The sequence below is a fragment of the Triticum urartu genome, chromosome 6A (assembly GCF_056163025.1).
Source record: "Triticum urartu cultivar PI428250 chromosome 6A, HENAU_Tu73, whole genome shotgun sequence".
Lineage (NCBI taxonomy): Eukaryota > Viridiplantae > Streptophyta > Magnoliopsida > Poales > Poaceae > Triticum > Triticum urartu.
In genome coordinates, this window is record NC_141878.1 from 266,000,523 (window position 1) to 266,072,611 (window position 72,089).

The window sequence follows — 72,089 nt, forward strand, 5'->3', positions numbered from 1 at the left end:
GTCACGGCTAGAGTGCACGTGACTAAGATAGCCAGATAGCACATCACTAATGCTCAAGTTAGCATAGTGAGAGATGTCAAAGCGAACTTTCTGCTTTTCCAAAGCCTCTTGCTTGGAGGAGTGTTTGGCTAGTACCGTTGGATTTCCCGGCTCAACAAACCTACTAGCAGTGATTAAAACGTCACTTTCGTAAGTCGCTAACGGGTTAGCTGAGCTTGAAGGTTCAACAGTAGATGGGTTGAGAACAGTTTCGTCAACAGATGGCTCAGGAGGATCTATTCGAACGTGAACATCAGGGTCTTCTAGTGCTTCAGGTTGTCCCGGGGCAGGAGTTGGCAGTGCCGGTTCAGCGGTTTCCAGGTTTTCAGTCGGCTTGATCACCTTGGATTTCTTGGGTTTTGCTTGACCACTAAGAGGAATTTGATGAGTCGGTATAATTATATGGACATACAGATGCAGAAGAAGGATAATTATCCTTACCCAGGGGCAGTCTTGAAAGCTGGAAATTGAGTTTGAGAGGAATCATCAGAAGATCGAGAGACCTCCTGCAAAAGTGAATTCATAGTTTAAAAGAGCAAGGAAGTAGATTCATTGACAAAAGCAAAAGTCAAAGGTGAAAGAAACCTCATTCTGGCGTTTCCGAGGAGTTTTTGGTAAGCCGGAAGGCAGTTCATTGTCGTCACTGGTCCGGGCCTGACGGCGGCTCTCATGTTGCTATTATTTCAAAACAATGAGGATCCAAATAAGCCAAAGGGTGTGAAAACCTTACTTTCCGGGTTACCACTCGAGGTTTCTGTCTTGGCAAAGGGGCTGAGTCGGAGGAAATAGTTACCTCTTCTTCTACTGCTTGGGTGGCCCCCGTGTCCTCCTGGCAATAGTCAGTGTCAATAAGGTTGTTAAAAAGCAGGCCAAGAGAGTGAAGGGCTACCTCCGACTCAGAAACATCATCCAACTTGAACATATCAGAAGCAGTTCTTTTCTTCATGGATTTTTGGGTTGTCTTCTTGGCGGCTATGGCGGCGGCTCTAGCCTTCTTGGCAGCTTCATGGTCATATTTGGCCTTCCAAAATTCAGATTTGGCCCGTAGGCAAATAACAGGTTAAAAGTCATGCAAGTACTTAACTACTGAAGGAAAAAGGAGGTCAAGGGGATTTACCTCTAGTGCTAGGTTAAGTTTGTAGAAAGGATTCAATCCAACTTTACTGCAGTCCTTGTATTTACTGTTTACGAGGGTGGTTGACATTTCAACAATGGCCTCCTCAGTCAGTTGTAGAGAACTATGACGCAGAGGGTCATCTGGTCCTCCGGCATAGTTATACATCAAGTCAGAGCGGCGGCTCAGAGGGATGACCCGCCATGCGATCCAACAACGGATCAAATCAACTCCAGTTAAGCCGTTTCCCAACAAGGCTTGAATCCTTTTGATGGTTGGGATGAGCTTCTTACGTTCAGCGGTAGTAAGCTTGTCAGGGAGTAAAAACTTAGCGTCAAGGCGCTCCGCGCGATAACTCGGCATTGGTGTTTCGTCCGCTGGCGATGTGTCTTTGCAATAAAACCAAGTTTGGTTCCAATCCTTGGGATGGCTTGGTAAGACTACTAAGGGAAAGACAGCACCTTGTCGGCGCTGAATCGAAATTCCACCAAGTTCGAAGTTGGGGCCATTGGTGTATTCATTCTGGCGGTTCAAAGAAAAATACTCTTTGAAGAGTTCAACAGTAGGTTCTTCTTGAAGGTAAACCTCGCAGAGAACCTGGAAATTGCAGATATTTGATATGGAATTGGGTCCGAGATCTTGTGGATGAAGCTTGAAAAAGTGCAGAACATCTCTGAAGAATTTTGAGCCGGGCGGTGAAAACCCCCGGTTCATATGATCAGTAAAAACGATGACTTTGCCGTCCTTGGGCTGAGGTTTTTCTTTGGCCGGGTCAGGAGCACGGTAAGAAATAATGTTCTTCTCCGGTAAATATCCAATGGTAACGAAATCCTTCAGAATGGCGTCAGTGACTGTGGAAGGGACCCAATTGCAAACTTTCATCGTCTTTGGCGGCATGGTGAGAAGACAAGATAAAAAGGAAGTAATTTTCCGGCTTAAATTAAATGGTGGAATCACAGGTTAATGTTTTCAATACAGATGCGTAATGGCGGCTTAAATAAGGGCTGATGATATATGAAGGAAAAATGAGCCGGCATGATAAGCCGCCATGACTAAAGATATTCAAAAGAGGCCAACGACAAAAAAATTGGCTAAGTACTGAGATAAACAAGTTTCACAGGCTACTGCTACTATTTTGGATCAAGATTGTTCAAAAAAGGAAAATAAATCTAGACCTAAAAAACTAGTGCAGATGAGTTCATCAGTTCTAAGGAGGCCTTTGCGCAAGAAATGGGGATCTACTAGCATCTAAAATGGATGTGAAACAGCTACCACGTGAGTTCTACACTTATTTTAGATCAAAAGAGGATGCGGTGGAGAAACTATGAAGAATCTGTGATGAACAGCGAAGAACACAGAGGAACTTGCAAACCCTAATGCGGATCAACGGTGCGAAAAGCAAAAGCTTACGGATGCAGCTCTGCAACGGAGGATCGCCGTCGTTCTTGGGACAAGCTTAGGTTGATGCAGCGACCAAGGTTGAGGACGACGGTGAGCGCTGCAGCTGCAGCGGCAGCGGAGCTCGAGCGATAGAGGGGTGGTGAGAGAAGGAAGAATAAGAAGAATGAGGAAGACCAGCCGTGCCTATTTATAAGGAGATAGGTGAACAAGTAGGCGCGAAAAACGAGGAAGGCAAATGAAAGTTATCCAGCTAGATGGACGCCTCGATTTTCGGAAAGACATTAAGATAAAGATCCGTTGAGATGATGTCGTGGCGGGATTCCAAAAATTCCGGAGGTGACGTCATGGCGGGTTACAAGGTTTTCACAGCAGTGGTAGATGGGTTTTTTCTAAGTGTTGAAGATTGACATGAACAAAGTTCAAATCAACCCGGGGCCTAATGATGGGGATGTGACTACCAGATATGACCCACCCAGGAGGGGTCGGGTCAACCACAATGGCGGGTTACTTAAGTGAAGCCTGAAGAGTATAAGGGTGACGGTTTACGATAAGGCTTATAATAGTCCCAAGCCCAAAGGTGGCTTAAGGACCGTAAGTATAAACTGCCATGTATGAATAAGACTTGTATAGTAAGGCATGTAAGAGTTGTCACCGAGCCGGACATGTTGTATGAGCCGGCCGGGACTCTGTAGGCTGCAGGACGTCAACCCATGTATATAAGGGGACGACCCGGCGGCGGCTTAGGGCAAGAAACAACAGATCGAGAGCCAAGCAAGCATATTCGCTCCTTGGTCATTGCACCCTAGCAATACCACATCAAATGGACTAGGCTTTACCTTCACCGCAAGGGCCCGAACCAGTATAAACCTCTCGTGTCCTTTGTCCCGATTAACCCCTTTAAGCTTCCTAGTTGCGATGGCTCCATGACTAAGTCCTTTCACTAGGACATCTGCCATGACAATTCCACGACAGTAGGCATAGTGGTGGAAGGAACAACCGTCACAACTCTTGGGATTTGCACCTTCCGCTTGTTTGTCTTGTGGGAAACACGTCTTGTTATCTCATGTTCAGCTTTGCAAGCAAGACAAAACAAACGGTCCATAGGATAACACTTTTCATGAATTAGTATCTCCTCAATGTCACGCTTTAATCCTCTCCAAAATCTATCCATAAAATCTTCTTCACTTTCTTCTAAAGGGGAATGCAACCAGGTAGTTTGTAAATCATCATAATATTTCGTTACGGTGACACTACCTTGTTTTAAATGTTGCAACTTTTTAATCATATCACGAGTATAATAAGCGGGGACGAATGTATGTCGCATGGCAAGTTTCAAATAATCCCAAGTAGTAGGTGTATAATCATGGTGTAACGGACAATATTAGCTCCACCAAACTGAAGCATATCCAGTGAATGAACCAACCATGACCTTAACTTTTTTACGTTCAACAAAATTATGGGAAGCAAATATATTATTTATGTCAAACTCCCATTCAATATATAAAGCAGGTCTAAAATGGCCATTAAATGGTGGTATAGAAACATTAACCTGATCATGTGCATTTGGATGTTTGTGCACCTCTTGTGATGGCTGTGGTATTTGCTCCGATGGTGGTACGTCTCCCACGATCGACAAAGCCCATGAATTGACTCTGGATCCTGTCATGATTAGTAGAAAAGAAGAAACAAAATCCAAAAATAATGTTCCTATGAATTACTGGGATGTGGTGGTAAACCACTCACAGTATTGCAAATATCAAAGTCTTACATGTTCTTACCATGCAGCAGGTGGTCACCAACAACCAGCGGGGTCAAAAAACTCTTAAAGTTGATAAAGAGATTACCAGGTGAACGTATGTATGCACGGTGTAGAAATATGTGAAGCTGGGTTGGCTTTATATATGTGAAAAAATGATACAACCACGTTAGTTAATGCAAGTTGAAAATCCGTTCAAAGTGATCGAGTGCTGGCCCTAGGCTAGACTATGCTAGAGACGCAAGCCTAAGACACCAGTGAAATCACGTGGCAACGCGAAGGAACAACTGCAAAACAAATCTTGCATATATTGTATAAAGTGAAGCGATGGAGCGAGAGAAGGCGTCAACAATATTGTGGTGGAGGACGAATAAGAGCAGACGCAAAGCGGTGCATGCAACAAAAAATAGGTAGATGCACAGAGCAAAGCAAATAAATCTTGAACTAGCTTCCCTGTAGTAGCCATGGAACCAAACTGCCCAAATCACCAAACAAAAGAGCGTACTTTCCGCATTGTTTTTTTATCCCAAACAACACACGTGAAAGCCTTCTTGGAACAGCCCAAATCCTTCCTTCTAATCTTTTTTTTAATTGCCAACCAAGCAACGTGGCAAACCGAGGTGGACTCTCTTTGTATTTTTCTTTTGCTGATCTGAAATTTGTAGGACTTGGTTCCACGTGACTAGCAACAAAAGCAACTTTGCGAACGAAATTTCTTTCCTTGTTCTTTTTTTCCAACTCTTTCTCTCTCTTGCCAAGTCAAACTCCTAAAATGTAGGGATCTCTTCCCAACAACCGAAATCTCTTTCCTTATTTCTTTTTCCTTACATTTTTTAGGAACTGGCAGAAGGACTGCCTTAATATATTAAGAAGGAGAAAATAAACACACAAATTTTGCAGTTATAGAACACAAATTGGGTTTATGAATACCCACAGCAAGGAGTACAAGAATCAATCAGTCTCAGGCTCAGGTTCAGGTTCGTTTTCTACGTCAGAGAGCCAGCTAGCCGAAACGGAAGGAAGTGAAAGGTCTTGCTTGATGAGATGGAGAATAGCGGCTTCTTGGAGCGTTTGATGCTCGAACACACGCCTATTCCATTCCTTCCAAACATTCCAAACTGTATAAATGGCCACTTTCTTGGCCCTTTGTCCCAGGCACGAGGTCATGTCATCCCACCAATGCTCGATGGAGATCGCAGTCTGAGCGTTCGTTGCAATAGTAGGCAGGCCCAGGTTGTTTCCTACCATGGTCTGGACGCTCCTAGCGAAAGGGCATGCTAGGATGAGGTGAGTGGGTGTCTCATCAGCTTGGCCATAGAGGCAACAGATATCATCATGAGGAATTCCCCGGATGGCAAGGTTGTTGGCCATAAGGATCCGACCTCGCGGCCAAAGCCACATGAAGAACTTGCACTTGTCTTCCACCTTCGCAGTCCACAGCTTATCAAACTGAGTTGGGCAGAAATATCCAAGGAATTGGCACTGATATGCTGACGATGCAGAATAAGACGTGGAGTTGTTCCATACCCAGGAGATGGAGTCAGGAGCAAGAGGGTCAAGGGTTACTTGCTGAAGTTGGTTCCATAGGAGAGAAAACTGGCGAAGCTGCCAGATGTCAGAGATCCGATGCAAGCCTAACATCCAGATGTTATTAGAGATGACATCATGGACAGAGATATTCTTGTGGGAGCATAGTCTGAAGATATTTGGAGCAAGGAGCCATGGCACATGTCCGTCAAGCCATCTGTCATTCCAAAAATTGGCAGTCAGTCCATTCCCAATGGCCACTGTGGTGGAGGCAGAGAATAAGGCAATGTCATCCTTGTCGCAAGGAATATCGGTGCCGGCCCAGGGGTGATCGTTGACAGTCCAGTCTAGCCATTTCCACCGGAGGCGAAGTGCTCTGTTGAAACGTTGGAGATCGAGCACCCCAAGGCCCCCTAGCCGCTTCAGGCATCAAACAATGCTCCAGTTGACGAGAGCCATGCCATTATCAGCATCAGGCTTGGAGTGCCACAAAAAGTTCCTTTGAAGCTTCTCCATCTGATTAAGAGCCCACCCGTGAATCTTGAACTCAGAAAGAAGATGAACCGGAATGGCAGAGAGCATAGAGTTAACAAGCTTAAGGCGTGCATCCCCGTAGAGCAGCTTGCCTCTCCAAATCTGCAATCTAGAAGCCATTTTGTCAATGGTCAGTTGAATGTCAGCTCTTGTTATCTTGTTGTGATGGAGAGGCAGTCCAAGGTATTTGCATGGGAACTGGCCAAGGGGCACCAGTAATTGCTGCAGCAAGGAGGCCAGATCGATATCCTCACAGGCAATGGGGAGGAATGCACTTTTTTGCATATTGGCCTTTAGCCCAAAAGCAAATCCAAATACCCTAAGAATCTCCTTGGTGGTGGCGATATCAAGAGGCGTAGGAGCAACGAAAAGAGCTGCATCATCGGCATAGAGGCTGACATGCAACCTGGAGGGAGGCGGTCGTAGCGCAGATAGTGCACCAACCGAACAAGCCTTCTCTAGCAGCCAATGAAGGAGGGCGATTGCGAGGGTAAACAACATTGGGGCGACGAGGTCGCCCTGCCGTAGCCGTTTTTGATGGAAGAAGGAAGAGCCAAGCTGCCCATTGACCATGATCTGAGAAGATGCAGAGGTCCACGTAATCGCCATGACGTCGCACCATCTTGGGCCAAAACCCATGGCACTCATGAGCTCAAACATATATCTCCGTGAAAACTAAGTCAAACGCACCGCTGATGTCAAGCTTCAACAGAAGTGCCGGATCTTTGGATCAGTGCAACAGTCTAACCGTGTTTTTGACATACATGAAATTGTCTTGGATGCTACGGTTTTTGATAAATGCACTTTGTGAGTGTGGCACAATCAGATGCAACAGAGGAGCCAACCGGTTTGCCAAAAGTTTGCATACGATCTTGCTGATAGAATGCATAAGGCTGATGAGCCTGAAGTCCTTAATCTTGCTTGCTTCAGGAGACTTTGGCAGAAGGGTAATGAAGGCTAAGTTGAGCAGGTTCCAACGATTGTCTCGGAGAGAGAAAAGCTGGTTGACAGCACTGATCAGATCGCCCTTGATAATACTCCAGCAAGACTTGTAGAAGTCAGCCGTAAATCCGTCTGATCCCGGAGCTTTCTCAAACGGCAAGTCAAAAACAACCACCTTGATTTCCTCCTCGGTGAAGTCCACCTCCAAAGCAGAGAGATCGTGTCTCGGCATATACAGGTATTCCCAATTGATCAAACACTCCCTGGGGGTTGGGGTGCCGATCGTGCTTCTGAAGTGGTCAAGCCTTTTGCTTGTCAGCCTGCAGGGTGAGCTGAGCCTCTCCGTTGTCCAGAACCAGGATGAAATTCTGTCTTCTTCGTCCATTTGCCTTGATGTGGAAGAGCTTGGAATCAACCTCATTGGCACACATGTAAAGGATGCGAGACCGTTGGCGGATACGCACCCGCTGGATGGCAGCCGGACCGAGGAGCTTGTGCATGAGGTGCAACCGGAGACCCATCTCCGCGATGGACAGATCACGGCTGTCCTGAGCAGAGTCGAGGCCCAGGATAACCAGATCAGCGATCGCGGACAACAGGTTAATGTTGCCCACGCGCCGGTGGCTCCAAAGTCGGAGGGATTTGGCAAGGCAGGATAGCTTGTTGTTCGATCTGCACATGGAGTCGTCGTGTGCGATAGGCGCTTGCCACGATTCAGTTACAACGGCTCCGAATCCTCGAATTTTAAGCCAGTAATTCTCAAAATGGAAACCGGAGAACTTCCGAGGATTAACTTGACCAGTGAGGAGCATAGCAAAGTGGTCTGATATGGAGGAAGAGGTGGCACGCAAGTGGCACTGGGGAAAGAGGAGGTTCCAATCAGTGGTGTGAATGCTCTTCTCAGCTCCGTTGAAGCTCGCCTAGCTTAGGCTGTTGTGGTGGATCCTACTCCCTCCTTCCCTAAATGATGCACTCCCTTTTTCCTTACTCGATGGCACACAACAAAAGGATAAGGCAGGCACGTGGCTTAATGAATGTGATTGCTACATCCCCTCACGTTTTTTTAATCAACAAAGTTTCCAACAAACATGGCTACCTGTGATTCTGTAGCAATTTTTTACTGCTCCTCTCCTTCTAATCCATACACAATTATGTCTCAATTTTTTTCGTTCTAAGCCAACAAGATGAATTTGACATGGGAGGAGTCCGTTAAGAGAGACCAGAAGGATTGGAGTATCACCAAAGAGCTAGCTATGGACATGGTTGCATGGAAGCTTGCTATCCATGTGCCAGAGCCATGAGTTGGTTGCGAGATCTTATGGGTTTCACCTCTAGCCTACCCCAACTTGTTTGGGACTAAAGGCTTTGTTGTTGTTGTCTAAGCCAACAAGATCAGATCAGTCCACAAAATTGCCAATATTCTCTTTCCTTTTTTTTACTTCCACATAAAAGGATCCCACCAATCGAGCCTTCCTTAGCCACGTACAGCTCTTACTTTCCTTCTTTTCTTTCTCGTTTCCCGTGCTCAAATTTGCGCACAAAACTTTCCTCGTAAAATGATATGTACCTTCCTTTTTTATAACTTCTTTTCGTGTAATACTTTTCAAAATATCAACGTTTTTTTTCACCCGAATAGACTTCCCTTTTTTTGTTCTCACCTTTTATTTCCTTCCAAACTCAAAACGTGGCCAATCTCAGAAAGTATACCAACGAATCTAGCTTTCCAAATAGGCACATCAATTAGAACTTTCCTTCCCACGTTTCTCTCTCACCTCTTCCAAACTCCAACGTGAGCAACTACTCCTTCCGTTCCAAATTACTCGTCGCAAAAGTGGATGTATATAGAACTAAAATACATCTAGATACATCTATTTCTATGACGAGTAATTCCGAATGGAGGGAGTAGTACTCTTTCCAAACAAACAACGTAGCAACAATCTCTCCATAAAATCTCTTTTTTGTGCTCACAACGTTTCAAGTAGTACTATATCTCTTCTTTGATCGAAGCAAAACTTCCCTGATGATTATTATTATTGTTGCAACGGATGGAAAGAACAATGACAGCGGCAGCACAATAACAGATAGAGACGACCACGGCAAAAAGTGTATATATGGTCGTGATGGCGACGAACAAAATAAGCAGCAGCGGAATATGGTCATGAAGTGGATGATGGTGTATTCAGATGCGGCATGAACAAAACATGACAAGAACTCGAAACTCTAAAAGACTAGATATCAAAAACCAGCAACTCGACACACGATGCAACCAAAAATTCAATAATGCAAAACCTAAGTGGCAATGGCGAAACGACTCAGACTGTCTGGGATATGATGAACTAATCTAACTTTTTTTGTTGCTTTTTACGGACTATGGGTATGAAGAACAGACTCGATCTAAACTACGAAAAACTGTAAATCTCACCGAGCAACCTGAAAACTGATACCACTTGATAGAGGCAAGGGTCCTCATCTTTCGATGAGATGATAACTATCGATTTGGTGGAGACGACTTTGACGATCCGACTACAAACATGCACGACGTTGCGCTTTAGCAATCACTAAACCAATTTCGAGAGGTTATTGACCACGCCGGAGCATGATCAACCTGACCACGAATGTCTATTTCTGCAAGCAATCGAAGAACAAGCAAGGATATGATAAACAATATGAATATTGTGAATATATATGAAGTGTTGATAAAAATGGGGTTCTAAAAGTGGTCTTGGTCTAGTCGTTGGACACAAACGAAGAACACGAAGTTGCAGTGATGGATAACTTTTAATTGAATAAAACCCCAGTCTAAACGATGCCTTAAGGGCTATGTTTATAGGGGAAAGAGGAGGGGATTTCGTCCACCCTTGGCAAGGTGGGACTAAAATACCTTCCGGTTCACTTCCCCTACAATATGGACTCTAAAGCAGCTTATGAAGTACTATTTTGATATTACATGGGCCTAGCTCAAACAATAAGGTGGCGAAGCACCAATAATAAGCTACGGACGAAATTTATAAAAGGCCATCTTGTATATTTCGTCCATCTTCTTATATGTCATCATGATGGCTTCAAAGTGCGGAAATCTCCACTACAAACTTCGTTCTTGTTCTCTTCGCAACAACTCTCAAGAACAATGACATCGTCAAAACCAAGCTACCTTTGCGCAATCACGAGAACGGCAACAACAACGCCAACACGAAGAGGAAGATCGAGTGCGTGTACACCAGGAAGCACAAGATGCTGAGGCACAACGTCAAGTGTAACAATTGCGAGAATCTCAAGCACTTGAGGCGCAACGTGCCCTCCAAGAATCAAGTCGAGCCATAGCCAACCGAGGCTGACAATCTCGTGAACATGAAGAAGCGCTTCGTGAAGAAGTTCACGAACGCATATATCAAGATCGCGTGCAACGTCAAGCTCGACAAGTTCCTCCACAAGATCGCCAAGAACATCAAGTTCAACAAGAGCAAGAAGACAATGGAAATCCTCCACGGCAAGAGGAAGTTGTGAGAGATGATCCTCCTCGTCAAGGACATCATCATCCCCGACTCGAACACAATGAAGAGCAACGCTACGGCAAGCTAAAGTTCACCATGCCCAAGTTCAATGGAAGCAATGATCCCGAAGAGTACCTTTCATGGGCATTGAAGGTCGACAAAATCTTCCGCTTGCACAACTATGACGAAGAGAAGAAGATCGTGATGGCATCCCTTGAGTTCCAAGACTATGTCCTCATTTGGTGGGACAAGTCATTGAGCGCTGAGAGGCAAAAGGTGAACCACCCATCACTACTTGGTCTCAAATGAAGGATGACATGAGAGCACGCTTCGTGCCTACCTACTACAACTGCGACCTCTTCAAGAAACTCCAACTACTCAAGGAAGGAACCAAGAGCGTTGAAGAGTACTACAAGGAAATGTATATTGTAATGATACGAGCCAATGTCACAGAAGATGATGAGCAAACTATGGCACGTTTCTTGAATGGACTCAATCACCCTATCAAGAAGATCGCCGACTTCCAACCATACTCGAACCTCATCGAGCTAGTGCATCAAGCTACCAAAGCGGAACGTCAAGTGCAAGATGACTCCAAGTATGCCAATTTCTCATCCAAGTCATATGGTTTATCCAACACCCAAGCTTCAACGACTCCAACACCTTCTACATCAACCAAGCCTTCTACAAGCAACGTCGACAAGTCGAGTTACAAGAAAGCTTCGACATCCTCAAGTCATCCTCCTACAACGAGCAACTTCAAGCCGAGAGCTTCATCATCATCTACCCCACCCTATGAGACCGTCAATACAAGTTCCTTCAAATGCTTCACATGCGGAGGCCGAGGCCACAAGTCCTTTGAGTATACCAACAAGCGGACCATGATCCTCAACGACGATGGTACATATGACTCCATGAGTGAAGGAGAAACGGAAGCACTTGAGAAAGTCGCCATGCACCGGCAAGTGAATGATGAAGAGGAACAAGTCTTTTGTGGTGAAGATTCAAGTCCCGCTCTTGTTGTCTCCAAGGTATTGAACCTTCAACATCACCAAGAAGAAGACCAAACATGCCACATCTTTCATACCAAGGCCGGCATCAATTGAAGGTTCGTCAAGGTCATCATCGATGGTGGGAGTTGTCATAACTTAGCAGGTGAAGAACTTTGCTCCAAGCTCCAATTGCCCAACACGAAGCACCCACATCCATACAAAGTTCAATGGCTAAGCGATTCCGGCACTATTCAAGTCGAGCATAGAGTGCAGGTCTCCTTCAAAATCGGAGCTTACGAAGACACTTTTGAGTGTGATGTCGTTCCAATGACCGTTTGCCACCTTGTTCTTGGTCGACCATGGCAATTTGATAGAGGTGTCATCCACAATGGCCGAATGAACCACTACATCTTCAAGATGAAAGGAAAGGAGTACGTACTTCGCCCTATGTCTCCAAGCCAAGTGATTGCCGAAAAGCAAACCACCCATCATCGAGAGAATAGTGAGAGAGTGAACCACCAAAAAGAGAGTGAGCGCCACAAGCCCAAATTGAGTGCCTCCATGATGAGCGAACAGAAGAACTTAGTTCTATTTGCCACCAAAAGTGAGATAAGAGAAGTGTGTGAGAACCCATCTAGTGTCATGCACTATGTCCTTTTGTGCAAGGACAACGCACCATAAGCTAACACCTCTCACACTCTACCTTTAGTGTTGTCTTCTCTTTTGCAGGAATTCCAAGATGTTTTCCCCAACGAGCTACCTCCGGGACTACCTCCACTACGAGGCATCGAGCCCCGCATCGACCTCATCCCCGGAGCACCACTTCCGAACAAAGGTCCCTACCGCGTCAACCCTGAAGAAAGCAAAGAAATACAAAGGCAAGTAAAACATCTCATAGAACATGGACATGTGCATGAAAGTTTGATTCCTTGTGCCGTTCCGGTCATTCTTGTGCGAAAAAGAGACGTTAGCTTTCACATGTGTTCCGATTGTAGACCTATCAATGCTATCACCGTTCGCTATAGGTATCCCATTCCATGCCTTGATGATATGCTTGATGAACTTAGTGGTGCCACTATCTTTTCCAAAATTGATCTTGAACGTGGTTACTATCAAATCCGCATATGAGAGGGTGATGAATGGAAAACCGCTTTCAAAACAAAGTTTGGCTTGTATGAGTGATTAGTCATGCCTATGGGTTTATCGGAAGCACCGGGTACTTTCATGCGTCTTATGAATTATGTGTTTCGCCCTTACATTGGTGAGTTTGTTGTGGTCTACTTCGATGATATCCTTGTTTATAGCAAATCTCTCAAATATCATGTCACCCATGTTCGAACCATTTTGCAAGCTCTTCGAAAAGAGCGTCCATATGCTACCATGGAAAAATGCCTTTTTGGCATTGATAAGCTCGTTTTCTTGTGTTTTGTTGCTTCCTCTAAGGGTGTTCATGTTGATGACTCTAAGATCAATGACTCTAGGACTTTAGCACCATTGCTTCACCTTTGCATGCTTTGAGCAAGAAAAATGCGCCTTTTGTTTGGGGATCATCCCAAGATATCGCTTTCAATGAGCTTAAGAATTTGCTTACTCATGCTCCCATGCTTGCTTTACCCAACTTTGACAAACCCATTGAGATTCATTGCGATGCTAGTGGTAATGGCATAGGAGGTGTGTTAACGCAAGAGAAGCGCCCCATAGCTTACTTTAGTTCGAAACTTTCCGGAGCGCAACTCAATTACCCCATCTATGAAAAAGAGTTATATGCTTTAGTGCGATTTTTGCATGAATGGGAACATTATCTTCGCCCTCATGAATTTATCATTCATACTGATCATGAAACGCTTAAATACCTTAAGGGTCAAACTAAGTTGAACAAGCGCCATGCTAAATGGAGTGAATTCATTGAGTCTTCTCCTTATATCATCAAGTACATCAAAGGTAAGGAAAATGTTGTGGTGGACGCTCTTTCCCGCATATGCATGCTTGTTACTCAACTTGAATTGGATGTCATTGGCTTTGAGCGCATAAAAGACTTGTATGCACATGATCCTAATTTTGTTGTTCCTTATGCCAAGTGTTTGATGCATACCTCTTGGGAATGCTATTACATTAAAGATAGATATCTTATGAGAGCAAACAAACTTTGAATCCCCGAGTCTTTTCTTCGTTTGTTGCTTTTGCAGGAATCTCATGGAGGAGGACTAATGGGACATTTTAGACACGACAAGACATTCGTTGTGCTCTCCAAGAACTACTATTGGCATAAGATGTTCCGTGACGCCATCCGCTTCACCAACCGATGCTCTACATGTCGCAAAGCTAAGTCTAAAGCTCGATCCCACGACCTTTATATGCCTCTCCCAATTCCATATCAGCCATGGGAAGATATTAGCATGGATTTTGTACTTGGATTGCCTAGAGCTAGAAATGGAAAGGATTCGGTATTTGTTGTTGTGGACCAATTCTCTAAGATGGCACATTTCATTCCTTGCAACAAGATAGACGATGCTTCACATGTTGCCAATCTCTTTTGTATGGAAATATTGCGTCTACATGGAGTGCCAAAGACGATTGTCTCGGACCACGGCGTCTAGTTCCTAAGCTACTTTTGGAAGACCCAATGCACCAAGCTTGGAATCAAGCTACTCTTCTCCACGGATTACTATCCACAAACCGGCGGCCAAACAGAGGTGACCAACCGCACACTCTCTGCTCTACTTCGCGTGCTCATCAAGAAGAACATCAAGGAGTGGGAGGAGTGTCTACCTATCGCTGAGTTCGCCTACAACCGCACAAGACACTCAACAACTGGCAAGTCCCCCTTCGAGGTCGTCTACAGATTCAACCCATTGTCACCATTGGACATTGTTCCTCTACCACTAAAAGAGCGCATCAATATGGACGCAAGTGCACGTGTGAACCATCTCAAAAAGGTGCATGAAGATACAAGACACACCGTCGAGCGCCAAGTACAACGACTTGCGACCAAGCTCAACATCAACAAGCAACCCATGGCATTCAACATTGGAGATCTTGTGTGGCTACATCTTCGCAAGGAACGCTTCCCCCACGAATGCAAGTCCAAACTTCTACCTCGAGCAGATAGACCCATCAAGGTGCTTGAACGCTACAACAACAATGCTTACAAGATCGACCTCCCGCACGACAAGTACAACGTGAGCGATGTCTTCAACGTCAAGGATCTCTCTCCCTACCATGGTGATGAAGATTTCGATCCGAGGTCGGATCTTTCCCAAGGGAGGGGAGATGATGCGGAGCATCCCAAGATCATCCCCATGGACCTACCTACGTCTCCCATGACACCACTTGGACCAATGACAAGGCACAAGCAAAGGCTATCGAAGATATGGTGAACTCGATCCTCTCCGAACTACCATTTCCTATAAATGAGACATGGCTACTACCTCAAGCGGAAACACTATGTGTGATCAGGTACTTGGAGGAGTGTGGGGACCCCGACTCATAAGTCGTGATCACCGAATGCACGTGTACAATCATCCCAGAGATCAATGCTCACTGAACACACAGAAGCTGAATAACAAGAGTCTTACATCCATGCATATCGTCTTACACAAATTATGACCATTATGGTCAAGTCTTACATAGATAAAGCCACAAGGGCTGAATACCAAATAAACTTAAGCAACGGAAATCTTCGTTCATAAGTAGAACCCATGCCATTTGCCTTAACCCTACAGGCATTCTGACTGGGAAACGTCCTAGTTCGCATGTTCGTCTCCAAAGAACTCTTCATCGAACTCCTGTTCTTCCATGCCTGGCCAATTAAATAACCAGTGGCAAGCCAATGAGTACTTTGAATGTACTCGCAAGCAACCCATGTTTTGGCTCAAGATACAACAATGCATGACATAGGTAAATTTTTGCAGAAAGCTAATTTTGTTGCGTTATGACATGTTCAATAATTGGTAAATCATGCATCATATGAATTCAAGTAACCATAGGGACTGGTTACAGATATCAACATAAAGGGAGTGGGTTCCAACCCAACTCATCCATGTCAAGTCCTTTGACTTGACCCAAGTAGTTCTTCCCACACACACTGGTTTGTAAACAAGTGGACGTAGCCCAAGAGCGGTTACCCAACTGTCCTTGACCGTGGACATGGCTATTCGAATAGTTTTACACTCTGCAGAGGTTGCACACTTTACCCACAAGATCCGGGGAACTTCCGTGTCATCCACGACCCGCGGTACCTCAAGTACCCGGGGTAAGCACCCGATCATTAACTTTCCCTAGACGACACTAACATAGAGTCCACTCGATTGGTAGCAACCCCCGTGCCCAACATCTCTCATCTTAAGAATTTGCAGCCACGCTCCCATATTCATCTCATACCACAAGCACGGGGTACCAACGGTGTGTCCGGTGCCCTGTAAAAACAGTCATGGCCGCCCTACCTGGCACGACCCCGTCCCGAGAGAGCGCAACAACGACTCTCCCGTCACTAGTAATGCGGGCTCCAAGCTAGTATCGGCCTAGGTAATCAATAATGCCCTTTCCCATATAAGGGTAGAGTGGCGGCGCATGTAAGGTTGGAATAACGGTCGCAACTTAAACCAATCCGTTTTGGAAAACAACACACACACTTGCCTCGGTACACCACTTCATCATCATCTCCCTCGGGCATAAGTGGAACCCGATGGGGTTTTCGAAAAGTCTTTTGGAATTACTTTGTCTCCATCACCATGCATATTCCCGTCCCTTTTGGCGTAGCAACTACTTTAGCATCCTATCTACTCCCACCGGCATAACCCTCATAGGAAGGTAGGGTCATGCATAATGCAAGTATCAACAAGGAAGTAACAAAGGCAACCCATCAAGGTGGTTACCACCTCATCATGATTCTGTTGCAACAACAATATGGTGCTTTATGACATGCATAGAAAAAAGGGTTTCATAGACATGGTCAAAGGGCCGCTTGCCTAGCTCAGAAAAGTCCTCTGGGTCTTCAAACTCTTCTGGTCCAACTTCTTCGTCAGCAACGCAATCTATCGTCGCAAAATAATAACGATAAAATAAGGCAATAATAAAACATAAAAACCAAAGTGCTCAGAAAAATGTCAACTCATTTTTGTTAAATACTAGGGTTAAAACTAAGAAGGGGAAATTCTTATTTCTGGATTTGGAGCTATAGAGATAGAGCAATGGATTTTCAAACAAGGATTTAATTACTCAAATTTGAATTTAAATTTGAACAGCACAGAAAAGTTGGTTGGGCATGTATGGAAGTTATAGCATTAAATAGGTGGGATTTTTAAAAGATTTTAGGAGCTAGAATTATTGCATTTGGATGAATATTTAATCCTGTGGAATTTTTGCAAGTCTAACAGAAAAGAAAAAGGAAAAGGAGCACTGTGCAACTGGGCCAGAGCAGCCATAGTGCAGCAAGCCTAGTGCGAGAGGCGGCCCAGCGCACTGGTGCACGCGCGCGCGCCAGGTTTAAACCTGACGGGCGAGGCCCAGGCGTCAACGAGAGAGAGAGAGAGAGAGAGGCGACAGAGGGGAGAGGCTGACAGGCGGGGCCTGCCTGTCTTCCCTAACCCCGAGTCCAGACGGCCGGCGAGCTCACCGGCGATGATGCAGGGCACGACGGGGTCGGGCGGGGGCACTGCTGGGCTCATCATCGTGTCGCCGTTCGGGTGGAGGTGGGGTTGGTCACCGGAGCAACCTGGTTCACCGGCGACGAGGTCACGCGGCGGAGGTGCTTCGGGCGTCGGTGGTTCCGACCGTTACCGGCTACAAAAAGAGTGGGGAAGAGAGGGGAAAGGGTCAGTGATGCCGTGTGGTTCTAGATCGAGAGAGAACAGGGGCAGAGGAGGCCTGTACCGCGCGGCCTATGGGTGTCCGCGGGATCGGCTTGGGTGGCCATTAGAGAGGAAATGGAGGGCTCGGGGGTGTTCATGGGAGTGGTTTAGGGTGCCAGGGAGAGAGGGGAGGAGCGGGACGAGCTGTGGGCGGGCCACAGGAGCGGCGTGAGCATTGGCCGAGTGGGGCGGCGTTCTGGCGCGAGCTGCAGGAGAGAGAGGAGGGCGCGGGAGCAAGTGGGCGGCCTGCTGGCGTGGAGCGGACGTCGAGGGGCATCGACTGGCGCACGGGGGAGGCTCGAGGTGGCCGAGAGACGCGGCGTCAACGGTCGAGTGCCCTGCCAGGCGCTCCAGAGCGCGACTTTGGCCGGCATCCGTGGCTTTCCCGCATCCACGCGCGTCCACTTGCGTCTGGCAGCTAAAGGGGGCGTGGGCAAAAGCTGGGGAGAGCCTTGGATGCTTTGGAAAGCTGAGGGGAGATAAGGAGGCTGAGAGAGAGGGAGGAATCCACTGTCCAGAGAAGAAAAATGGGGTTCATCCCCCCTTTATCATTGCTTCCTCGGGCAGCAAAGCACACAGGTGCTATAGGGGGACTAGGAGGGGTCGTGGTAGAAAGTTGAGCCTACGAAGATTAGTGGAAGAGGCCAAAAATGGAATTTTGGTAAAGTGGCAGAAGGTGTTTGATGCTGGTTTGGGCAAGTACATGATTTCCATTTTCCATGAGACTCCATAGGGTGAAATTTCACATATAATTAGGTCCTTTCACCAATTTTGAGCTCATTTGGGCAATGTTGCCAATGCAACTTTTGTAAACCCTAGAAATTAGCAGAAATGAACTTCTACAGATCTAGTTGAGAAAATCACTTCCCCTTGATGCACCACTTAGTGTAGTAGCTTCATTTGGTCATTTTAACATGCTCACAAAAGTTGGGGTCAAGGAGAGAAAGTTGGTAGTACAAAGTTGTTCAAATTTGAATCTGGACAGAGATGGTTTTGGGGCACTTTTGTGAACCAAAACAGTTTGGATTGAGCTGAAACTTTGAAATGTCATCATATTATGTATATGTGACTTTCTAGAATTTTCTGGGATTTTTATGAAAATATTTCTTGTAGAAATATTTCAAATCCTTGAATTGGGCAGAAATGGTTTTGGGAGGTTTCGTCCAATATTTTGAACATGACCATGTGTTGAAACTCTTATATATGGAAAATATATGTCCATTGAGTTTCCCTGATTTTTGTCAAATATTTTTGAAACAATAAAACAATTTTTCCCTATTAAAGACCATTTCTGGCCTTAAGAAAAAGCTTTTAAATAAAATAGGAAAATAACTTTTAAAATTATATTTTTGTGGTTTATGGGAATCCTATATCTAATAGTTTTCAAATATACTCTTTGAAATATTTTTCATACCCTAAATCAAGTACTTGTAGTGCAAGCCTCAATTCAGGGGTTTTGGAAAACTAAATTTTGAAAATACTTTTTGGCCAATTTATTTTTTGTAAGAAAATACTATACTGCACTATACACATGGAATGATCATTGGGCAGTAGTTTGGAGCAGGGAGATGAAGTATATAAAGTGGAGTAGTTGACTTTAAAGAGCACTTGAAAATCACAAAGAGAAAACCAACTCCAAATAAAAGCCAAATAATGCAAAAGTTTTTGTTGGTCCAAATTTTCATGATTTATTAATGCAAATTACATGTTACAAAATGCAGGGTGTGACTAGGAGAGCCACGGAGCGACTACACCCAATGGACAAGACGGCGAGAACACCAACCGTGAAGGACAAGAAAAAGAGCTGCGGAAGAAGCGCCAGCCACTGGACGACCGGTCGGGACCGAACGTCCGGTGCTTGAAGTCCCAGCCGAGCTACAGCAAGCGGACGTCCGGCCCGGACCAGACAACCGGCGACCCCACACCCGAGCCAAACGAGTGGAAGTCCGACGCCACCAGATGTCCGGCGATCGGACGACCGGCCACTTCCGGAAATCCGGCCACCCATGAGCCACCGGACGACCGGTCCCCAGCGGATGCCGGGTACCTGTCTGCGCACAGGATTCGGGCCCGAGGCCCATGTACCCCCTCACTTCGTCCCCATTTGCACTAAGACTATAAATAGACCTCCTACTCCTCCTAGCTAGGGTTAGCAAAGTAGTAGCTCATTAGAGATAGAGCTTTGCTCATCCATTACAGATCTACTCCATGAGAGAGACCGTGGCCCCTCTTCGGAGAAGATCCCATTGGATTCAAGGCTCCCTTTTCGGTGGCCCCATCAAGACCTCCTTTTGAGAAGAACCGGTTACCGTGTATCATCCCTTGTTGATCATGGATCATGTATCTTCCTTTGTGTTCATGGATCTAGCATATGTGTGATCGCTACTGTTGGTTTGAGTGATTCTCTCGTGTTTCCCCTCGTGTTTCCCCTCGTATTCTTCACGGGATCCACTCCTTTTGTGAAAGATCGGCTAGCTAGGGTTCCACCCTACATCAGATGGGCCGTTCACCTTTTGCCTCGCGATGCTCAATGACCTGTTCCCACCAAATGAGGACATAGTCTTGGAACTCAAGGGATGCCATCGCAATCTTCTTCTCTTCTTCGTAGTTGTGTAAACGGAAGATTTTGTCGACCTTCAATGCCCATGAAAGATACTCTTCAGGATCATTGCTTCCATTGAACTTGGGCATGGTGAACTTTAGCTTGCCGTAGCATTGCTCTTCATTGTGTTCGAGTTGGGGATGATGACATCCTTGATGAGGAGGATCATCTCTCACAACTTGGTCTTGTTGTGGAGGATTTCCAATGTCTTGTTGCTCTTGTTGAACTTGATGTTCTGGACGAGCTTGTGGAGGAACTTGTCGAGCTTGATGATGCACACGAGCTTGGTATATTCGTCCATGGACTTCATCACGGAGCGCTTCTTGATGCTCATGAGCTTGTCAGCCTCGGTTGGCTACGGCTCGACTTGATTCTCGGAGGGCTTGTTGCGCCTCAAGTTCTTGAGCTTATCGCAATTGTTGTTCTTGACGTTGTGCCTCGGCATCTTGTGCTTCTTTGTGTAGTCGCGCTCGCTCTTCCTCTTTGTGTTAGCATTGGCGTTGCCGTTCTCGTGCTTGCGCAAAGGTGGATTGGTTTTAACAATGTTGTTGTTCTTGAGAGTTGTTGTCATGTCGAGGGTTGCGGTTTTCTTGACGATCTTGGCGCGCGGCACATCGAAGAGTATTGGATGTCGGTGTACTTGAGCCGGAGATGGTGTAGTCGTAGTGTTGACTTGAGCGGCTCCATCGTGATGAAGACGAAGTGCAAGAAGAGCGGTTGAGAAACAAAGCATGAATCTTGTCCATTCTTGCATCGTTCTCTTGCTTGTGGTCGTCGATCTTGTGGTCGAACTAATCTCGTGTGCGTTGCTCGGAGAGTCGCAAGTCGGTGGCGAGGTTGTCGATGCGTTCACTCATTGCTTATTGCTCTTAATGCAAAGCACGTTGTGCACCAAAGAGGTGGCTCTTTGTGACGTAGGAGTTCATGTCGTCGTCTTGCTCGTGTATAGTGGGTTGGTAGAAGTACATGGCCTATCCATCATTCCAAACAAATATATGAGTAGGAGAAAGGAGAAGAACGTGTACCAAATGTACCTTGACCGACGTTGAAGGTTGATCAATGATCACTCAATGTGGAACAAGGAAATAGCACAATTGGTACCAATTCTTGTTGGTTTCTCACACCTACATAAGTAAAAGCTTATGGTGGAGCTCGGTTAGGATGGTGGCACAAAATTTGATGCAATTGTTAGTGAGCTTCAATAATGTTGGAAAAGATTCACAAGTGTGCAATGCAACAAGTAGACCAATAGCAAAATATGGTACACGGAAACACACACGCAAAGAGATGAATGGGGTCGTGCAACCAAGGATGAGCCAAAATGTGGAATCCATGAAAATTCTCTTGTTGCACAACACTAAAGAGACGCTAGCATGATTGCACAATAGGCGGATACGAAGACTTGTGCACAACCTACAAATCAAAAATGCAACAACTTCTATCCGAAGTATGTTCTATGTATGGTGTTCTGATGATATGATCCAAGATGATCTAGTATGACAATCTTAATGTTGTATGATGCTAGGGTTCTTTCTTAAAAGCTCTTTGCTTGTCTTTCCCTTTTGCTTAAAATCTTGTTTGGCTCTTTGTGTTTGAGCTCTTTTCTCATGCAATGCTTCATGAACCAAGATAGCAATTGTGTATGCGATGACAACTTTGTGACACAAGAGATGATACCAAGATATGCACCGATGATATGTATGTATGCTATGGTAAGTATGATCACTAATGTGCACAAGTCATGTTGCCGACAATACTCAAAGGCTAGTTGTCGGTGTCAAAACCTGCGGATCTCGGGTAGGGGGTCCTGAACTGTGCGTCTAAGGCTGATGGTAACAGGAGGCGGGGGACACAATGTTTACCCAGGTTCGGGCCCTCTCGATGGAGGTAATACCCTACTTCCTGCTTGATTGATCTTGATGATATGAGTATTACAAGAGTTGATGTACCACGAGATTGTAGAGGCTAAACCCTAGAAGCTAGCCTATGTTATGATTGTCATTGTCCTACGGACTAAACCCTCCGGTTTATATAGACACCGGAGGGGGCTAGGGTTACACAGAGTCGGTTACAGAGAAGGAGATCTACATATCCGAATTGCCAAGCTTGCCTTCCACGCAAAGGAGAGTCCCACCCGGACACGGGACGAAGTCTTCAATCTTGTATCTTCATAGTCCAACAGTCCGGCCAAATTATATAGTCCAGCTGTCCAAGGACCCCCTAATCCAGGACTCCCTCAGTAGCCCCTGAACCAGGCTTCAATGACGATGAGTTCGGCGTGCAAATTGTCTTCGGCATTGCAAGGCGGGTTCTTCTCCAAATCCTGAGTACCTGTCGTAACGAGTAGTGTCCGGCTTCCCATGAATGTTGCACTCCTCGGCTTCTGTGCTTTAATAATGGCTATCTTCCACGTGTCGAGCGAATGCGAGATGTCGGGGCATTTTTACATTTGCCACCCTAACCATGTGTGTAAATCGTCTATTTAAAGAGTCAGGGATCCTCAGATCCAGATCACACCATCCTCCCACAGCGAGTATCCATCGGAGCGCGCCCGAAAAAGTCCATCCCATCATGGCCGGCCATCATAGCTCCTCCTCTCGCTCCCGTAGCACTAAGCCAGGCAATTGGGAGAAGTGCTTTGTCCCCCACAGCCAATTAGTAGAGTTGCAGACCCAACGGTTTCTCCCTCCTGCGTATATGGTCCCCGTCTGAGCTGGACTAGCCACTTATAATGGCGGGGAGCAAGCGGAGAGCTTTCCCAACCCATCCAGGGGGGAGCGGGCATGCCTTGTCCCTTACTTATTGAGGGGACTCGGATTTCCAATCCATCCGTTCCTCCGTGAGCTCCTGGAGTTCTATGGCCTCTAGCTGCATAACTTTACTCCCGCCTCCATATTACACATCGCCGGCTACGTCGCCTTTTGCGAGTTGTTTCTGGGATGCGAAGCTCATTTCAAACTATGGAAGAGGCTATTCTGCCTCATACCTCGTACACAGGAGGGGTTAATATTTCAAGTGGGCGGAGCCGAAATATGGCGCATCACCGGGACCGGATACCTGTCCGGCACTCCGAAGAAGACATCCAAAGACTGGCCTTCGGAGTGGTTTTATATAGAGGACGTTCCCTTTCCAGACCCTATCCGGATGGGCCTTCCTGAGTTTAACAATGCCCCTTTGAAGAAACACCGCAGCTGGCACCCTCGGAGCCCCCAGGAGGAACATAACAGAGAGGTCCTTTACCTGATGGGCAGGATAAAAACGCTGGCCAAATCAGGACTGACAATAATCAAGGTTATGTCAATATGTATAATGCGGGGGGTGCAACCACTTCAGTATCGGGGGAAACCCATGTGGCACTTCAATGGAGAAGACGATGCCACCTGCTGCGGTCGTAAAGGTCCGGACTCCGCCCCTGCTCTAGCGAAAATACTGTCCGATTTATACAAAGGAGAGGAAGAGGAGTTCATCCGCATTAAGCCACGGGATGGATTTTCCATGTACAACCCCCCAAACTGAGTGAGCTGCTACCTTTTACTCCAGATCTTCCCGCATTCTTCATCATAAATATTTACCTTGCTATTTCATAGCAGGAACTGCGAAAAGCTGTGAGGGAGGTCCACAGCCCGACTCCACAGCCAGAGGACCCTGACCGGGCCCTCGACCCCGGACTCGAAGAAGATCCGGACATATTTGTGGAGCTCATCGACAGGACGTTCTATCAGTTAAGCTGCGACGGTGCCTTGGTGGCCATCATAGCCGATTATCCTGGCCTGCTACCTGCATCGCATGTAAGTAACACCGGAGTCCCAACTTCCGAGAAGGATCCCTTTGTTGCACTTCACCCACCACACACATATGGTGTCTTATAGGGAAGGCCCTCGGGACGCCATGCCGAACCCACGGTGACTCACCCACAAGTGGCACCGAAGCCGGGTAGGCTTAAAAGGAAGGTGGTCAGGACTGAGACGCCGTCGCAGAGGTATGAAAAAGAAACTTGCTCCGTGGTTGTCATCTTTAAAATATAATAACGTCCATGGTTCCTGGCATAAAAAACGCTCGCCGGACCGTGTTCGGAGAGCCTACTGGCCACGCCTCCACCAGTCGGACTCCAGAGCCGGACTTAGGGGCAGATGCCAATGTGGGGACAACACGATTTCCGAAGTGGAGAGTGCCATGAATCACTGGCGTCGCCGGGCCGTACTCCGCGACCCTGGTTTCTCCGAAGAGGCGTTCCATGCCTTCAACTCAGGAGATGCGTACATCCGAGCTCCTCAAAATGGCCTCGTCAGAGCCACGAACCAGTATGTAAAGGATATACGGGTAAGAACATCTGATAATTATGTATATCAATAGCCCCTGAGACTTGAAACAGTTGGCACAACTGATTTAAGGATCATTATATGCGTAGGTTCTTACGGAGAAGAATACCCAGTTTTCTCAAGAGCTGGATGAGTGCAAAGCCCAGCTATGGGCCGCAGTTGCCGGAATGGAGGAGTCCAAGAAGGCCCCATCTGGTAATACTTGTCCTGATCGAAAAGAATGAAATGACATGTACCAGTTAGTATTCGGCATGCATGCAAATCTAACAACAGATTCTGCAGATGATCCCGGAGTGAATCCGAAGGTCGTGCGGAGGGGTGAGCAACATGCTCAACGACAGCTAGAGCCTGGCGAGCGCGTGCTTACGCGGGTTAGGCAGGAGAAAAACGATCTCCAAGATGCCAATACCCGGCTGGGAATTGAACTGAAAGATGTTCGGGCCCAGCTAGCTGACTCAGTAAAGGAGAATAAGTGGCTTTGATGCGGCATTTTTAGTAAGTGCTTGAATGAACTTTTATAGAATTTGGCGAAGAAACCGGCTAACAGAGTTATATTTGTAGGTATGCTGACGGGTCGTCCCGAAGAGGATATGCCCGGATCTGCGGGCGATCTTCTGCCAGAGCTCTCACAACTGCATGAACAAGTTCGGCAGGTGATGCAAGGCATTGCCCAGGCCTTGTGGCCATCCGCCTCCCTGCCAGGAGGCATGGGGGAGCTCGTAGAAATGCTCAAGGGAGCGCGGCGGCGCTTCCGATTATGGAAGATATCTACCTGCCGACAAGGTGCAAGGGAAGCCTGGCCATGGTGAAGATGCGATATACCAAGGCTGACCCGAACCACATGGCCGAGGTCGGACCTGTAGGGTCTGATGGGAAAGAGATCCCCATTAATCTGGTATATGACCAGGTAAAATTAGCCGCCAAGTATTCCCAATAGGATTGTAGGCTAGACAGCCTGTTGGATGGTATAGAAGAAGAATTTAGTCGGTCTAAGTGACTGTGTAGTTCAAGTGACATATTTTGTCCCTAGCCGGATTGTAAATCATTTGTCATGGCGGACCTTTTCGCTTCGACCTCCGGACCCGACAGTCTGGAGTGTATCCGAGTACCCGCTCAGTTATGTAAAAACCGGGGTACGCGTGGAAACCAGACGTAGGGGTCATAAGTGCTTGAACAGACAAGTACCCAACTAGCTATGTTATATTACATGGATAGTAAGAAACATCTTCCTGGGAGAATAGTTCCGTTAAGGGTTCCTTTCCCTGGGTACGCATGCATTAATGTGCATGTCCGAACTGCGAAAAGAGACACAGGATATAAACATCCGGGGGCATGTATTGCAATAAGTAAAAGTCATCTTTTGTTCACCGATCGAATATTCCCTTAAGAATGCTAGCTTTCGGCTTCACCTAGTCTAAGGTACACATCCTGCTGACCCGGCAGTAACAATCGCAGAGGTGCTCCCCTTATGCCCTAGCCGAATTAACGGGAACTTAGGGCATAAAAACAAGAGCCAGGCAACCCAGCTTGGCCTAAACTTAAGTCATATCGATGCATATAATGGTGAAGAAAAGGTACATGTGGAAAAGTAACACATGTGCAGGATATTCGAACTGTTCACCCTAATGTTTATTCACGAAGCCACGATGCCCAGGTTCGGACTATAGGGCTTTATCACTCTCACTTAGCCATAGGAGCTTTAGAAAAGGAAGGTAGGCGCAGCCCCTGGTGTTCGGAAGACCGCAGGAGGGGCTCTATAAGCACCTGATCGGAAGAAAACCCGATCCATCAACGCTGCATTGATTATGCGGGAGGAATCCTTAAAGATTTTACAACCTCTCGAACAGCTGACCAGCTCTCGTCGTATCATGACAGTCAGTTTTCGGCTTTCTCTACTGAGGTGCTCGTCCGGAAGAACCGTGACACAATCACAGTAGTTGTCCCTGTGCCGCCTTAGCCGATATAGCGGAACGTAAGGCAGCAAAACATGGGAGCCGGGCAAACCCAACATTTGACCCAAGACATGATTCAGAGCTGATGCATATAATGCTATAAGTTCGGGGTGCCAAACTACCATGAAGGTGTTCGAACTTTTATTGCCGTATTATGGGTAAAACGAAGCCCCTTGGCATATTAAAGCATATCGCGGTATACGGATGCCATTTGACAAAAGAATTTCAATAAGATATAATGACAAATAAGCGTCATATAAATGCACATGTTGTATTTGAATAATACGTCGACACGTATGAGTACATGTAAAGTAATAAAAAGAGAAAGTGACTGCGGAACATACTGAGACCAGGCGGGAGGAAGCTGTGTGCGGATCTGGAGTGCACTCGGATGGTCATTGAGGGGAATATCTAAGGGTTCCCTTGCGTGTTCGAGCTGTTTCCATATCGCCGGTCCTTGCCTGGGCGAAAATGAACCGATAAAGAAAATGCAAGATGTGTTTGTGTGTCGCAGTATGGGGCATGTCCTGGCTTTCGCCGGAGTGTTTAATTGAGCTCTGGACGAGCCGGGCTATCCTACCGTGAAGTAGTTCGGAGTCCCTTGGCGGTGTCCGGGAGCTTGGCCATCGACTGGAGGTCTGATTGAAGGGTGCCACTCGTTGCTTCTGCTGTTAAAGCAGCGCTATACTTTTTGGTACCGAGGGGGAGTTCGGCCTTGTCATTAACCGTGATGACACCGTGCGGACCGGGCATCTTGAGCTTACGGTAGGCATAATGTGGCACCGCATTGAATTGAGCGAACGCGGTTCATCCGAGCAGTGCCTGATAATCACTATGAAAGTGGACGATGTCGAAGATTAACTCTTCGGCACGGTAATAGCCCGGTTATCCAAAGACTACCTCAAGGGCGATGGAGCCTGTACAGCTGGCCTCCACACCTGGTATAATACCTTTAAAGGTGGCTTTAGTGAGCTTGATCATCGAATGATCGATGCCCATCTTGCGCACTGTGTCCTGGTAAAGCAGGTTTAGATTGCTACCTCCGTCCATTAGGACTCGTGTGAGGTGGAACCCGTCAATTATTGGGTCGAGGACTAGTGCGGCTGAATTGCCCTGATTGGTATTAACAGGACGATCCGTGCGGTTGAAGGTGATCAGCCCTAGTTCATATTGTGGGGCGACTGGTTCCGTTAAGTTAACATCCCTAGGGGTGCGCATCTGGTCCGGGTTGGGAGTGTGGGTGGCGTTTACCACGTTCACCGTTTGGATTTGCGGGGGAAATTTCTTTTGCCCTCCTGTATTCGGTGATCTGGGCTCCTCGTCGCCATCATCGCTTTGAGACCCCTTCTCCTTGTTTTTGGCACCTGACCTACCGGCTTGTTTGAAGACCCAGCATTTTCTGTTGGTATGATTGGCTGGTGTTCCTGGGGTGCCATGAATTTGGCATGGACGGTCGAGTATGCGGTCCAGACTGGACGGGCCCGAATTATCATTTTGAATGGCCTTTTCCGCTGACCGGACTGAGAGCCACTAAATCCGGCATTGACTGTCGTATCTTCGGCGTTACCACCATTTTTGTGATGCTTGTGTTTGTTGCATCGGGGTTTGCCGTTGCTATCTCTGGCCTCTGATGTGCTAGGATTGTTTGTTGTGTTGTTGCTACGGGCCAACCAGCTATCCTCGCCCACGCAAAAGCGGGTCATGAGTGTCGTGAGGGCTGGCATAGATTTTGGCTTCTCTTGGCCGAGATGTCGGGCAAGCCACTCGGCACGGATGTTATGTTTAAAGGCCGCTAGGGCTTCGGCTTCCGGACAGTCGACAATTTGGTTCTTTTTAGTTAGTGATGTAAGGTAGAACCCTAATGGCCCGATCTTTCACGAAAGGAGCAGATTCCGTCCAAGACGCGAAGAACACGAGGGGAAAACAAGGAAAACACAAGAGGAAACACGAGAGAATCACTCAACCAACAAGAATAGATCACACATGCGCTAGATCAATGAACACAAAGGTGAGATACAAGATCCAAAGTCAACAACGGACGATACAAATGGTAACCGGTTCTTCTCCGCAAGGAGGTCTTGATGGGGCCACCCAAGGGCGGGTCTTGAATCCAAGGGGATCTTCTCCGTAGAGGGGCCACGATCACTCATGAGTAGACGATCCGTATGGATGAGAAAAAGCTATCCTCACATATGAGCTACTACTTTGCTAACCCTCAAATGGATGAGGAGGGGGTCTATATATAGTGCTAAGCCACGAAGGGGGAAGTGAGGGGCGAAGGGGTACACGGGCCTCGGCCCAAGTCATGCGCGCAGGCAAAGGTCAGATGATCTGGATGGGGGTCCGGATGATCCGGGCATCATCCGGTTGATCCGGGTCCTCGTATGGATGATACGGCTTTGCTGGGACGATTCTGCAAGCTTCGAGTCTCGTGGCTGCGGGATTACCCGGATGATCCGGGAGGGCATCCGGATGATCCGGCTGAGTCCGGATGATCCGGAGGGAGGTCCGAATGTCCGGGCTGACGCCAACAGCTACTCCATCTTCTTCTCTTTTCTTTCGTCTTCTCTTCCATGCTTGGCCTTGGTCCTTTGAATCTCCATGGTCATCCCGTATGAGCCTGAGTACACACAAGGTCCATGCATGAGGTAGTAACCATGTCTCGTATGTGGGAAGATACGGTTTGAAGAGGAGTGAGTTCACCTTGTGTCCCATGGCGTATGGTCGAGGTCTTATCGTATGTCCTTTTGGGGCTTGGGGAGTAGTCGAAGTGTACATGGGGATGCTCGTGGGATGCACCGCATCATCTCCGCCCCCTTGGGAAAGATCCGACCTCGGATCGTGATCCTCATCACCATGGAAACGGTTGTTGTGGACGAAGTTGTAGTTGGACTGAGTTGAAGACATTGTGCAATCCAAGTACTCCAAGGTGTCGCCGGAGTGGTATACATGCAAGAATAGCAAACACAAACGACACTCGGAAATACAATGGTTAACGCACACAAGGTGTCCATCAAATAAACATGTGTTCGTCCAGAGGAATTGTTCATGAAAATGCATGAGATGCTTATCCAAATGATGTAAAATGACATGTAAAGCATTCATGGGAGCAAAAGCATTCATTGTGCACACAAATGTATTGTGGATGTGATCAATGCAACCACGGTGCAAAATGATGTCATAGTGAGACGGTTTATCAATAGCATGAATGTGGCAATGTATGCTCAATATGATTATGTTATCATGCAATTGATGGTAGGCAATGTGATCATTATGTATGAATATGCCATCAAGAAAGATCACAACAAATTTGCTAAGGAAATGCACAAGATCATATATCATGGATGACATAGAAATACAAGATGCAACAAGGCAATCATAAGGTGAGTCAATCCATGCATAAGATGCAAATTTGTTATGGGTGGTGTTGTACCATAGCTCAATGTTGTGGTATAAGTGGTGGTCCGGTGGTGAATCCACTAAGTCCAAGCACTCCTCAACTTGAATGTCCATGGAGCCAATCTCCAATGTCGCTCCTCCGTTCACGAGATGTATCATGTGCACAACAAGAAGGAGACACCAATGAAAGAGTGATCCATCCAATATGCGTATTTGAGGATGTCTCAAAGGGAAGGAGTTCACCTTTAGGGTATTCTCGCAAATGTTGGTGTTGCACATCTTGTATGTCTTCGCATGACCAAGTTGTCGCATAACGGCACCGCCGTGTGAATCTTCCCAAATGAAAGGACATGCCAAACACTTGGAAAAACAAATGAGGTTATCGGAGATGCAAAACCTATCATTCATGTGGTAAAATACCCAACAAGTGGATGCATCATTCTCATCATAAGAAAGGACAAGGGAGCATTTCATAGTACGGAGGCATATGATGTGAGAACAACCAAATAGAATAGGCGCAAGCAAGCAACATGCATCACAAGATGTATCATGTGAGAGGCATGAACATATACGTCATCAACCCAAGAAAGCAAGTAATAATGGAATATGGGTGATGCGACAAAGCAAGCAATCATATGAATCAAGGCAAGCAAGCTAGTAGTGTGAAGATGCAACGTACTAGAAGGAATCATGTTAAGTATGTCATGTGTGGAAATGGTAGTCATGAATAATGCACAAGACACATCAAAAGCATGAAGGCAAGATATGAGCAAAATAGCATCAATAGCATGAGGCGCATGATAAACATGGCAATAGAAACAAGGATCTCCACCAAGCATGCAGATACACATAGAAGTAGCATAATGGTGAATGATGGGTAGATGCAAGCAAGGGTCACAATTGCATGGCAAAGGCATAGAAGCAAGCATATCATGCAAAGTGAACACGGTAAAATGAGCAAGAAGCGAGAAGCGGTATATAGCCCATAACCATGTGAGATCCAAGTGAGAGAGATGCGCGTAGTCGTTGCGCGAAGAGAGCGGTGGGAAGGGTAGTTCACGGGATCCCAAGTCATCTATGCTCTAAGGAGCTCGTGTCGTCAACTCTTGGGATTGAGAGGTTGACGAGTATACGTGAGTACCTACACAAAACAAAGACAAAGGGAAAATTGTGTGTGCGTGGTAGATGTACACATCATCATCATGATGTGCACGTGCTTGTGTTGGTTAGCACAAAATAGCCAATGCTCAAATAAATGAGATGTGTGATATAGAAACATGTCATCCATCATGAGAGGTTTGTTGTTATGTATAGCATAATGGAGACTCAAATTGTGTAATGCATCACAAGAAATATGTAGAGCATTGTTATTCATGGAATGCATATGGTGCAAGCAATTATGGGAATCATGCCAAGTATGGAATGCATCAACATCTCCTAATACGCATGAGGAAACTATGGGGGTCTCCTCATGATCATTAGTGGAAACATCTCACGGAGAATATTGACAACATCCAAAACAATGCATATGTGGAACATTGTGATCATGGCATGCCATAGTAGATGAATTGCGCAAATCATGTAAAGGAAGCATGGCAATATCATCACAAGAAAAACAAAAGCCAATGACCATCATCTCGTCATCTATGCCATAAGTGCAAATGGGATTTATTGTAATAGGGCATGCATAGTCACTATGTTGAGATTGAAATGATGCAATTTGGGAGATCTCACTCATAGCATATGACAAGTTCAAAGGATTGGCAAACTTGATGTGACCAATAAAATTTTCACATGATATCCTATGGAACATAGCATCACAACTAGGCAAATCAACATGATCATCATCATAGTCATCATAAATTGGTAAGTCATGACATGAAGAAGTCGCACTAGCATGAAGCATGGCAATAGGTGGATTAACATCATGCAAGCAATCATTGGTAAGATAGTCCACTAGTGGGACAAGAGAAGCACCATCACCTATGTTACCTTTGGAGAATCGCTCATGTGTTGTAGGTGAGGTGTCAAAGAATAAGTCATGGTCATCTTCATCGTGATGGAACCATGTGGGTGGTGCATCTTCTTCCACCATGGCCATCATTGTCTCTGGTGGAGGTATGGACTCGTCGAGGATAGGCGTGTCGTCATGTAGGAGACCTAGCACCAAAGAAGAAAACACACTAGGAGTAGAGGTTAAGTCGTTAGAAATCAAAGTGGCCTCACATGCCGTGTCAACTACCTCACTCACTAAGTGTTGTGGCTCTGTAACATCCCAATTTTCCTAAATTAGGATGTTAATAGATCATTCATATGCATATCATATTTTTATTTCATTATTTTCTTTTTCAGAATATTCAAATCATTATGCAATAAAAGGCAATTTATTTGGAGTGGAGATAACATGACTTCTCCCCTATTTTAAAAATGTTCATAATGTGCAGAATATTGTTTCCAGTTCATCTGACGTGTTCTGGTAATTTTTGCAATCTTCAAAATATTTTATTTGATTGTTTTAGTGTTGTTTGTGTTGCCTATTGCATTAAAATTATTTTACAAAAATTGCATTAGTGTTGGAACTAGTGTTCCTGTAGTTTATAGCTGTAGAGCTATTTTTACAGTGTGTCTAGGTATTTTTATTTAGAATTTATACTGTGTATTTTATTTTATTTATTTTGTTTTCTGCTGTTGTTTTAAAAAAACAGCGCAGCGCCGCAGCGCTACAGCCAGCCGGCCCAGTCGCGCACCGCGGCCCAGCCAACCGCCAGCCCCGTAGCCCGCTCGCTCGCAGTCGCGAAGTAGTACGCACAGCCGCACCGCATCGCCCGACCCGCACCGGCACCCGCACCGCTGCGGCCCACCTTCCTCACGAAGCGGTACGCGCCGCCGCATCGCTCGCCCGACCCGCACCGCGCCCCTGCTCGTCTCCTTCCCCGAGCCGGACTGGAGCGCACCGTACACGTGACCGAGGCCGAGCCGAATCGACCCGATGCCCTGGTCCACCCCGAGCACCCTGGAGATGCCACGCGCGAGCTAAACCCTAGGGGAACCCGACCGCAACCTCCCCTCATCCTCCTTCGACCACACGAAGCCGCCGGAGCATTTTGGATCTCGCACCGGAGCTCCGCTGTCCGCCGTCTTCGCGAGAGGATTCCACCGCCGTAAGGACACCACCGGCCACACCGTTCACTCCCCTCGACCCTCCTCTCAACGCCGCACCTTCCTAACATTCTTGCTTGGATGAAAACGCAGCAGCGCGAGTGGGACAATCTCGACTGCCGCCGCCGGAGTTGCCGCGTTCAAGTCTTCACCACCGCCGACACAGTCCACCTCGCCGCCGTCCGACACCACCACCGCCTCCGCCACTCACCTCCGCACCCGTCTGTCACCTCTCCTTCACTGGAGACCCACTGGAGGAGCGCCGCCGCCAACGCACGAGACCGCCGTCGTTTTCCTCTGTTTTTCTAGTGAGCACATGCGCCCGGCCAATCAAGCACTGCCACATGGCACTTCGTTACAGGATATGCACAGGAGTTGCTGCAGTAACGCGTGAACTGTGCCGGAGATTTCTGTTTTCTTTTGTTTTATTTTCAGATTTCGACTCTAACTTCAACTAGCTATATCTTTTAGTCTATAAGTCCAATTTAGGTAATTCTTTTTCCTTTGATCTCACAGAAATCAGCCCTCCATGACAGTACCAAAAATTCTCATATTTGCACTGTTTAAATTTGAATTCGTTCAAATTCAAATTAAACCTTCCGGAGGCCGTAACTTTCAAACCATTTATCGGAATCGAGTGATTCTTTTTGCGTTGTGACCGTAGTGCAATTTAGGTGCTGTTATGCTGCTGTTGTCGAGTTTCAAAAATTGTTATCTTGGTGTTGGTTTTGTTTTGGTTCTTTTCGTGTTCTGGTGATTGATTGTTGAATTGTGTGAAACGTGTAGATTGTCCGGAGTGCAACACGAGCTATTGTCAGGAGTGTGACTTTCTAAACCAGAACCAAGGCAAGTTACATGTTGATCATCCTTTACCTATTGTTTTCTATGCATGTAGTTATATCACACTATGGATATATGCATGTATAGGAATACTATATTATTTTTGCTATGCTGATGAGCTATCTTCCCGTCTTTGCAAATCGTGGTAGTGGTAGGTTGCTATGCTTTGTAGACGGGGGTGGTTCGTGTATTCATTGAGTTTATGTGAGGATTATATATTTTAACAAATTGAGTAGTAACTCAGGATTTAACTCACCTCTGGGCGGAAGTGGTATTGCTTGGTGTAGAGGGAAGGCATCATGGGGTCTTGCACCTTTTCTAAGGCCATGCGCTCATGAGAGTGCACCCTAAGTGGAATGCCGCCCAGGTTCAAAAAGGTCAAACAGACTTAGTGACTAGTAGCTTCCATGTGCGGCCACTGGCTATATGGGCTCTGGCTTAGTTGATCAGTTGTTGGAGCCCTTGCCCAAACTGTGTCGACAGATGTAGCATATGTAGGTGGGATGTGGCCGTCAAGTGGTTAAGGGAACCTCTTCTGAAAGACTTCGTCTCAATCTTCAGATTGGGTCCAGTGGGTAAAGCGTACAAAACTCTGCAGAGTATTAAAACTAATCATGATTAGTCGTGCCCCCAGTTATGGGTAAATTTGAGCCACAATGCCATTACAGTTGTTGGATGATCTTGACAGATGTGACACTTAATAAATTTGATGGGCAACTTAATAAAGGGTTGGTTGGAGTTGATTTTGCCAACACAACCTTGTGCATTTAATTGTAGTAATAAAAGAACTAAAGAAAAGTTTGACTATTAGGTAGTTATTAGGATAAAATCAGCTTTCTGCAAAATAAACCCCCAAGCCTTCCTTTGTTGTACTATGCATATACATGTAGGTCTGCTTTATTATTACTCCTGTGTAACTTGCCAATACATTCCAAGTATTGACCTATATGGCTGCAACATCTCATGTTGTAGGATATTCTGACGAAGAGTAAGGTACCGTTAGGGTTGCGAGCCTGCACTCAGCATCGCCAGTGGGCTATGATGGGACTCATCGTTATTTTCCCCTACTTTCCGCTGTTTGATTGAATAAAGCTAGCCAAGTGCTATGCAGATTGTTTTATTTTATATACTCTGGATCATACGATGTAATAAATGATGCACTTGCTATTCTGGTATTCATCTATACTGTGTGTGCTAGTGAGTTCGATCCAGGGACTAGCATGGTAAGCATAGAGACTCAAATCCTTCGAGGTTTGGTCGTTCCAGATGGTATCAGAGCCAGGTTGTTGACTATAGGACGTGACCCTAGAAGTGAAAGTTATTTTATAAACTAGATATCCTTCTTACTGTTTATTAGTTAACCCCCTCAAGTTATCTTGACTAGTTAATTAAGTATGAGCTAGTGCTAAGACCACCATTCATGTTTGTTTTATATTGTAATGTTATCGTGTTAGTGTATCTGATTATGCCCACTTTTGTGGTATGAAGATACTAGATTGTTTGCTTGATTGGTAGTTGTTTGTTAAATTGCTTAGTGTCGAAATTATTCGACTATATATAATATATTACCATATTGTTTGTTGTTTGTTTGTTGGTGTTATTCGTTGTTGTGTTTTATTGGTTTGATCATATTATGCATATGGGTAGAATATATTTATATATACATAGCTTTTGGCCCTATTATATCTATAACTCATCTATGCTTGCCCACCAGATGCCGCCGAGGCGTGATACTAGACGCAATACTGCAAGAGGAGACAATAATGGCAATGGAGTACCACCATACATACAGCAGGTTATTGAGGGACAGGCCCAGTTGATCCAGTTCCTTACTCAGAACCACAACAACAACAATAACAACAACAATCCGCCGCCACCACCAACTGTGGATATGCTTACCAGGTTCTTGAGGTTGAATCCTCAGAGGTTCTCCAGTTCCCCTGAACCTATTGTGGCTGATGACTGGCTCCGTGCAGTCAATAGGAACCTTGAGATGGTTGGATGCACTGATGCAGAGAGGGTGAGGTTTGCCTCACATTGGTTGGAGGGTCCTGCTGCAGCTTGGTAGGACAATTACTTGGTCACCTATCCCATTGCTACTATCACATGGCCTTAGTTTCAGGATGCTTTCTATGCTGCACATGTGTCTGCTGGTGCTATGAGTCTGAACAAGGAGTTTCATAGTTTGCACCAGGGAGGTCGCACAGTTAATGCTTATGTGGAGGAATTTAATAATCTTGCATGTTATGCTCCTAATGATGTTAACACTGATGCTGCTAGGCAGGAGAAATTTTTGGAGGGCCTAAATGATGACTTGAGCCTTCAGTTGACAGTGGCCACTTTTAGGAATTGTCAGGACCTAATGGATAAGGCCATTGTGTTGGAGAGAAAGCAACATGCCATAGAGAATCGCAAGAGGAAGTACAACAACAATAACAGGTATAATTCAAGACCACAGCAGAAACCACGCACTTCATATCATGGTAATGGAGGTAATGGACATAATCATCATGGAGGTAATGGAGATAATCATCATGGAGGTAATGATCATAATCATCATGGAGGGAATGGCCACAACCATAATGGCCACCATCATCATAATGGGAACAAGAGTAACAATGGCAATGGCAGAGGTAATGGTAATGGTAATGGCAATGGAGGGAACAATAACCAGAACCACCAGGTTACACGTGCGCCAAGGGATTTGAGTCAGGTGCAGTGCTTCAGGTGTAAGGCTATGGGGCACTATGCCACAGATTGCCCCTGGGCGAAGAATTCAGGAGTCAACAAGCCAAACCCCTTCCAAAAGGGTCATGTAAATCATGTTAATGTGGAGGAGGTTTACAATGAACCTGATGCAGTGATTGGTAAGTTCTTGATTAATTCAGTACCTGCACTTGTTCTTTTTGATACTGGTGCATCGCATTCATTTATTTCGAGGGTATTTGTTGATAAACATGGATTGCCAACCAAAACACTTAGTATGCCTATTAGAGTGAGTTCCCCAGGAGCTGAGATGATAGCAGGTGTTGGTTGCCATCAGTTGACTTTGTCTATTGGAAAGCATGATTTTCCTACGGATTTGATTATATTGAAGTCAGAAGGTCTGGATGTTATTCTGGGTATGGATTGGTTGCACTTATATAAATGTCGTATTGATTATGCCAGACGATCTATTACTCTCAGTGCGCCAGGAGGGAAGAGGATCAAATATGTGTGTAAGGATAAGCGTAATTAGGTGCAGGTGAACTCTCTTAAGGGGGGTAGCCTGGAAGAGGTGCCAGTTGTGAGAGATTATCCAGATGTGTTTCCAGAGGAGTTGCCAGGTATGCCACCAGATAGAGATATTGAGTTTCTGATTGATTTAATACCAGGCACTGGACCTATTGCAAAGAGACCGTATAGAATGCCTCCCAAAGGGTTGGAAGAATTGAAGAAGCAGATAAGAGAATTGCAGGCACAAGGATTTATTTGCCCAAGTTCATCACCTTAGGGAGCTCCAGTTTTGTTTGTGGGGAAGAAGGATGGGACCTTGAGGATGTGTGTTGATTATCGTTCTCTGAATGAGGTAACCATTAAGAATAAGTATCCTTTGCCTATGATAAATGATCTATTTGACCAGTTGGAGGGAGCTACTGTGTTTTCTAAGATTGACCTTCGTTCTGCTTATCATCAATTGAAGATTCGTGAGCAAGATATTCCAAAGACTGCTTTTACTACGAGGTATGGGTTGTATGAATATACTGTTATGTCATTTGGATTGACTAACGCCCCTGCATACTTCATGAATATGATGAACAAGGTGTTTATGGAGTTCTTGGATAAATTTGTGGTTGTTTTCATTGATGATATATTGGTGTTCTCCAAGAATAAGCAAGAGCATGAGGTGCATTTGCGTTTGGTAATGGAGAAACTAAGGGAACATCAGCTGTATGCCAAGTTCAACAAATGTGAGTTTGGGCTGGATGAGGTAGCATTCCTTGGACATGTTGTGTCAGGTAATGGAGTTGCAGTTGATCCATCTAAGGTTGCTGCAGTTACAGAGTGGGAGACACCCACAACAGTTGGAGAGATTCGCAGCTTTTTGGGCCTTGCAGGTTATTATAGGAGGTTTATTGAGAACTTTTCCAAAATTGCAAAGCCTATGACTGAATTGTTGAAGAAGGAGAAGAAGTTTGTTTGGACTGATGAATGTGAAGCCAGCTTTCAGGAGTTGAAGCAGCGTTTGGTTACATCACCAGTTTTAACTCTGCCGGATATACATAAGGACTTCCAGGTATATTGTGATGCTTCTCGTCAAGGACTTGGGAGTGTTTTGATGCAGGAAGGTAAAGTTGTTTCATATGCTTCATGTCAGCTTAAGAATCATGAGCATAATTATCCTACACATGATTTGGAGTTAGCCCCAGTTGTGCATGCATTGAAAACTTGGAGACCATATCTTATTGGTAATCATTGTGATATATTTACTGATCATAAGAGCTTGAAGTATATTTTTACTCAGAAGGATTTGAACCTCAGGCAGAGGAGATGGTTGGAGCTTATTAAGGATTATGATTTGAATGTGCAGTATCATCCTGGTAAGGCTAATGTTGTTGCTGATGCATTGAGTCGTAGGAGCCATGCTAATGCAATTAATATTGATAATATGCCACCCGAGTTATGTGAACAGTTCAAGAATCTTAGATTGGAGATGGTTCCTAAGGGATATTTAGCAACACTTGAGGTAAAGCCTACTTTGCTTGACAGGATCAGAGAAGCTTAAAAGAATGATAAGGAGATTGCTAAGATAAAAGAGAATATGGCTAAAGGTAAGGCAGAAGGTTTCCATGAGGATGAACATGGAGCCATATGGTTTGAGAAGCGTATTTGTGTACCTCAAGATGCAGATATCAGGAAGTTGATTCTTCAGGAGGCGCATGATTCACCTTATTCTATTCACCTAGGTAATACTAAGATGTATTTGGATTTGAGGGAAAGATTTTGGTGGCCTAGCCTGAAGAGGGAAATTGCTGGGTATATTGCAACATGTGATGTGTGCCAAAGAGTTAAGGCGGAACATCAGAGACCAGCAGGTTTGTTACAGCCATTGCCTATACCTGATTGGAAGTGGGATGAGATTGGTATGGACTTCATTATAGGTTTACCCAGGACTCGTTTGACTAAAGTTGCTCACTTCATCCCGGTAAAGACTACTTATACCAGTGCTCAGCTAGCAAAGATTTATATGTCTAAGATTGTTTGTTTGCATGGAGTTCCAAGGAAGGTAGTGTCTGATAGAGGTACTCAGTTCACATCTAAATTTTGGCGTCAGTTGCATGAATCCTTGGGCACCAGGCTGGAGTTCAGTACAGCTTTCCATCCACAGATAGATGGGCAGACAGAGAGGGTAAATCAGATTTTGGAGGATATGTTGAGAGCTTGTGCTTTGGACTATGGGTCTAGTTGGGATGATAATTTACCTTATGCAGAGTTCTCATATAATAACAGTTATCAGGCTAGTCTGAAGATGGCACCATTTGAGGTATTGTATGGTAGGAAGTGCAGGACACCATTGATATGGGATGAGGATGGGGAGCGTCAATTCTTTGGACCAGACTTGATCAGAGATGCTGAGGAGAAGCTCAAGTTGATTCATGATAGGCTGAAGATAGCACAGTCCAGACAGAAGAGTTATGCTGATGCAAAACGTAAGGAGGTGACATATGAGGTAGGAGACCGTGCATACCTTAGAGTTTCACCACTTCGTGGGATTAAGAGTTTTGGAATTAAGGGTAAGTTAGCACCACGTTTTGTGGGGCCTTACAAGATCTTGGAGCGTAGAGGAGAGGTAGCTTATCAGCTGGAGATGCCAGAATCCTTGTCAGGAGTTCATAATGTGTTTCATGTATCTCAGTTGAAGAAGTGCCATGCAGAGATGATGGATGTTCCATTGAGGGACACGGTGCCACTTGATGCAATTCAGTTGGAGAGTGATTTGACATATGAGGAGAAGCCTGTTAAGATTCTGGAGACAGCAGACAGACTTATTCGCACCAAGACAATCAAGTTATGCAAGATTTAGTGGGATCATCATACAAAGGAGGAAGCTACCTGGGAACGAGAGGAAGATCTCAGGCAGGATCACCCACACCTATTTGCTAGCCAGCCCGAATCTCGAGGGCGAGATTCATCTTAAGGGGGTAGGTTTGTAACATCCCAATTTTCCTAAATTAGGATGTTAATAGATCATTCATATGCATATCATATTTTTATTTCATTATTTGCTTTTTCAGAATATTCAAATCATTATGCAACAAAAGGTAATTTATTTGGAGTGGAGATAACATGACTTCTCCCCTATTTTAAAAATGTTCATAATGTGCAGAATATTCTTTCCAGTTCATCTGATGTGTTCTAGTAATTTTTTCAATCTTCAAAATATTTTATTTGATTGTTTTATTGTTGTTTGTGTTGCCTATTGCATTAAAATTATTTTACAAAAATTGCATTAGTGTTGGAACTAGTGTTCATGTAGTTTATAGCTGTAGAGCTATTTTTACTGTGTGTCTAGGTATTTTTATTTAGAATTTATACTGTGTATTTTATTTTATTTATTTTGTTTTCTGTTGTTGTTTTAAAAAAAAGCACAGCGCCGCAGCGCAGCAGCCAGCCGGCCCAGTCGCGCACCGCGGCCCAGCCAACTACCAGCCCCGCGGCCCGCTCGCTCGCAGTCGCGAAGCGGTACGCACAGCCGCACCGCATCGCCCGACCCGCACCCGCACCGCTGCGGCCCACCTTCCTCACGAAGCGGTACATGCCGCCGCACCGCTCGCCCGACCCGCACCGCGCCCCCGCTCGTCTCCTTCCCCGAGCCGGACTGGAGCGCACCGTACACGCGACCGAGGCCGAGCCGGATCGACCCGATGCCCTGGTCCACCCCGAGCACCCTGGAGACGCCACGCGCGAGCTAAACCCTAGGGGAACCCGACCGCAGCCTCCCCTCGTCCTCCTTCGACCACACGAAGCCGCTGGAGCGTTTTGGATCTCGCACCAGAGCTCCGCTGTCCGCCGTCTTCGCCGGAGGATTCCACCACCGTAAGGACACCACCAGCCACACCATTCACTCCCCTCGACCCTCCTCTCAACGCCGCACCTTCCTGACATTCTTGCTTGGACGAAAACGCAGCAACGCGAGTGGGACAAGATCGACCGCCCCCACCGGAGTTGCCGCTTTCAGGTCTTCACCACCACCGGCATAGTCCACCTCGCCGCCGTCCGACACCACCACCGCCTCTGCCACTCACCTCCGCACCCGTCCGTCACCTCTCCTTCGGCGGAGACCCACCGGAGGAGCGCCGCCGCCAATGCCCGAGACCGCCGTTGTTTTCCTCTGTTTCTGGTGAGCACATGTGCCCGGCCAATCAAGCACTGCCACGTGGCACTTCGCTACAGGACACACACAGGAGTTGCTGCAGTAACGCGTGAACTGTGTAGGAGATTTCTGTTTTCTTTTGTTTTATTTTTAGATTTCAACTCTAACTTCAACTAGCTATATCTTTTAGTCTATAAGTCCAATTTAGGTAATTCTTTTTCCTTTGATCTCACAGAAATCAGCCTTTCATGACAGTACCAAAAATTCTCATGTTTGCATTGTTTAAATTTGAATTCGTTCAAATTCAAATTAAACCTTTCGGAGGCCGTAACTTTCAAACTGTTTATCGGAATCGAGTGATTCTTTTTGCGTTGTGACCGTAGTGCAATTTAGGTGCTGTTATGCTGCTGTTGTCGAGTTTCAAAAATGGTTTTCCTGCTGTTGGTTTTGTTTTGGTTCTTTTCGTGTTCCGGTGATTGATTGTTGAATTGTGTGAAACGTGTAGATTGTCTGGAGTGCGACGCGAGCTATTGTCAGGAATGTGACTTTCTGAACCAGAACCCAGGCAAGTTACATGTTGATCATCCTTTACCTATTGTTTTCTATGCATGTAGTTATATCACACTATGGATATATGCATGTATAGGAATACTATATTATTTTTGCTATGCTGATGAGCTATCTTCCCGTCTTTGCAAATCGTGGTAGTGGTAGGTTGCTATGCTTTGTAGACGGGGGTGGTTCGTGTATTCATTGAGTTTATGTGAGGATTATATATTTTAACAAATTGAGTAGTAACTCAGGATTTAACTCACCTCTGGGCGGAAGTGGTATTGATTGGTGTTGAGGGAAGGCATCATGGGGTCTTGCACCTTTTCTAAGGCCATGCACTCATGAGAGTTCACCCTAAGTGGAATGCCGCCCAGGTTCGAAAAGATCAGACAGACTTAGTGACTAATAGCTTCCATGTGCGGCCACTGGCTACATGGGCTTTGGCTTAGTTGATCAGTTGTTGGAACCCTTGCCCAGACTGTGTCGACAGATGTAGCATATGTAGGTGGGATGTGGCCGTCAGGTGGTTAAGAGAACCTCTTCTGAAAGACTTCGTCTCAATCTTCGGATTGGGTCCAGTGGGTAAAGCGTACAAAACTCTGCAGATTATTAAAACTAATCATGATTAGCCGTGCCCCCGGTTATGGGTAAATTTGAGCCACTATGCCATTAAAGTTGTTGGATGATCTTGACAGATGTGACACTTAATAAATTTGTTGGGAAACTTAATAAAGGGTAGGTTGGAGTTGATTTTGCCAACTCAACCTTGTGCATTTAATTGTAGTAATAAAATAACTAAATAAAAATTTGACTATTAGGTAGTTATTAGGAGAAAATCAGCTTTCTGCAAAATAAACCCCCAAGCCTTCCTTTGTTGTACTATGCATATACATGTAGGTCTGCTTTATTATTACTCCTGTGTAACTTGCCAATACATTCCAATTATTGACCTATATGGCTGCAACGTCTCATGTTGCAGGATATTCTGACGAAGAGTAAGGTACCGTCAGGGTCGCAAGTCTGCACTCAGCATCGCTAGTGGGCTATGATGGGAATCATCGTTATTTTCTGCTACTTTCTGTTGTTTGATTGAATAAAGCTAGCCAAGTGCTATGCAGATTGTTTTATTTTATATACTCTGGATCATACGATGTAATAAATGATGCACTTGCTATTCTGGTATTCATCTATACTGTGTGTGCTAGCGAGTTCGATCCAGGGACTAGCAAGGTAAGCACAGAGACTCAAATCCTTCGAGGTTTGGTCGTTACAGGCTCACTCACTCCCTCTCGGATGCTCTCACTCATATGGTTGGTGGAGTCATTCAAATGGCTCTCAACCTCACATAGGATGTGTGGCATGCTCTCAAGTGTGGGGCTAGTGGTGGTCACACTCATCCTCTCATAGGAAATGCTCTCAATGTCACGTGTGGTGGAGTCACTCATGTCACTCATGTAGTGGTGGCTCTCCTCACATGGCAATCGGGGCATCTCGTCACATGTCGTTGTGCGAGAGATGTTGGTGCAACTGTCTCCATGCTCAATCATGTCGTGGTCGTAGCCGTGGATGAAGGCCGAAGATGGCACATCATCACTCTCCTCGAAGACCAAAGATAAGGTCTCATGAGCGGTCTCGTAGCTTGACTCGGAGTATGAGTCCAATATGGGCGCCGTCTTAATGTTGTTGAAGAGGTCCGTGCTCATCGCCGTGGTCGAAGAGGATGGCCCTTGCTCGACCTTCTTGTCGCCGTCTTGTTTTTGGAGGCGCAAATGATGTGGCACCTCGTAGCTCGTCTCTATGACCAAAGGGAAATTCCCATGCTCGGCCATCTTCCTTGAGGGGCTTCCGAAGATGGAAGTGTCTCCCTCGCTCATAGTTGGTCGCCTTGTAGTTGAAGATGTTGATGTAGGCGAACTCATGGGAAGTAGGCGAAGATGCCGTACGTCCGAAGGTGAAGATGCCTTGATAGCACTTGGCGAAGATGCCGAAGTGGTTGTTGTAGCCGTAGCGTGCTCTTGGTGGTGCTTGTTTCGCGATCTTCTCTTGTGGTCATGAAGTTTGGGCTTGGCATGAAGTAGGGCTTGTTGGGACTTGTAGGTAGGCGCATCTCGAGCATCTTTATTTTGATGGTGGCGTTGTCGCACTTGAGCTCATAGTAGATGTCGTTCGTCGTCGTCGTGCACATTTTGCTTGGAGCTGACTTTCCCTTCATGACGAGGTGGATCACAAACGTGATGGTGGTCGCCATGGAGATGTGGACGTGGACGTGCGCTTACATCTTGTTTGCGCTCCAAAGACTTATGACTTGAATGTCGCCGCCTTGAGGATGATGAAGGGGAAGTAGACTTGATCAAGGCCCGAATCTCCTCCATCCTTGCATCTTGCTCCTCCTTTTGTGCGGAAAGCTTGTTGTCGATGTAGTCTCTTTTCTTTGCTTCAGAGTGACAAATGTCGATGGAGAGGTTCTCGATGCGCTCTCGCAAACTTGATTGTGCGCCTTGCATTTGTCATTGTAGATCGAAGATTGACGCTTTGGTGATGTAGTTGTTCACGCCGTCGTTGTTGTGGAAGACCAGAGATGAAATGCCTTGCCTATCCATCACAAGATTCGACCCAATGATCACTCCAATGTGGACAAGGAAATAGCACAATTGGTACCAATTCTTGTCGGTTTCTCACACCTACACAAGTAAGGCTTATGGTGGAGCTCGGTGAGGATAGTGGCACAAAAATTTAATGCAAAATGTTAGCAGGAGTCAATAATGTTGAAAGAGATTCACAAATTCGCAAGTGTAACAAGTAGACCAATAGCAATATGTGGCACACGGAAACACACACACACACAGATAGATAAATGGGGTCGTGCAACCAAGGATGAGCACAAAATGTGGAATCCATGGAAAACGCTCGTGTTGCACAACTCAAGAGAGACGCTAGCACGATTGCTCTATAGGCGGATACGACACTTGTGCACAACCTATAAGATGCAAAATGGATAAATTTCTATCCCAAGTATGCTATGTATGTATGGTTCCCGGTGTTTCTCACAAGGTGATCCAAGATGATCTTATATGCAATGTGGCATGATGCTATGGCTATTGCTTACAAGCTTATTTGCTCTTTCTCTTTTTCTTAAAAGCTTATTCTTTTTTTGTATGTCCACTTTGCGAAATGCACAAACCAAGATAGTAATTGTGTATATGCGGAAACAAACTTGAGGCACATGAGGTGATATGATACCAATATGATATGGTACGTATGCAATGTATGGTGTAGATCACTAATGTGCACAAGTAATGTTGCCGGCAATAATCAAATGGCTAGTCTCGATAGGCAAGTAACGCAAAATGGGCTAGGGGTTATCAATGCAATGGCAAGGGAATATACAATGGAGGGGTACCACGATACCAAGATGATATGGAGGTTACCGTCTGCGGTGATGATGAGTGGCGGTGATCTTGATGGAGATACCAAGATGATGGAGACTTGTCCCTAAGTAGCCGAAACACCTTAGGAAATGGAAAAACCACAACTCAAAATCTCAAGGACAAAATTCAAATGGTGGTAGCGGAATGCGGTGGTGGAGGTTATGGTGGTGGACTATACACGGTGTCGGAGTTGAAAGCACGGTCCCTAAGTAGCCGAAACACCTTAGGAGACACAGCTCACAACACAAACAAAATTGGGTTAATTTGAGGTGGTGGAAGTGTATGGTGGTGGTTTATGAAGAAGCAACTGTCCCTAAGTGGCCGAAACACCTTAAGAGACTCAAACCACTACTCAAGCAACCACATATACAATGGGGATCGAAATGGGTTAGGTTGCGGAAGTCGGTGGTGGTAATGCGGATGATATGGTGGAGGGCCTAGGAAAACATGCCAAATTTCAAAAAATTTGATTGAGTCAAATGGTTTTGGTGGTATTTTTGTGGGAAGGGGATGTCAAGAGCTTCAAAACGAGCTAAAGGACGTCAAAAACGGAGTTTGGATGAATTAGATATGGCCAAAACAAAAATTTGTCCGTGTAAGTTTCAGGGTTAGCCGGACATCCGGGAGTAGGTGCGGATGATCCGGGTTCGTCAACCGGATTTCTGTCGTGTGGGGCATCCGGACATCCGGGAGATGGTCTAGCTGATCCGGGTGGATCCGGATGATCCGGGAGCACTTTTGGATGATCCGGACAGGTCAAACTGCTCGGGATTTTCTCTCGGGGACGAATTTTTGGGCGGAAATTGGATGTTTTCGGGGTAAAAATTGATGAGATTTCGTGGATGGAAGGTGGGGAAACTTGGGGAGATGCAAGATCCACTCGAAACCAAGAAAATCCCTGGATCAAAATCAACAAAACATCATCAAACCAACAAATCACAAAAAAATTTGGGGCTATTTTTGGTGGGGATTTTCGAATTTAGGACGAAATCAAGCAAAAGAAGGCTAGAAAACGGTGGGGGAGGCTCCGAAATCGTGATCAACGTGGCTCATGATACCAAGATGATGTAGGGTAGAACCCTAACCGCCCAATCTTTCACGAAAGGAGCGGATCCCGTCCAAGAACGCAAAGAACACGAGGGGAAAACGAGGGAAAACACAAAAGGAAACATGAGAGAATCACTCAACCAACAAGAATAGATCACACATGTGCTAGATCGATGAACACAAAGGTGAGATACAAGATCCAAAGTCAACAACGGAAGATACAAACGGTAACCGGTTCTTCTCCGTAAGGAGGTCTTGATGGGGCCACCCAAGAGGGGGTCTTGAATCCAAGGGGATCTTCTCCGTAGAGGGGCCGCGGTCACTCACGAGGAGACGATCCGTATGGATGAGCAAAAGCTATCCTCACATATGAGCTACTACTTTGCTAACCCTCAAATGGAGGAGGAGGGGGTCTATATATAGTGCTAAGCCATGAAGGGGGAAGTGAGGGGCGAAGGGGTACACAGGCCTCGGCCCAAGTCATGCGCGCAAGCAAAGGCCAAATGATCCAGATGGGGGTCCGGATGATCATGGCATCGTCCGGATGATCCGGGTCCTCGTCCAGATGATCCGGCTTCGTTGGGAGGATTCTGCAAGCTTCGGGTGTCATGGCTGCGGGATTACCCGGATGATCCGGAAGGGCATCCGGATGATCCGGCTGAGTCTGGATGATCCGGAGGGAGGTCCGGACGTCCGGGCTGACGCCAGCAGCTGCTCCATCTTATTCTCGTTTCTTCCGTCTTCTCTTCCATGCTTGGCCTTGGTCCTTTGATTCTCCATGGTCATCCCGTATGAGCCTGAGTATACACAAGGTCCATGCATGAGGTAGTAACCATGTCTCGTATGTGGGAAGATACGGTTCGAAGAGGAGTGAGTTCACCTTGTGTCCCATGGCGTATGGTCGAGGTCTTATTGTATGTCCTTTTGGGGCTTGGGGAGTAGTCAAAGTGTACCTGTGGATGATCGTGGGATGCACCACATCATTTAGGAACCGAGTCCAGAATTTCCTGGCTGACTCTCCGGGTTGTTGGGTTATGTGACTTAAATCATCAGCATCCGGTGGTCGCACATAAGTGCCCTGGAAGTTGTCCAGGAATGCGTCTGCCAGGTTCTCCCAACTTCTGATGGAGTTTGCCGTCAAGCTATTCAGCCAATGCCGAGCCGGCCCTTTAAGTTTTAGTGGTAGATACTTGATGGCGTGTAGATCATCCCCGCGGGCCATGTGAATGTGGAGGAAGAAATCCTCTATACATACCGCGGGGTCGGTAGTACCATCATATGATTCAATGTCCACGGGTTTAAACCCTTCTAGGAATTCATGGTCCATTACTTCATTAGTGAAGCATAGGGGGTGTGCGGCGCCTCTATGCCAGGCTACATCGCGACGTAGTTCAAATAAGTCTTGTCTGCTGTATTCGGCCCGGCCGGATTTGCTTTTGGTATATCCAGCGTGACGGTCATCGTCACGCGTTGGGGTGCACCCCCATGATCCGTAGATCGATCTTGTATGTCCTGCTTTGTTTTCCAATATGTCTCCAGGTCATGCGTGTAGCCCCGGTCCTTGGTGATTTTTTTGACTGGCGACGGGGTGCGGGCTAGACTTCGGGCTGATGCACCGCTTTGTCTCGGCCACGAAGTGGCCGGTCAGCCACATGATACGCTGGTAGTGTAGGCTTTAATGCTTCCTCCTCGAGTTGGGTTAGCAATCTGCGCTTTGGGTAACTTTTGGTTGGGCGCTCGAGTTCGTATTCCTCGGCTGCCAGGACCGTGGTCCATCTATCTGCTAGCAGATCTTGATCATCTTGAAGCTGTTGCTGCTTTTTCGTCAGGCTTTTTGTTGTGGCTATAAGCCGACGCTTGAAGCGCTCCTGATCGACGGGATCCTCAGGCACGATGAATTCTTCGTCGCCGAGGCTGACCTCGTCTTCGGAGAGGGGCATGTAATTGTCATCCTCTGATTCTCCGTCTGTCGCCTGTTCCTTAGGGCTAGCTTGCCCATCCTCCCGCTCGAAGCCTCGCTGGAGGGTATTGTCTTCATCTTCGGCACTATCTGCAGCATTATTGTCTCTTGTGCCGGTATCGCTGCTTTTGCTATGGCGGGGTTTAGAGCGGCGCTGATGACGCCGGTGCTTAGATTGATTCTCGAGGGGATTATCCTCCATTGCCTTATTTCCATCGCTTTCTTTGGGGGTGTCCACCATATATATATATATCATATGATGAGGTGGCTGTCCAGCGCCCTGTGGGTGGTGGTTCCTGTTCTTCTCCTGCATCGTCGTCCATACCGTCGATGTCTTCGGAGCCGAAATCAAGCATGTCGGTTAAGTCGTCGACAGTGGCTATTAAGTGGGTGGTGGGTGGGGAATGAATTTCTTTGTTGTCCGCTTCCCACTCAAGACGGACATAGTTCGGCCAAGGGTCTCCTGACAAGGAGAGAGACCTCAATGATAGCACATTGCCCAAGGGCGAGTGCTGAAAAATATCCGCGGAGGAAAACTCCATGATCGGTGCCCAATCAGATTGGATAGGCACGGATGCAGGCGGTTCAGAGCCTTGGCCGGGGACAAATCCAAGGGTCCGGTGACATAGGTCTCATAGGAGGTGAAGTCAGTATTCGGCTCTATCGCCGCTGAGTGTGCAGCCTCCGTGGCGGGGTCCATCCACCCGTCCTTGGACGACATGATCTGCTCCGGATTGAGGGCCGGAGTAGCCACAGGTGTGATCTCCCGAACACCGTTCGACGACAGAGCTAAGTCATGCTCGTCGTGACTGTGCGGCGCACCTGACATGGGCTCAAATCCGTCAAAGATCAAGTCTCCGCAGATGTCGGCAATATAGTTCAAGCTTCCAAACCTGACCTGATGGCCAGGGGCGTAGCTCTCCATCTGCTCCAGATGGCCAAGCGAGTTGGCCCGCAGTATGAAGCTGCCGAATACGAAGATCTGTCTGGGGAGAAAAACCTCACCCTGGATCGCATCGTTGCCGATGATAGAAGGAGCCATCAAGCCTTTATCGTGACGGCACAGTGGAACTCTCAATGAAAGCACCAATGTCGGTGTCAAAACTGGCGGATCTCGGGTAGGGGGTCCTGAACTATGCGTCTAAGGCTCATGGTAACAGGAGGCGGGGGACACAATGTTTACCCAGGTTCGGGCCCTTTTGATGGAGGTAATACCCTACTTCCTGCTTGATTGATCTTGATGATATGAGTACTACAAGAGTTTATCTACCATGAGATCGTACAGGCTAAACCCTAGAAGCTAGCCTATGGCTATGATTGTCGTTGTCCTACGGACTAAACCCTCCGGTTTATATAGACACCGGAGGGGGCTAGGATTACACAGAGTCGGTTACAAAGAAGGAGATCTACATATCTGAACCGCCAAGCTTGCCTTCCACGCAAAGGAGAGTCCCACCCAGACACAGGACGAAGTCTTCAATCTTGTATCTTCAGAGTCCAATAGTCCGGCCAAAGTATATAATCCGGCTGTCCAAGGACCCCCTAATCCAGGACTCCCTCACTAGTCTCGATGGGTAAGCGACGCAAAAAGTAAGGCTATGATGGCTATCAATGTAATGGCAAGGAGTGGACAAAGATGTTGTCGAAGTTACCGTCCTTGCTTATGGTTGAGGGTGTCACTAAACCAAGATGAGGTTACCGAAAAGGTCGTTGTTGATGACGAGTCCGTGGTGAAGATGAGCGGCGATGATGTTGATGTCGAACCGTACCTAAATAGCCGAAACACAATAGGACACGGAAGCACAAATCAAATTCTCGAAGCACAATGTGGCAAAAATGTATCAGAGTGCGGAACGAGTAAGCAATGGTGGTTGCGAAAAGTGGTGGTGGTATGGGGACGTGTATGCGGAAGTGGGGCGGTGGCTGAAATTTTCGGGGGGGGGGGGCTTCAGTTTCGTCAAGGTTTTACGGCTGTCCGGGGGTTTACCGTCGTTAGACGTCCGGAGGCTGTCGGACATCTGGTGCCTGGGCAAAATTCGGGCATGGGAAGAACAACTAGGGTTCGTGGTGGAAAGATCAAAATCCATCGAATTCAGGCGATTCTGTGGATGGAAAAGGTGGGGATGATGGGGGAAAGCTAGATCCACTCAAGGCAAAGCAAATCCATGGATCAAATCCAACGAAATTTCGTCACACCAACAAATCAGAAAAAAATTTGGGGGGCTATTTTTATGCGGAATTTTCGAATTATGACAAAATCAACAAAACATGGCTAGAAAACACAACAGGGAGCCTCCGAAATCGTGATCAACGTGGCTTTAGATACCAAGATGATGTAGGGTTGAACCCTAGATGGCCGATATTTCACGAAAGGAGCGGATCCCACGATGAACACGAAGAACACGAGGGGAAACACGTGGGGAAACACGAGAGAAACACTAAACCAACAAGAATGATCACACATATGCTAGATTCTCGAACACAAAAGAGTTCACATGATCCACGATCAACAAGGGACGATACACGGTAACCGGTTCTTCTCCAAAGGAGGTCTTGATGGGGCCACCCAAAAGGGGGTCTTGAATCCAAGGGGATCTTCTCCGTAGAGTGGCAGCGGTCTCTCTCGAGGAGTAGATCCGATGTGGATGAGCGAGGCTCAATCTCTAATATGAGCTATCACAACGCTAACCCTAGCTAGGAGGAGGATGTCTATTTATAGTCTTAGTGAAAATTGGGACGAAGTGAGGGGGTACACGGGCCTCGGGCCCGAATCCTGTGCGTAGACAGGTACCGGACGTCTGGTGTGTAGCGGTTGTCCGGTGGCTCATGGCGGCCGGACGTCCGGTGGCTTCCGGACTTCTACTGGTGTTAGCTTGGTTGCCGAGGTACCGGATTTTCGGGAGTGTCCGATCATCCGGAAGCCGGTCGTCCAGTAGCACCAGACGTCCGCTCGTTTGGCTCGGGTGCGGAGACGCCGATCGTCCGGTCCGGGCTGGTCGTCGCTCACTGTAGCTCGGCTGTGGCTTCAGCCGCCGGACGTGCGGTCCCGACCAGTCGTCTGGTGGTTGTAGCTTTCGTGGCAGCCCTTCTTCTCGTCCTTGGCACTCCTCACCGTCTTGTCCGTTGGAGGCAGTTGCTTCATGGCTCTCCTCCAAGTACCTGATCACACATAGTGTTTCCGCTTGAGGAAACAGCCATGTCTCATGCATAGAAAGTGATAGTTCGGAAAGGAGCGAGTTCACCTTATCTTCGATAGCCTTTGCTCGTGCTCTTGTCATTGGTCCAAGTGGTGTCGTAGGGGACGTAGGTATGTCCATGGGGATGACCTTGGGATGCTCCGCATCAAGTTTCCTTGACCTCGCTGGTTTCTATAGGCATTTTGTGAGAGATTTCAACATCATTTCTGCACCTCTCAATGAGCTTACAAAGAAGGATGTGCCTTTTATTTGGGGTACTTCACAGGAAGAAGCATTTGCAGTAATCAAAGATAAGTTGACACATGCTCCTTTACTCCAACTTCCTGAGTTTAGTAAGACTTTTGAGCTTGAATGCAATGCTAGTGGAATTGGATTAGGAGATGTGTTATTACAAGATGGCAAACCTGTTGCATACTTTTCTAAAAAATTGAGTGGGCCTAGTCTAAATTATTCGACCTATGATAATGAATTATATGCACTTGTTCGGACATTGGAAACATGGCAACATTATTTATGGCCCAAAGAATTTGTTATACATTTCAATCATGAATATTTGAAGGACATTAAAAGTCAAGAAAAACTCAACCATAGACATGCTAAATGGGTTTATTTCATTGAGACTTTCCCTTATGTCATTAAACATAAGAAGGGCAAAGAAAATGTTATTGCTGATGCATTATCTCATCGTTATACTATGCTTTCATAACTTGACTTTAAAATATTTGGTTTTGAAACCATCAAAGATCAGTATGTGCATGATGCTGAATTTAAGATGTGCTGCAGAATTTTAAAGAAGGGAGAACATGGAACAAGTTTGTCATTAATGATGGATTTGTGTTTCGTGCTAACAAGCTATGGATACCAGCTAGCTCCCTTCGTCTTTTGTTGTTGCAGGAGGCGCATGGAGGAGGATTAATGGGACACTTTGGCATTAAGAAGATAGAGGACATACTTGCTACACATTTCTTTTGGCCAAAGATGAGACGAGATTTTGAGCGTTTTGTCGCTCGCTGCACTACATGTCAAAAAGCTAAGTCATGACTCAATCCTCATGGTTTATATGCCTTTTCTTGCACCTAGTGTTCCATGGGAGGATATATCTATGGATTTTTTAGGATTATCTCGAACAAAGAAGGGGAGGGATAGCATATTTGTTGTTGTGGATAGATTTTTGAAAATGGCACACTTCATACCATGTCATAAAAGCGATGATGCTGCTAATGTTGCTGATTTGTTCTTTCGTGAAATTATTCGCTTGCATGGTGTGCCAAATACTATTGTTTCAGATCGTGATAGTAAATTTCTAAGCCACTTTTGGAGATGTTTATGGGAAAAGTTGGGGACTAAACTGCTGTTTAGTACTACTTGTCACCCCCAAACTGATCCATAAACTGAAGTATTCAATAGAACATTGTCTAGTATGCTTAGGGATATTTTGAAGAATAACAAGAAAATGTGGGAAGAATGCTTGCCTCATATTGAATTTGCTTATAATCGTTCGCAACATTCTTCTACTAAGATGTGCCCTTTTGAAATTATGTATGGTTTCCTACCTCATACACCTATTGATTTGTTGCCTCTTCAATCTTTGGAGAAGGTTAATTTTGATGCTAAACAACGTGCTGAATTGATCTTAAAATGCATGAGTTAACTAAGGAAAACATTGAGCATATGAATGCTAAATATAAACTTGCTGGAGATAAAGGTAGAAAACATGTTGTCTTTGCACCTGGAGATCTTGTTTGGTTACATTTGCGTAAGTATAGGTTTCCTGATTTGCGTAAATCAAAGCTAATGCCACGTGTTGATGGTCCTTTTAAGGTGTTAGAGAAAGTAAATGATAATACATATAAACTTGAGCTGCTTGCATATTTTGGGGTTAGTCCTAGTTTTAACATTGCAGATATGAAACCTTATTTGGGTGAGGAAGATGAGTTTCCGTCGAGGATGACTTCATTTAAACAAGGAGAGGATGAGGAGGACATCAATATCATTGTTACACCCATAGCCCCTACTACTATGCATACTGGACCAATTACTAGAGCTCGCGCACGCTAGTTGAATTACCACGTACTTTCGTTTCTTGGTAACAATTCTAATGTTCATGAGAATATGACGCTGCCTAAATTGGATACATTTGTTTTTCTTACAAATGACGAGCCTAGTTTGGACAACAAGGATGAACATTGGAGCAAGATCAAGCATGGAGATCATGGCATGCCCAAGAGGAACAAGAACAGAGTTTCAAGTGATGATTCCAGGACTTTGAAGCCACCATAACGAGTGCATGAAGGCTTGGACGAAATATACAAGAAGCTACTTCATAAATTTCATCCATAGGCTATTATAGGTGTTGCATCACCTTATTATTGGGCCAGGCGCATGTAATTTCGAAATAAATTAGTATAGGCTATTTTCAGAGTCCGTCTATGTGGGGAAATAAAGTTAGGCTTGGTTTCAAACCCCTCCTCGAAGGGGTCTTGAAATTCCTTATCTTTCCTCCATATATACAGCCCTTAGGGCATCGTTTAAACTTTGGGTTTTGTTTAGATTAAAGTTCGCCATAGCTACAACTTCGCATACTTCGTTTGTGTTCAACAACCAGACCAAGACATGACAAAACCCCACCATGATCAATAAAGCTTTCCTCTTATATTCGCTATATCCTGATTGCAATCTCAGTTTCTTGCTTGTTCTTCATTTGCTTGTAGAAAACAGACCCTCGTGGTCAGGTAGTTTGTGCTCCGGCGTGGTCAATAACCCCTCGCAATTGGTTTAGCGATTGCTAAGGCATGACGTCCTCGAACGTTCATTGTCAGATCGTCAAAGTCTAGTCCTCCGAAAATGATAATCACCATCTCATCGAAAGACAGGACAACTTTGGTTCTATCACATTTTGTTTTCAATTGATTGCTAACATACATATTGAAGTATTCTTGCTTAACAATGTAATTATCAGATTCATCCAGGCATTGACTAGTAGATTTACAATAGGGAATTTCACCTTCATCGAATCTATAAAGAGAATTTACCTTTACTACCTGTGTCGAGTTATCGAGTACATGTATTTCTTCAATAGGTGGTTAATTCTTAACATCTTCAGCTTTATTACCCTTTTCATTAATAGATTTCTTTGCCTCTTGCATATCTTCTGGACTGAGGAATAGAATGCCTCTCTTCTTTGGAGTTGGTTTTGGTGGTGGTTCAGGAAGTGTCCAATAATTGACATTTCTCAATATATCCTGTCCTACAGTCTATTCCCTAAAAACACAACAATCACAACTATCTAGGTAGTTCCCTAGAAGCATTAATTATTCCATTATAAAAGATATCAAGTATTTCATTTTTCTTAAGAGGATGATCAGGCAAAGCATTAAGTAATTCGAGAAGCCTCCCCCATGCTTGAGAGGGAGACTCACTATTTCACAAAGTTAAATGTTTCTTGTAAGGCAACTTGTTTCTTATGAGGAGGACAATATTTTTTAGAGAAGTAATATATCATATCCTGGGGACTACACACACAACCAGGAGCAAGGGTATTAAACCATTTCTTAGCATCTCCCTTTAATGAGAAAGGAAATAACTTAAGGATATAGTACTAGCGACTTTTCTCCTCATGACGAAATAGGGTTGCTATATCATTTAATCTAGGAAGGTGTGCCACAACAGTTTCAATTTCATAACCATGAAAAGAATCAGATTCAACCAAAGTAATTAACTTTGGGTCGATAGAGAATTCATAATCCTTATCAGTAACAAAGATAGGAGGAGTAGCAAACTTAGGATCATATTTCATTCTCTCTATCATAGTCTTTTCTTTCATCTCACTCACTAGTTTCTTAACATCATCTCTATCATTACAAGCAATAAATTCTCTAGCTATCTCCCCATCCATAACATAATGGTCAAGTATCTTAGGCGGTCCAACTCTAGTAGGAGAGCTAGGCATAACAGGTGAATCATATTTTCATCAGTTTCATCATTTTCATGTTCTTTAGCTTTAGCAAGTTGTTCATCAAGAAATTCACCTAGTGGCACAGTTTCATCAAGCAAAGTACTAGCATCATCACAAGTTTCATTTATTGCAGAAGTAGTATCGTCAATTACTTGCGGCATATCAGTATGAATAGCAGGTGGTGGTGTCGCAAGCCTACTCAAAATAAAAGGTGAATCAAGTGCGGAGCTAGATGGCAGTTCCTTAACTCCCCTCGTCTTAGAGGGTACGATCTTTGTCTTAGCATCTTTCAGATTCTTCATATTGTAAAATCCCAAGTGAACTCAATAAATAGAGCTATGTTCCCCGACAATGGTGCCAGAGAAAGGTTTTGATATCCTACAAGTATAGGGGACCGTGACAGTCTTCGAGGGTAGTATTTCACCCCAATTTATTGATTCAACATTAGGGGAGCCAAAGCATATTTTTGAGCTTTAGAAGTTGAGCTTTCCATGCACACTACTATAGGATGCTGCTAACGTGACACTACAATCAGAGTCCCTTCGACAAAACTGTGTGTGATGCATTAATCGCAAACAGTGATGTAATAAAACGGTTAAAAATGGTATGGAACGTTTGCGATGGCGGAGAAATCAAACATGATTCAGATTGTGGTTGTGTGTGTGATGTGTGGCATACGATTGATCCATATGAACTATTTGCGATGAGCCAGAACAACAGAAATGGGTAGCTATATCAAGGTGCGAGTGATATACGACATATAGTTCGCTTGGATGAACTGTTTGCCATGATCGAGTTGAACACAAACAATTCCGCGTAACAAGATGTGTGTGATACCTGGCAAACAGGTCGGTAATTAGATTTGTGTGCGATCATTATAGATAGCCCATACCATTTTTTTGTGAATTGTGTGCTCAACAGGGCACACAATTCACGAAACCAACTTGTGGGCGACAATGTAAAAGATCTCTGTCGAATACATATTGCTAACCGTCTACGATGATATTGACACGGGAAACAGAGATAACAATTAATATGAGAGCATGGCAATAGAGATATATACAATCTACTTAATTTAGTCCTTCTTCTTCCTGTTGTTGTTGGATGGCCCCGCGACATCGTCTTGGTGAGGACACTTCTTGTCGCTGAGCGTTGGCTTTTCATCGCCGCCGCCATCGTCATCGTTGTTGCTGTCGTCGTTGTTCTCCTCCTTGTTTGACCATTTGAAAGCACAAATGCTCCCTGGGTGATTTTGGTAATTAATGTCAAAATATCTTTTGTTGGACTAATAGTTTTATCTAGTATATTTCAGATAAGTTCGACTGTGGAGTAGCAAGGACAAGAAGATGTGGAACCCCTTAAAATGCTAAGTAAAAGGATTGGAGAAAGCTCAAAACTCTTCATTTTTGTTTAAGTGATCCAAGATCACATTGAGTCCATAGGAAAGCCAATACAATTAAAAGGGGATGAGGTGTTGCATATAGTATGAAGATGTAGTGTTCGATGTCGATGTGGAGTCCGAGTCGCTGACGAGTGAAGGTGATGTCGAAGTCAAACCGTGCCTAAGTAGCCAAAGCACCTTAGGCCATGGTGAAACCACAACTCCAAAACTCAAACACCGACGGTATATAGTGCGGAAAGCGAATGGTGGTGGTGAAATGACAAAAGGCGGCAACATGGGGAGTGTCCGAACAGCTTTGGGTAGGCCGTGCGCACGGGGTAAGTTGAGCCCGTGTGCACGGGGTCCCGATGCCCTGTGCTCATGGGGTGCTCTACTGCGCAAGAACACCTTCCGATCCTTGGGAATTTTCAAAAATTCGGCCAAAATCGATGGTGGGATGGATGGGGGGTAAGTGTTAGATCCACTTGTCAAACACGAAATTCATGGACCAGATCAACAAAATCTCACAAGATCCATCAAATTGGAAGAAAAAGATTTGGGCTATTTTTTGTGGGGATATTCGAATTGGGACACAAAACAACAAAATTAGGCTACAATATGAGGGGTAGGGACTCCAAAATGTGAATCAACCTTGGCTCACGATACCAAGATCTTGTAGGGTGGAACCCTAAGTGGTGACCTTTTCACACTTGGAGGGGAAAAGGAGCTGAACACAAGAACACAAAGAGGAAATTCACTCACACAAAGATCCAATCACACATCCACTAGAATAGCAAACACATGAGATTCACAAGAATACAAGATCAATCCAAGGAAACAAGAACAAAGGTAAGGTTCTTCCCACTCCTAAGGAGGTGAGGTCTTGATGGCACTACAAAAAAATACACTTTCGTGATTATATGTGTTTGTCACAGTAGGTCACGTTTTCTTTCAGGCATGTACATCCATGACGATTTTATGACAGAATCAAGATAGTCATACCTGTGCTGTCGTAGAAGTGTTCCATGACAATACCAAAACACTTCCATGATGATAAATGGCGCGTCATGGAAGTTTTTTTGTCAAGGGTAACAGACACGTGTCATTCTCCGTAATGGGTTGCTATTAAGTTATCGGGTTCCGGTTTGGATCGGCTGACCCGTTAACAGCCGAACCAATGGGGATTTTGCACGTATAAAATTCTCATTCGCCGGAGGATCCACGTGCCGACTCAGCGTTGGGACAGATGCCAAATGTCCAATGGACGACAGTTGCCAATGAAACGTTGACACATGGGACAACCCAATAGAGGCCCATATAGGTTTAAAATCTGGCTAGGAAAAGGCCCACAAGATTTTGTCGGATCTAATGGGCCGACGCATTAACAACCTAACATTTTTTGGATCAAATTATGGCCCACATCATATACGGCCTGTTAAAAGCCTGCAATATTTTGGGCCAGTTTCTGACCCATATCAGATCCGGCCCATTAACAGCCTGCAATAGTTTGGGACAAATTACGGCCCATATATGATCCGGTCCGTTAACCGACTTTCATATCATGGGCTAAATTACGGCCTATAACAGATACGACCCTTTAACAGCTATTGTGCCTTTGGGCCCATTGGAGGCCTGATTTGCTCTTCGGCCTCTTAATGGCCTGTTTAACAGTTTGGCCTGATATTAGTCTCGGCCTCTTAGTAGCCCTATGTACATATGGGCCTCTTCCGGCCCGGTTTCACTTTCGGCCATTTAAAGGCCAAAGTTGCATCTAAACCTAATTCTTGTTCGTAGTGACTTTCGGCCTCTGAAGACCCGTAGTCTTCGTGGATACATTTTAGCACAAACTGCCTATCGGCCCGTTAAAGGCCCTTTATAGTGTTGGGCCTAATTTTTCCCGTTATGCATCCGGCCTGCTTCCAGCCCGTCATGTACTTTAGCCCACTAAGGCCCCAAACATTTCGACCTATTAATGGCTCGTCATATCACTGGGCCAACAATGGGCCAATGTATATCAGGCCCGACATTAGTCTCGGCCTGTTGTCGGCCCATGATTTGTTTGCCACAATTCAAGGTCAATATACATCTCAGCCTGTTAAAAGTCCATTTCATTTTCTGGCCCAATTAAGGCAAGCAGTTTACTCGGTCTTTTAAAGGCCCAAAACTAATCGTGGGCCAGATTAAGTCTGGGCCTACTAATGGCCCAAGATGATTATAGGCCCATGGTTCGGCCCATTCATAGCGATTGGCGGCCGACCAGTTTTATTACTGATTTTTTATATATAAACCTAACGTATTGGCTAATTGCGCTTCGATCGAAGATTACGACCTTTACTCGGAGCGACAATAGCATATACAACAAATAAATTACATCATCGTGACGAAGAACAAACCTAGACTATAAAACAAAGAAATTACAACATATTACATCCCCTGGGCATCAAAGTTCGCCGCCAGTGATAATAAAGAGCAACCACACAGTAGATTCCATACACTGGGCAGGTCGCCACCAGTCGAAGTAAATACGCCGACAAAATAATAGACAGAATAGACAGCACTTCAACAAGTTCAAGAAAGTTAGCCCTGCCCATGAGCTGTAGTGCAAGCAGCTTAGCAACCTGATCAGTCTGCGCTTGTTTGATGCTTGTATCCACCAACTGAAGCTGCATAGCATCAATAGACGTCCTGTACTTATAGTAAATCTTGCATAGAGATTGGAGTTCCAGTTGGATTTGAGCGGAAGCATGTCTTTCTTCTTGAATTTTAGACTAGAAGTCGAACAGATTCAGGTGGTGACTTCATCAAGCTTGTGCCACTGCTATTAGCGAGTAAGTTCAACACTACATCAAGACATGACTTCAGGGTTGTATCGCTATCCTCAAGACGTGTTGCCTTCTTCTCTAGAATATATGTTGGAGGGACAAGCAATGGGTTCATCTCACTATCATTGTGGCAGTTATTCCCAATATCAGTGATGTCACCCTGAAAGAGAAACAAGTAGGTAGATAACAGGTTTTGCACGTATAAGCATCAATGCTCTCAATTTAGCTCATTTCTTAGTCAAAAATAAAGAGACACGGTTTAAAATAGCATTAACATAATGGGCATTGCTCATAGTTAAGATGGCAGGAAATGGCATTGTGTGGGAGTGGCCAGCTTCACCACACCATTCGATTACAGATCAAGAACACAAGCATACATGTAGTGTTAAACAACGTATAAGCATGAATTGTGAGTGTACTACCAATGTATACCATTTTAGATTGGTAAATTAAGAGAAATGATTTAAATAACATTAACATAACTAAAAAACATGCCCGTGTGTTGCAAGAAAAAATATCATGTGCTCGTCTATCACCAACCTCATGGTGCAACCGTCAATTGTGTGCAAACAATTAGAGGTGCTTTTTTATACTTGGGATTGTCCCTAATGTCTCAAATGAAAAATATTAATATCATAGATGTTCTTTTATATGAGATCTCATTAGGATCTACTATCGTCGATTAAGAAGTTCCAGCTAAAATTAGAAAAAGAGCTCAAGGTGGAGAAGGAGAAAACTAATTGGAGAAGACATACCTGGTGATTAGAAGTTATAGCTAGCTGTGCAAGAATTCATATTTAAATTATAGATGGCGGGGCAAAGGATCAGTCATCAATACCACCAATGCTATTATCATTATGGGCCTTTACATGCACATCTATCACGTCTAACGTTGAGGCCAGCATGCTGCCCGACGTGTCATCCCGCCACATGCATGTACAGTACTGCATCATGTCCATGTTGTGTGTGAGTGTGGTATCATATAGCTGAGTGTATTCGTGATGGCAGAGACTGGTGTCACGGTTGGAGAACCCGGTCCATGGTGTACATACGCGTAAGGCCATCTAGTTCGGCATGATGCTCACATGGTCACACCAAGTAATCATGTGCTTTCATGTTGGGAGAGACCGGTGTGCAGTCCCATGTCGAACACCTCGATGGCCACCTCAAACAGCTCGATGACAATCTACATGTCACGCCCACGGATTTGATATGTGATTGAGGCCCGAGGCGTACATGGAGGAGGCGATGGCATCATCGGCTTGAAACGCCTGGAGCACGTGGGCGGAGGCAGCGGTTAGGCGACGATTCGGTCAAGGTTACGGGTATATATTTAACATAATAGCTAGCCTAATCGGTTGATTATTCCGGTCCAAGCCAGACATGGAGGACGTAAGTTTTGATAGAATCCGTTACTAATACGCTTTGCATGCATCCGTTACCAATGCGTTTTGATGACTCGATTAATTTTTGCGGGCACACGATGGCTCACATGGGACGGTTGACGACAGATGAAACATGTGCACCCGTGTACGTAATTTTTTGTGCCATAGAAGAAACAGGTTAAGGCCCGATTGAGTAGCAAGCAGAGGGATTGATACGCTAACTTTCCATAGAGAGCTCCTATTGGATGCCCGTGTGCATCCAATAGGCGAGCTTCGCTGAAGCGAGTGCAAAAATGTGCCGGCACATTCCCAAACTTTGAATGAACATATTATTGCGATGAAAAAATATAATGGCACGTGTGGCGGTCGAACTCCCAACAACCCAATGGATAAATGTGTTGCTAACCAATAGAGAAACCGACTGATTGTTGCTAAAGCCCAGCACTAAGTGTAATGTACTAAATACAACGGCAATCGTTATTTCAATTTGTCAACATTTCTTTGGGGAAAGGTGAAAAAATCTTAAAAAATTGTGAATAATGCATGAAAATTGGGAACACATTCCAAATTCGAACAAACTTTTATAACATGAACAAATTTTGAAATGCATTAAGAAACATTTGAAATTATGAATATTTATTGAATTTTTTAAACACAATGTGCAATTTTTACACACACACACACACACACACACATATATAACAATTTTGTAATGTATGCCGAACAATTCTAAAATACACACCATTTTTGTGATATACACCGAAAACTATTTAAATACACATTGAACATTTTTGTGATATACACGAACAATATTCTAATACATATTGAAAATTTTAGTGATATATGGAGAATAATTTTAAAACACATAATGAACATTTGATGAAATATGATGAACATTTTCTTAATATATGGTGAGGAATTCCTTAAATACAATGAACTCGTCTATAGACATGCAATGAATTTTGTATAATACACAAAAAATAAAGAAAAATAGTAAAGAAAAAGGGAAATACGGAAAGCAAAAGGAACAAAAAAGAAAAGAAACAACAGAGCATACATGGGCCAGACCAAACTGGGGCGTCTGGACTTCAGCCAAGTTAAATTTTATCTTTGCCTAAAAAAGTTAAATTATATCTGCGCTTTCATACTTGTGGCTGGACTTCTTAACTTTTATCAAAAGCATTGGCTGGATGAGTTGGCTCGTGCGATTCGTACGCATGACTTGCCATCCTTATTCAACTCCCGCTGTATGCAAAAAAAATTAGCAGACGAATTTTTTCCGAGTCTATACCTATGGAAACAGCGGATGAACCAAAGCATTTCAATCTCGGCCGCCAATCTCTATAATTAATATAAAATCAACGAATATAAAGGGATTACATATGGATAACTATGGAAGCCTCCGTCCTTTAATATTAGGTATAGATATGGCGTTGTTCATAGTTAACACATAGCAGGATATGACATTGTGCTGGAGTTGGTAGTTTCACCACACGACTGGATTACAGATCAAGAACACAAGCATACATGCAGTGCTAAAGAAGATAACTTGTTATGTTTAATTTAATTTACATTGTATGAATAAGGAGCTATGTTGTGCAACTAAAAACTGAAATTGAGAAGAACAAACTTATATTTATGTACTTCTTTATAATAAACTTTGAACATGCAATTTGATGCAGACAACAAAAATAAACAACATTTGCAGTCATAGCTATCCAAATATACACAACAAAGTTTTAAGGCTCGAGGAATACATACTTACGTTGGTAGTGAAGGCTGGCTCTATAAAGCCCTTGTCCATATTAATGGGGAGGGGCAATTCAAGAACTTTACCACAAACTCTTCTTCAAGAGCATTGCCTTTACTCTACATTTTGTTAAGAGTAAATATAGATGTGATAATACAGGAACAAATGGTGATTATTAAAGCTAAGATGCGGACTATAAATGTAAGTACAACATACGTGCAAAAGGCACTGGCAAGAGCAATGCAGAGCTAAACTTCTTTAGTAGCATTGGGTTATTTAACATTTTGGCAATAGTAAATATAGATCTGATGTGTCGAAAATGGAGGGCAAGGGACTAAGCTACAAAGGGTACATGAAAAACTAGCTGACAATATAAGTACAGTGATGAAGGACAACAGATACTTACAAGAACAATGCAGAGCTAAACTTCTTCATAAACATTGAGTTTATTCTACATTAATGTAAGCATTAATATAGATCTGATAATTTGGAGCGAACAGTGGATAAGCAAGCTATAATGCACTATAATGTCACATAATACACCAGGTATGAATGTAAGTACAACGACATGACAATAGGTACTAACAAGAGCAAAGTAGCTAGCAGCATAGTTGCGATATCCTAGGTTTTGCGGCGCTGGTTCTATCGCCAATATAAGTGGGTGCTATCTGATTTCTTCGGTACCACCAGCTTTTTCAAGGAATTTGCTTGTACTCCTTCAGGTTCTGCAATCACCCTCTTCCTTTTGGATGTCTAAAACACAAGGACATCATTTGAATGGAAAACACATGGTATGCCGACAAATGGAATAGGTATTGATAATGGATGGGCATGGCATCTTCACATATATCATTAGTAAACTAAGTAGATGGCAGTGCTACAAAACAGAAGAAATACAAGACACCTTATGCAAGATACGTGCAACCAATAAAACCTTTCCAAATTAGAATAGGTACCTTTTGGGTGAACAGGATAGGCCATATGCCTTTGAGTCCCTGAGCTCAGAATAGTCATTAGGATCACATGCTGAATACGAATCTGTAGGTCAGCAGCATGTGGGTTTCATTGCATACATAATGGGCCTTAATCCCTTGATGCCAAGTTTGTTACCCATTGAACCGTTCCGCAATATTCTTCTGTTGTGCCCATTCTTATATTCATTGTGATTACATACATTATAGAAGCATGAAAATATAAATAGTAGTGAGATTATCTTTGTAATGCAGAGGATATTCTAATATAATAGGGGCTCCTTGTGAACCCTTGTGTGCTATCACTTGATTATGATGAGAGAGACCATGTGTGTTGTAATATGGTGCTTAGATTAATATAACCTGGCAGAACTACACAAAAAACAGGCTCCCTGTTGGGAGCTCCAGATGTAAGGATAGTTGGCAGATGATAGATTCATAATATACCGTACAGAAAGTTTATTGCCAACCCATGATAACGAGAGTGCACATTCACTAGGCAGATCGTAGTATAGATAAAAGGGGTAGACCATAACAATCATAAATAAATTGGGAAAGTGGAACTTGCTAGAAAATATGTGCTAGTATTGCCGGTACGGCTAGAAAGGCTTTGGATACCAGCTCTCTACAACTGAAGGCGCAATACTATTACTATCAATCTAACTCCCAAAGGCGACACAATTCCGAGCATTTACTGGATATTATGTCAGACCAACACGAAGAGTTGAAAGCGTCCATGATAGCGACCGAATAGACCTGTACACTGCAAATGTCCCTGCTCCTCTTCACTACAAAGAACATACTGTACTACTATTATACTCCCTCTATTATTAAATACAAGTCTTTGTATCGATTCCACTATGGATCACATACATATGTATATAGATACATTTTAGAGTGTAGATTCACTCATTTTGCTCCGTATGTAGTCCACGTAGGAATCTCTACAAAGACATATATTTAGGAACGGAGAGAGTAATTATTAAAGAAGAACAAAAGAGGAGCATGCTAAAGAAGAGCAAGGAGATTTTGGATAATAAAATGTTCGTTGCCCACACATGATGAACCAGAGCGCATAAAGAATGCAACTCCCTGTTGTCCCTTGATATGTGTCGCACATGCTTTTCGAAAGTAAAGTAGGAACATTAGCTGACCAATTAAACATTCTCTGTTTTAGTACATGTCAGCATCATATCAGATCTGTATTTGAATAACTAAGTTTGCAATTATGAGTGGCATGTTGTTTAGCTTGATGGTTGAGGAGCACTGCTTGCACATCTCGAAGCACCTATGATGATGGTACTGAATATATGGGAATGTCTACATTCAAGTCACCTGACTTCCGTCATTTGGGTCAGCCGACCATTTCAAGCAGTTGGATGAAGATCCTACATCTCCTAACCCTTCTTCTTCCTCGCCTCTTATTCTTCCCCTACAGATCATCGCACGGGTCGTCGACCGAACAACCAGCCCCTACCCTACCCTGAACCGCCCACCACCTCCGGTCTTCCGCCGTCCACGACCATCCCTCTAGCCAACCCCAACCCCCACATGCATCGAGTTTTGCCTCCAGTGAGGCCCCGCCATAATCCGATGACCACCCCCCACAACCGCTCCCCACCCGAAACCCTAAGATAGATAATGGGGCAGCCCTCTGGCGAGCCCCTTCCTTCCCTTCTGCGAACTCTCAAAAATGGACTGACCCCAAATTAAAAATCAGTCGACTGTCATTTAAGCTAATGTGGATTATAAAAGGGGAAAATCATAAGCATTGTGAGCATAGTTGTGAGTGTGCCATGTGGATCCGAAGGTGCAAACCAGACAAAGGTAACTTTCGCAACCAATGTTTGCTTTCTACTAACAAGTAAGATTCTATGTGATGGACAAGAAATCACAGTAAAGAAGTGGCGATCTATTTTCTTGCTGAGATAAATAACTTAAGCAGATATGAAAGAGTACCGCCTTTGGTGTGGCGCCCTGTAAGCATCTGCTGAGGCGTTGAGGGTGGTGCGGTAGCGACGGCTGTCGGCGGTGTGGAAGAACATCTAGGAGTGCAGACGGTGGTGGTGAGGGAAATATCCTAGCGCAATGGATGAGACGGTTGTAGGAGCAGCCTCGGCAAGGTGGACGACGGCGCGGGCAAAGTGAGAGGAAGCGATGCGAGGATCCTGGTCCGAAGCCGTGGATGAGAGTGGTTGATCTCTTGTAAATGACGACAATGATGGGGTATCATCTCTGGCATGGTGGAGGAGGACGACGGTGGATGGGGTGGCGGACGGAGGAGACTGGGGTGGAGAGGGTGTTTTGGCGCCTACGGAGTACGAATGGGGAAATGGAAGGAGAGAGGTAGGAGAACCATGTCTTCAGGACGCGCTTGTCTCAAATGAGAGGAAATTTACAAACTTAGCCCCCGTTTAAAATTTCCTACAACACAACAATATTGATCGGTTGGGGGTAGGACAGTAATCTCGCATACATCGAATATTTGCCGACAGAGATTTCGGCCGAGGAGAGTTTGTTTTGGCGCCCACCGTGTATGTATCCGGGGAGGTAAGAGGCGGAGGCGGTTGTGTCACGTTTAAGTGAAATTACAAGCCTAGACCTATCGAAACCTATAGAAATCAAGCATATAGGTTTTGCGTGTCAGGGATAGGCAGTAATTTCCATCTCACAAATTTTGGTTTCGGGCGGGAGCATCTCCAACAGGCGCCCAAAAAGAGCTCCGCGCACTAAAAATTCGTTTTTTTGGGGCGCCCAACAGCTCCAGCAGATGCTGTAGCGCTAAAAAGTTTTGGGCACGCGCTACAAAACGCTATCGCGCGCAACATATTTTGGGCTTCGGATTGGGCGCGCTTCACAATTTGCACTGTCTATTTTTTGGGCACGCGTCTTTGGGCGTCTGCTAAAGCAATGTTGGTCCCGGCGCACTAAAAGTGCTACAGTAGCGCGCTATAACTTTGATTGGGCATGAGATTTTTATGCGGCCGTTGGAGATGCTCTTACTGCGAGTTTCCCCGCTTCGTTCAAATTTTTGCACAGAAAAGATTGCAAGTTTACCGTGCCAACTCAATTCGAATCCATTTCGTATTCTTTTTTTCCGGGCAGGATCCATTTTGTATTTGAATACAAATATATATATATATATATACATCATTATTTTATATATAACAACACCCTTTATACATAAATATGGTTTAGAAATGGCATGATCTCAGATTCACAAGGCTAAATCCATCTTAATTTCATTTTTCAAATATTTGAAACCACTTTATGTTGAAATCCAATGTATGCATTCCTCGCCAACTATCTGCAATTAATGTGTGTTTCATGCAAGGTTTTTTTTACATCTCAAACACGTATAATGTGGTTGATAGACGCAACATATAGTGTAATCCCATTTAGACATTAATTGCATATAAACCATGCATTGTCTCTAATTAAAAAATTATGGATCACTAATATTGATAAACTAAATAACATTACACGTGTCCCCAAATTCAAATGAATATGCATGTTTGATAGGAGAGTTTTCATTATGATATTATCGATGTCCTGATCTCTAGTTTAAATATTTGAATATCCTTTAATCCAGATATTCGTCTCATATAGCTACCGCTCATGCTTATATCTCTCTCTAGACCAATACGCCTTCACCGTCTCTTGGGTATCTATCATGCTACTTGTATGTCAACAGCAGTCTTTTATTTTCATAACACACTAACAGTACTGTCTCCGTCGACCTTCACTCTACCTCTCTCTAAGTATATCTCGCTCCCTCCTATGTGTCTCTTACTATGATTCTCCCTATGAACTCTCTTTCTCTTTCTCTTACACAAACACAAACTTCGTCTCCCGGGGTCTCATTTCTCTCTAGTATTCCCATGTATGCCGCTTACACACACCCTCACACACAGAGATGTCTCGCGCGCCCTATGTCTCACTAGCTACAAATCTCCCTCTTAAATATCTCTCTATCACACACAAACGTAAACTTTGTCTCCCAAGGTATCATCCCTCTCCACCATTCCCTTCTATGCCGCTCACACACACCCTCTCTCCCTAGGGATGTCTCGCGTTCCCTGATATGTTTCTCTAGTTACGACTCCTTCTGAAATATCTTTCTCTCTCGCAAACACAAAACTCTATCTCCTGAGAACTAATTTCTCTATAATATTCGTTTGTATGTCACTCACATGCACCCTCTCTCTGTCTCTCTCACACCCACACACATGTTTGCCTCAATAATATTTTTTTAGCTATACATACTTTCGTATATATGGTGAGCATGCAGCACAGGTCATATGATCACTCATACAAGGATTCAGCTATGTCCAAGTGGATCTACCAAAGGAACGTAGGAATCCAACCACCGCATGAGGTATGCCAAAGGAAGAAAGTCAGATATACATTTCATGTGATGCGAGAATCAGCAAGTTATGAGCAGACAACGCAGGATCAAACCGCCTTGATAGTAGTCACCAAGGTCAGCTTCTTCACACTCGACAAGGTGATATCATGAACTCCTGTCACCATCTTGTATGGTTGGCCACGACAATGAGCTCCGTGCAACTACCTGCCCCATGTACGGGTCATGTTGATAAGGACCATGTCTTGAGTGAGAACAATATGGAATGAAGTACCAACAAAATATGTGGTTACAAGAATGATCAAGGACACATGTGGCCAAGATATTTTCAGCAAGGGAGTCTGACAAAGAAAACAAATCAGGGAGTAAAACCGGTAGCAAAGGTATGAAGATTCTCACTCGACAGTCATGGCTCGTACTCCCAAGTTAGCTTGAGCCCATGATTTCCTATGAATATATCGACGGCATGGTTAAGCTAAAAGCCAAACAACATGCGCTCTTACTTGTGGAACTAACTGCAAGTACAGCCTGTCACAAAGAGTATCTTCCCGTCAGAAAGACCGCCAGTCCAGTATCAAGATGCTACTGTTTGAGGTATGCCACATCTATAAGGTTGCCCCATTTACACTACTCCTGATAGGAGACAGTCGAATCTTTGGTAGAGTTTTCAAGCTCGAGACAATGAAGCAACCGTAGATAATTCAGTACCACCTACGGGGAGTTAGAATACATTAGGAGAATGGCTATGGCTCTCAGCATTGGTTGAACCCGAAAGACATGCATTTATTTGAACAACCTGACGGAAGGAACACAAATGTATTGTACCCATCGGAAAGTCATTCTCAGATTTCTTGGATATTACTACCAGATTTGGACAAATCAAAGACACCATCATATTTGACACATGAGGAAGGATTTGTCAGAATTTGGAAATGGTGAAGCAAACCACCCCAGAGTGAGGTAATCATATCATGTGAAAATCAAGGGGAACAACATACAAAGGAAAAAGGATACCCGAGTTGGAAACGGTTTCCTTAAAATACATTCATACTTGTTCCCTGAGAAACCAAATCTTGAGGACAAGCTTTCTTTAAGGGGTAAGGTTTGTAACACCCTGGATTTTTGCCATTTCTTTTTCCTTTTGATTTCTTTGGATTTTTGCTTTGATTTCTTTTTCTATGGCTGTGTGGTCTGGAAACATGGGAAGATTTCCTCTTCCTCCTTTCCAGAGTGGCTTGTGAATCCCAAATCCTTCCCAAGGCCATGTCATTTCCATCTTAGCCCAACCACAAATTCTTTTTCTTGGGAATATTCCTTTTTCTATTAAAGGAGTAACCATGTTTGGCCTAGATTGTGAAGCAACCTATATTTATGTCTTCCACAAAATTCTCAAATAGTTCTTATGATTTGTTTGTTTCATATATGCCGCAAATATGTCCAAACTTTCCTCTCCTAGCCCAAAAATTATTCACCAATATGCATTCTTTATTTCTGTCCAAAGTGGTCTTCTATGAAGGAAGTGCCACCTATTTTTTCTTGATTCCTCCCAAACTTTTTGGGCATGCTCCTACATCTAAATCTTTGCCTCATGCCAAAACTCAGCTCTATTTGCCTAGTCAATATTCCTCTGAAATTTTATAAAGTTTCTGTTACATGGAAGCCTTGTTGAAGGAAGTACTAGCTGGGAGTATCCAAATTAGTTGAAATATTGCAAGATCCTTCATGTGCTCATATCATGGATCTCCACCAATTTTCATCCCCATCCAATTATCTATTTGAGCACAACATCAAATATTTTTTTTTGATAATATTTTCAGGTTGTGAAGCAAGTACATTTTATATTGCTTAATTATTGCTGAATTTACCAGAGCATTATCCTACCCATAAAACTCTTCTCCGCCAAATTTGGGATCAATTCATCAAGCTAATATTTCCCTATAATTTTCTCAAGTTTCTGGACAGGGAAGAACACTGTGAAGCAAGTACCATTTTGGCAAGTCCAATTGGTATAAAACTTTTACAACATCTTCATATGTCCAAATCATTCTGCCTTGCCAAATTTCAGCCCAACACAATGCTCGATGTGAGTGCACCATCCTAATCAAGTTTCTGGACCAAATCTGCTGTTACAAAGCAACTATGTTGTTTTGTGGTCCATTTCTCTCCAAACTTCACAGGATGATCGTACTTCCTCCTATAAACATCCCAGACATCACATTTGGCCCTTAGCACTTCCCTGTTGATCATATATGTGCGGTCAATTTTGCTACAGCAATCTTCGAGTGAGGCCTCACATCTCTTTTTTGTTTCTTTTGATGATTGATCACCTTCGTGCTATCCCAGAATGCAGAGACAATGTGTTAGACATCGTTTCCATGCCTCTTGTGTCCCATCCTTGCCATGCCAGGCAGAGGTCTTGTGGATTCATGTTTGTGCTCGCATTCTCGCAGCGTTGGGCACGCTCTAGGTGACGGCATGCGTCGGGCATCTCATTTCCGGCGATGTCTGCAAGTCTAGTGGTGCCGACCTGACTCCTCCATCTCTCCCGTCGCTCTCTGATCCTCTGCCCCTCATGTAGCTGCCTCGCCGGTGCTAGACGTCGTGCGCCCACGGGCGCACTGTGGCTGACAGCTTCTATTCGTCATCGCGTCCTCTTCTTCCTCGCTCCGTCAGCACCCCCGCGTCCATGTTGTCACGGGAACCTCCCCTCTTCCCTCACCCGTCCCCTCCCTCTCTCATGTGATGCATCCATCCATCGCCGGAGCTGGCCCGCATGCCCACGGTGGCATCTGGCTCGGCCTCCTCCTCCTTGTCTATATAAGCCCTCCCTGAGCGTTTCCCTCCATGCAATCAGCCTCCTGCACCATCCAGAGCCCCTCCTAACCTCTCAATTGAACTCACGGAGCACTCCTTCCCCTCCCATGGCTGAGCCTCGCTGCCAGCCTCAGCTTAAATCATAGCCATCCCCAGCTCCTCCCTTCCTGTCCAACCATCTAGTGACCTCAAGCACCACGAAGCGCTCCACCTCTTTAGTTCTTCTCCAAGGCAACTGCACGCTCGAAACCAACATCAGCCAATGGTCACCTCCGTGGGAGCCCAAGCCACCGCCACTTCAATCCTCCCCGACGTCCGTGCTCTACATGAATGGATGCGACTTGGTCCCCCGATCACGTCGGTAGGTCGAGCACCGCGGGGGACAGCCTAGGCCACCGGCAACCGCCATCAAAGCTCTCTGCTTCCTCGGCCTGGAGCGCGTACGTGGGAGGAAGAAGAAGATGCTGACCAGGCCAGGCGGGCCCCATCTCCCTAACGCCCCCACCATAGTTTACCTGAGACACTGACATGGATAAGTGGAAGCGCATTCACGCGAGTGTGTTTTCTTGTTCTGAAGGCGTATTTTGGTGTCGCTTAGGCCTGGAATACGTTTTCCTTTCAGTGAAAGCGTATCTCTGGAAGTGCACTTTTAGTTTAACCCGTCGGTCGAAACCACTATATTGTGAACGTTTAGTCGTTAAGTGCAGAAATTAATATGTTTTTATTTGTTTTCTACCTAACGAACGAACGACTGTATCTTTTCACCCGTAACTCCGATTCAGGTGATTCAGACGCCCACTTTCTCTATTCATCGAGCCTGTTCCAATGATATCATTTTCACCATGTGGAAACATTCCAAAAATGAGCATTTTTCCCCTGCCCTTATTGAGCCCCCTCCGAGAGAGAAAGTTTTCCGGTGATTCTTTCGTCGAGCTTCTCGCACTTCTTCCCGGTGAATCCATCCATCCCAGGCAAGCCACACCCTCCATTTGCATGATTGCAATGCAATACCTTGGTTTATTTAATTAAACTTGCTTAAAATGTTTTATTAGTAATGTATGATTTATTCATGGCATTTCTTGGGGGTAATTCTTGTTGCTATTTCCATGATTGTGTTTGGATTCCTAGGACTAATATTTGGCAGATTGAGGATGACAAGTTGCCTTTGGATTATTAGTGGCTATATTATTT

General features: G+C 45.0%; 1 protein-coding gene across 1 annotated transcript; it reads left to right on the forward strand.

Moving 5' to 3' along the window:
- Positions 1–35,630: 35,630 nt before the first annotated feature.
- Positions 35,631–39,980, forward strand: LOC147964956 (uncharacterized). Its single transcript, XM_087530225.1, has 9 exons — positions 35,631–35,936; positions 36,039–36,857; positions 37,161–37,242; positions 37,291–37,373; positions 37,785–37,914; positions 38,014–38,192; positions 38,421–38,642; positions 39,231–39,328; positions 39,455–39,980. The coding sequence occupies exons 1-9, from the start codon at positions 35,631–35,633 to the stop codon at positions 39,978–39,980; spliced, it is 2,445 nt and encodes an 814-aa protein (XP_087386351.1).
- The last annotated feature ends 32,109 nt before the right edge of the window (positions 39,981–72,089 follow it).

Excerpts from the sequence above, each read along its gene's own strand:
- LOC147964956 (XM_087530225.1), top strand. The coding sequence starts at position 35,631 with ATGCCGCCGAGGCGTGATACTAGACGCAATACTGCAAGAGGAGACAAT. Across the intron at positions 36,858-37,160 it reads CGCATTCATTTATTTCGAGG|GTGAACTCTCTTAAGGGGGG; the intron begins GTATTTGTTGAT and ends AATTAGGTGCAG. Across the intron at positions 37,374-37,784 it reads AGCAGATAAGAGAATTGCAG|AATAAGCAAGAGCATGAGGT; the intron begins GCACAAGGATTT and ends GTGTTCTCCAAG.